Source organism: Macrobrachium nipponense, chromosome 42 (assembly GCF_015104395.2).
Source record: "Macrobrachium nipponense isolate FS-2020 chromosome 42, ASM1510439v2, whole genome shotgun sequence".
NCBI classification, from domain to species: Eukaryota; Metazoa; Arthropoda; class Malacostraca; order Decapoda; family Palaemonidae; genus Macrobrachium; species Macrobrachium nipponense.
The window spans coordinates 2,897,439-2,969,527 of NC_061103.1; the positions used below are offsets into that span (position 1 = coordinate 2,897,439).

Consider the following 72,089-nt stretch of genomic DNA (forward strand, 5'->3'; position numbering starts at 1 on the left):
CGTGCTCCGCGTTCCTACTGAATAATACAAGAAGATCAAATGTAAACAAGAGTCAGAGACCTTTCAAAATGATAATTTATTTACCATCGTCTTTTTTTTTACGTTTTTAATTATCTAAATTCAGCATTTTTATAATTTGTTCATATTTTTTCAGCTCAGGAATCGTTTTTCTTTGAGTTGCATACTTGTAATACTACGAGATAAATTTCAGTTGCATTATACGTAATTTTTTTCTTATTTCCTACCGCTGCACCAACTGAACCCCAGATTTCAATGCTTGTGGCTAATTGAAGAATTAGTATCTAGGGTTTGTTAATATTAAGTAAAAAAAAAATTATAATTTTCGTAACATAAGCTTAACTTTAAGGTTTTATTCTTACAGAAAGGGCAACGTTCGAGGTAAAATTACTACAGTATGGTAAAATCTTCAAGATGAAATAAAAGTTGTTTCATTGTTTTCATTTCCTTGTTGACATCTCTTCAAAATAAAGTTGTAATATTGTAGATCGCATTTTTTGGCATATGAAACTCCCTTGTCAGTTTAGTGATGTGGACATCACTTTTAGTTCCGAGACTTTTTCATTCTATAGTTTTTCTCTCTCGCGGTGATTTCCGGTCATCTTAACCTATTTAGATCCCCTGGTGACTTGACTGCACTAGAATCACAAAATACAAACAGAGCATGAAGAAATCTTAGTGGAGATGTGCACTAAGCAACAAACCATTATCCTTTTGTTTCAACTATGTTTGTTTGGTCAGACACCAAGCAAAACAGTAGCCCACCAAGAGATTCTTTACTCAAAGCACTCAAATATCAAATTATTTAAGTTGAGAGCCGTTTGAGTAACGAGGTAACATTGTTGTTTGATCCAAGGAAACACCAGAATATGCATAGTTCTCATGAAATCTTCGAAAATAATGGTTTCCTACCCCCTTTGTTAATATATAATGAAAAGTATTGTTGTCTACCATTCAAAAAGGGTAATGAAATGACAAATAAGAATGAAGTATTAAAAATTTACTAACCCATACCTTACTAATCAAATGTAACAAACAGTTAGCAAAGCTAAGCATAACAGTACAATAAACAGTTGCACTGAAGACTTGAAATGACATAAAAATAGCTATAAAAGTGAAGATCAAAAGTAACTCATATTATATTTTTATACTCATTATTTGTAACCTTAAACCATCACAAGGCTTTCAAAGACTATTTTGTACACAAGTAAATATCATCAAGATGAAAAATACCATCCAGTTGCACAAGTAGGAATGATAAGATTATTACTGAATGTATTTTTCAATGGTACAATGGTCTGATAAAAGTTAAAAGAAATCCAGGAGAAATGAAACAGTAAATTAAACATAGAGACAAGAACATGCATTTCATGTAATCAAAATGCACACTTGCAAAAGGCTGTTAGTTATAAAAGAGTTATTTTTATTTAACCAGACCTTAAGGTTATACTACATAAAAAAAAAAGGAACTAACAACACACTCACGCCAATTTGCAAGAAAAAACTTCAGAAAAAATTTCTAACTTCACCTTATATTTAATTTTGGTAACAAACTTAACAACTTAACAGGGATGTGGATCCCATAATATACTAAGCTCATCTTAGCTGCACCACACACACAGACACAATAGAAACCTACTTCCCTCTAACTAATAATGATGTAACCATACCCAACAGTACTATAGTAATTCAGCTTCACAATAACAATATAGCATTGTAATAAGGCATGTACAGTATCTATAAAGCTTGATTTGAGCAGCAATACAAAGGGAAGCAAGCTCCAAGGGGGTATGTAGTTATAACTAACCAATACTTCTGACTATCCTGTTTATGGGTATTATTTCCTGTAATTCTTTATTTTCTTATGGTACTTGAAATTATTCTACCCTTACCTGCTGAACAAATAAACTGTAGTACATTTCAGCTATGAGTAATTTAAATTGAAACCAAAATTTTGTCATTTAAAATCAAACCAAAATATAATTTCAATTTTACATACACAAGAGAACCTCCACCATGAATCAACCATTAGTCAATGCATTGGTCATGGACAATCCTAAAGGCATTCTATCATTATCTATCACTGAAACTTAAACGGGAAATCTTTAGTTACTTCTATTAGCAGTACAAAGAATCTCTATCAACTTATCTCTTCTTTCATCTAGTGAATCTTTCCTTTTGTCAATGATGCAAAGATCAAATGAAAAAGATTCAAAGAAATGCACAAGAATGCATAAAGGAAATAAGAGATATGACAGGGTGTGACAACCTTGAGGTGCCTGCACACATCTAGTTTTGTGTAGTTCTAAAAAAATCAAGTATATCATTGGTATAAAGTTAAAACCAATATATTTAAGGTCTGGTATAAGCATAGTTCTCAGAGAACCTTGGAACCTATTCTCCATGGCTAAAGATACAAGAATGTAAAGAATCCAGTGTACTCCGGAAATGGGCATTTCATACGAAGATTGCAAAATCTCATGAAGCCCTTCAAAAGGTTAAAGACCTTTGTACACAATTAGATAAATTCAGAGAAGATATAAAAGCAATAGTTTTTTGTTTCAATGCCAAAAAAGCAGCAGCACAGCAGCAGAGGATGGCCCTTGAAAACTTCAGAAGTCAGTTGGATGTTTTAGAAAGGCAGCTTGATTCTTTACCTGCTACCGATGAGGACGAGATCCGAAGAAAGTTGCAGGCACTAACTAAGGATGTTACTTCTGGGTCTACTAAGCTATGAGATATTTGCAATGAAAAAGATGAATCAATTGCAGAAAATCAAGACGCTAAAAGGCAGATGGAAAATTATCAGGCTCGGGTAGATGCTGCTCAGGATGTGACACAACAGCGATTTGAACTTCAGCGACAGAAGAATGTAGATGCCTTCAAAGCAGCAAAATGGCTTCAGGATAATGAAAATAAGTTTTCTTCTCCATTTTACATGCCTATTTGGATTTTGATAAACTTAAGAGATTCAACATTTTCTGATTTTGAAGGAAGTACCATCAGCCTCACTGATCTAATAGCCTTTTGTTTCCGAAGGTAAGGACGAAATGAATAAATTCAAGTCAATGAAGGAAAGATTGAAACTGAAAGTAAATATTATATATTCAGTCCCTACTGATTCGTCAACATACAGGCCACCTTTTCCACTGAATGTAATAAGGAAGTTGGGCTTTGATACTTACATGTCAGATGTAATAGATGCACCACTGCTGTGCTTTCTTATTTGCACAAACCTTACGATATTCATAGTATACATAGTGCAAGATAAGAAAATATAGAATATGATGCTTTGCCAGATAAAGTATCACTTTTTCAAGGGTAAATTACATCGTAGTCGTTCACGCCATGATAATGAGCCTATTACGGAAAGTTCAATAGTGCGAGAGGGATCATTACTGAAAATCATTTATGACCATGGGCTTATCCATAATTGTAAGCAAAAGATCATAAAATGCCAGGAAAGGCATGCAGCTAATGGAAAAAAGATTGATGAGCTGAAAAATGAGGAGAAATCTCTAAGTTCAAAATTAGAAACATGGAGAAATAACCAGCAGGCTCTCATGTGCCATGAACAGGAACAAATTCAATTGCAGAAAAGGATCACTATGAAATGTGATCAAGTCAAGAAGTGTGAAAAGCAAAAATCTAATGAAACTGAAGAGGAAACAAAGATGCAGGCTGAGTTATTAAAAATGTTCAAATCGAGACTAACTTGTTTGAAGGAGGTTGCCAATTTTGTTATTGATAACAATCTTGAAGACTACTATACAACAGCATGTAAAATGTATCGTTATTACACCTCGTAATCATGTCAATCATTTGGAATGTTTCTAAACTGATCAGATATTTCACTCTCAACATATGCATTTGCATAAACTAATCTCTGCGCTCGTCTGAAACTCACTTGCCAAAATCTTCTTGAATCACCTACCTTTAACTTTTCATGTTCACTTCTGACTATAATAATAATTCTCCCATTTAACTGTTTGACTCTTGACGTGGATTTCCACAAATCAGTCCTCAATAATGTACAATACTGTTACAATGTTCAACATACAAAACACTGTATAAAAATACTTTCTTGCAAAGCTATCACGTTCTTGTGAATTTGTTTACATAACATCTGCAACAATACTTCTTTACATTCAGGACCACAGCCAGTAGCCAAACAGCACCTAGCAGAGAAATATTGAAATCTTACGGTAAGCTTCAAAAACTTTTCCACCAATTGCAAAAGTTGAAACAAACTTTTCCACCAATTGCAAAAGTTGAAACATAAACATGTTTCTAGCAGTCTACTGCTACAAAGGTAAGACTACGAGTTCATTTTCACAGAAACCTGTGGCACTAGTACAGAGTATGGTAAAATTACCAACTATCACAGCTGTGCTATTCAAATCTTCATTATGAGAGAAATGCACCAGATTCCTACTGAACTGGTGCATAAGGAACTTTCCTTTTATTCTGGCACTCACACATTCTATAATGATATTTATGAAGGCCTGGTTATTCCTGCAAATTCTGGTGAAGAACTTTATGAAACTTCACCAAACCATCTATGAAAAACAAAAAACTATAATCCAAATTCTTATATTTATCCTTTCCAAATTCAATCTGCAAACAATATTATTATTACAATTATTATTAAGTAGTACATCACTTACAGATATCTTACAATTATTATTTTAACTGTTATTAAGTAGTTCATCTTAGACATCCTATAAAAAACCTTTACCTCATGATTTTACCCATAAAATACCACATAATGAGTCAAATAAAAAAAATGAAACTACATTATAGTATGTCTTCAATTACATTGAAGTTTTTAAATAAAGTTACACCCTCAAAATTTCCACAACAGACAAAGTTTCAACTAATCAAAATAGCATTTCTTCCACAGTCAACACTTTAACTTATAATCTGAATCTGCAGTACAGGAAGTTGATATTCAGGTAATAAAAATGAAAACAATACGTATGAAGACACAAATCACAAAGACCCCACTGATAATGAGCAACTACAATAGATTATTTGCAGTATGTTAAAACACCTCCATGTAAACACATTCTACAAAAAGAAATAACATACTGAAAGAGAACCGTAAAGAAACTGAAATTAAAAGAGATAATCAGAAAAACAAAGAAAATTATTACATATTTACCAAAAGAAAGAGTGGCTATAAGAGGAAAGTTAGGAATGTAAAAAGTCAAAAGACAAAAACATATAAGCTACTTTCAAATCTTCTAAAGGACATTAGGACATTTAAGGCATACAAATTTAAACTTTGAGCAGCATGCTGTAGGATTCACAAGAAAAATTAAAACAGGCAGCAATTGCAAACGCTGTCAGAGGTTACCAAGTAGACTTAAAGTAGGAAACTTTTTCAGTTTACATGATCAAATGTTTATTGATCAACTGTATAGCACAAGGTGAGCCAGCACTGTTCCTTTCTTGTAATGTCACATAAAAAATAATGTCTCCATTCAGGATATATATAAAAAAATTCATGCAACTTCTCTCTGGAAAAATATGAAAAAATATAACTACTTCATCTGTGCCATTTTGACTTTTACCTTGTAAATATACACACTTGTTTGTCTCGGTGCCACATACCAACGCATTGCATCAGTTATATCTCTGTTTTTGCTGCACTATAAGAACATTTGTGCTATGAACTGCAGAAAAGGAAGTGAGCAGAAAGAGTGATCACTATCACTAAGAAAATTAAAGCATAACTGTTCTGTTGAGGTGATGGTCATGCAATGAATATGAACCCCCCCACAGGAAGCCAGCCAATACGCGAACAATGGCTATCGGAAGTCTAAAAATGCTGGCTTTCTTCTATAGCCAAGAACATATAGCAACAAGAATAATACTTCAAATTCATTCTAGCATGCACTTATGGGGGATTTCCCACAACCAATCCCAAAAACTGAAGCATATGATTTGTATTTTATCAGAATATAATTTCTTTTGAATTGAATAAGGGCACACTTTTCCTATTGAAGCTAGAGGGTCAACAGCAAAGGAGAATTTCGTTGCCTTGAAACCTAGTGCGTCAAAGTGACGCATCAACCCAAACTTTACTGCTTCTCCAAACACAACTTACACAACTTCCGACTATTATTTCTCCAACACTTTCAAACCAGTGTCACAATAACCACATACCTGACGAGCCTAAACCTAATCAAAACCATTGTATTTGTAGCTTGTTTTTACATCTGGAACGATCAAATTTTGGTAAATTTTCTTTGGTCACAGTAAAATTAAAAAGAATTTTTTTGTAAGCCAATGATATCTATCACGATTTGAACTTATCTGTTCAAAGGTTATTACAAAGGCTTTGTACTATATTAATCTACTTCATGCACAGCAATCAATATTGGGGGAGTAGGCATGTTATCTTTTGAATTTTTGTTATAAAAAATTAAAACATCATAGAAAAGATCATTGTGGTTAAAACTGATGAATACTGCATCAAACCCAGCTGGCCTCTAACAAAATGTAAAATCTTTGATCTAAAAATAAAAGCACCTTTGGAATGCTTGGAAGGGACCTCCACCTAGATCAGTTACTTTTAAAATATAAAAATAAGTTTTAATATAAAAAGAAAATCAGTATCATAGGACCACTGAGTCACTGCTAGCCTCCCATAGGTCTCGACCTTAAATGAAAGAATGGATGGAAAGGCAAAGAGCAACATAGCTGGGGCAGCCAGGATGTTGCAAAGAACCTCAAATTACAGGATATAGACTGGAATGTATCAAGGAGCAAAGGCTCTTGGTGAACGAGTCTCTTGGCAGGTTCTGGACCTAAATACCGGCATTAGATATACTATATAGTTCCATGTTTACTTAAAATTTCTTTCCTTTCAGATTCAGTTATTTTCAAATCCATCAAATCGTGAAGGAAACAAAATATACCAAAGAAAAAGAATGAATGATTCAATAAACCAGTCTAAAAACAACCATTGTAAGTCTAGTCTACAATACTGCATTTATATTGTCACTGCCACATTAATTACCATTACAATAAAGTAACTAAACTGTATTTTTTCAAAGACTTTTATTTAAGAGCAGGATTTTACTCTCAAAATATAAAGAGTCACAAACTAAATTGTTAATTATATTCATACCACACCTAAGGGGGTTATTACATACACCTGTAATGTCATGGTGTGGTACATTGACCATACAACCCAGCGGCATTGCTTTGTACCTTCTCTTCATCCATTCCTTTTGGTCTCTTGTTTAACATCACAATTTCTTTAATATCTCCTTTTTCCCTTGTTCCATTTTCGTTTCTCTCTCTAAAGAACAAATCCATTGGCCAAGCCCTAAGAGAGTTTAGCATAGTGACTATGTGGCCTCGGTAAACTATTTTTCGGTGATCTAACAATAACCCTAATCCTGTCATACCTGTAAGTCTAAATCATCAGTAAAGAAACACCAGAAAACCAGGCAAAGAGACTTCCATATATAACCACATCTTACCCAGATATATCTGAAATCAAACTGCACATAAGAGTATACATCATGTTCACACCTTTGAATCCCCTATACTTTAAAAGAATGCCAAGTGACTTGGTCCACTAGAAAGAAAAGAAAAAACTTAACATCCCACACCCGTACAACTATACCATTTAGTGTTAAGTCAGTCAATTCTGTTCGGGCTTACTTTTTAAGTAAGTTAATACTATTCTGGCTTACCTAACATTCCTTTCCAATAAAACTGATTATAACACAAGAGTACTGTACCTAAAAGATCTCATTAACAAATTTCTTTGTTTCATAAAAAGCACCTTTCCTCATACAATATCAAGAAACCAAGATGCACAGAGTAATGCACCTTATCGTATACACTTATCTGAATAAAAAAAATTCAGTTAAGCTGTTTACAATTGGGATTTACTTTGGTCAACTCAAGGACTTGCTGGTATATAATTTCAAAGTGGTTTTCTGTACCATCCAAGAATATGACATCGCGAACATTTTTCCTCACTCTATCGAGATGCTCTTCATACATAGGCCAGACACAAGCATCGAAATAACCTGGAGGATCTGGGGGTTCATAGTCTCTCTTCTTCCTCCGTTCCCAGCACTGCTCTCTGCTCAGAGTGAAGAAGTACCGGAGGTCACACATGGCTGTCAATTCAGAATCATCATATATCAAAAACCCATCAAGGAGAAGTACGGGACGATACGTCTGGATGGAAGAATTGCTGTCACGTGTAGATGCATGCAATGAATCTTCCCCCTCCTCTTTAATAGGGGAAGAATTTATGATATTCCTAACATCTAATTTCATCTTTTCCATATCCAAGGCTGTAATGACATCCCAGTTATGGTGTTTCAAGCCTCCTGGACAAGGAATGTGACATGAAGAATCCTCAGGATAGAAATAATCATCCTGACATAACAACTGGGTAGAACTTGGGAGCCCTTCAAGAAGCTGCCTCGTCACGGTAGATTTCCCACCATTTGTGACACCTGATATGGCTACTACAAGCCACTCTGCCATGGTGAATGACGTTAAGACCTTAGTATTAACACACTTCAACGGTGTTAGCACACTTGATGAGTAATGTAGCACTAAGCAGTTGTGGATTTAACACTAACATTCACTTACACAAAACTGCTGTCACAAATATGTCAATATCATCACACAAGCAATTCGTGAAATGGAGGGAAGGTTATTAATACTGTTCAACTCACACTCAAAGATAATACTTACAATGCTTTGTTACATCAGCAGAATATTTTTATGCAAAGCCTACTACTAATAATAAAGAATACACGTCATTCTATTTAACAATGAAAATATTTACGCAAACGCTATGTCCAGCAAAATAAAACACCTTTGCGATGGCAAAACAGGAATCTTGATTTTCAATAATGTTTAACACACATGTCACAGCTGTTTGTGAAAGCATAAAAAAATTTTTCAAAAAGTGTGCTTGCTGACTCCAATGCACACATTTTCGTCAAAGCAATACTGGGAAAGAATTTCAGCTAGCACAGAATAACAAAAACTCATCAATAAATGCAGCAAAGCCAAGCAGTTCCTCATGAACAAAACTTTAATTCAGTCATCAACTGCTTATACTTGTAGTCGTATAATCAACGTAAAGGGAATGGCCTATGTAAAAACCTGTAAGTGTGATAAGGAACACAAAAACAATGGTAGGCACAATCAGAGCAACTAATGGGTCAGGAAACAGGAGCCTAATAGAACTATCATCATCTGCAAAAGGCAAACAAACAACCCAAGTTAGGTAGTACAAAAGAGCGACTCCAGTGACGCTCAGCACGCATTTGCCTATTACTCGGTCATGGCCATACATAGTTACTATCGGTACACTATGGGTAAGAATTTCATATAGGGAACCAGTGAGAAGCAGAGTTTATAGCTTTAACATATACTTTTTCCACTCATTTACACCAATGGAATTCCTTGTTCAAGGATGGCACATTTAACTCCTAAAAGGAAATGTCTGATTTTCTTGAAGGGGGCGACACTAAGCCTTCAGTGGTTCCATTCTGAAAATTAAGCATGAGAACTGGAATTAACACAGGCATAAATCATAAAGCACAAAATGGCAAAGGAGATCAGAAGAAATAAATATCGAGTCATAACAAATATATACATTGGAGAAGGCACAAACTCCAAAATGTGAAACCCTGAGCTGTATAAAAAATGCCACAAAGTAATAATCACCAAACTGAACACAAACACAAAAGGAATTAACTTCCCCGTTAATCGCTCATTCAAAGGCATCTTGGAAAACCTAATTTATATAGTAAATGTATATAAAAAGAGGCAAAATAATTTTTCAAATTAAAATAACAGACAAATGAAACAAAAGAACAATCTTTTAATAATAAAAAAAAAAATACCAGGCAATGCAAAGCAGTGAAGTGTCAATGCGTCAATGCATGCAACTGCAAAGCTTCCTAACACAGCAAATGCCAAGTAAGAATAAACATACAATAATAATAAAAGTACAAAAATGGCACTACTTCAGTGGTAAGGTCTTCTAGCACTCTACGGAAATTCTATGCAGGATGTTACTGATTGCAATTCTACAGGTTTTAAAATACAATTATTAGAATTCAAGCGGTTAAGTTACAATATAGTACAATACTTGAAAGCTACCCAACACAGAAAACGACCTTACTCGCAATCACCAGCGCAGTTCCAAGTAGTGTAAGCTACAGTAACCGCATTAGTTCGAACGTTTAATTATGTAGAGACCCTGATGGCCACACCTAGATTTAAAAGAACCAGTATCCAAACAGTAATGTTCAGGATCTTTCACTCTCTCCAACACTACATTTTCAACACAAGGGTACAACAGCATTATCCAAATCACAAATCATGCTGCAGACCAACGATAATTAGAGGGAGAGCGATACCATGCAATACATGGACAATACAGATGGGTTACTAACTTAGTATACAGGTAGGTTTTCAACAACTACACATTACCCAAGAGTGACGCTTAAGGGGCAGCAGAGAGTGAGAGCATTAATAGTACAAAAAGCTGCCCACAGCACATTTTAATGCCACAGTTAAGAGACTAAAGGGAGACACTAATCCTAAGGAAAGTACCATCAATTATTCAGACGAAGCCAGACGTCATTCATCTTCTTAAAATCTTCGTCTGTGAACACTGACGAACCGGCATCCTTATCCTTCTTCTTTTGCCTTTCTGACCATTCAGACTTGGTGATTCTCTCTTTCAGGTTCTTCTCATGGTGGTTGGTGATCTGTTTCAACATACCCAACGGGACCAAACAAATCCTCAAATTAATTCAACAAGATTAACATTTTTATCTACTTTTTCACAAATTAAGCAATATTTAATATTTTATGGACAGGGTCACTAGATGTGGTAGATGATCACTTGCATAAGCCTGTCTTTGTTAAGATAGGCACTTTGGTTTACACTATTCCCGGTTACTTGAATAGTATAGAGGTCCAACTGTACAGATGATGTATGAAAGTAGATAGTGTGGTAAGTACAGATTTTATATGTTTATAGGTGTATACGAATAAATCAAAACAAGCCCTAAGGTCAGTCCTGAATAAACTTACTATTTTGTTATTTGATTTTGTGCCTGCTCCTAACATCCTGTGTGAAAGTGTGAAATCACTCCCTCTTACCAATATCGTCATATCTTCCAGCATCTTCCAATCATTTTTCCCAAATTTAATGTAACTACTAAAACTGAATTATGTGCTTCGATATTTTTACCCTAGAGATATTCAGCACATCTTGTTTTGAAGCAACTGGGGACTAAGAGCCATTTCTTATGTTAAATTCATCAAAGTTTATTATACTTTTACATTTTTCATTCTTATAGCCTAAAATTAAAAACTCAACCTTCCCCTCTTGTCTGGTTTTGTGAATGACTGAAAGGTCATTACATTTATACTGACTTCCTATATGATTAAAAGCCAAATTTAACAAAAAATACCATCGAAATTTTCTTTTTCATCTAATAACTTACGGAAGTTCAATAAACTTTCTTACCTTTTCAGCATGTGCTTTAGTAACTTTCTCATCCAGTTTTTTCAGCAGCTTGATGTTCTTTTTTGTGCAGTCTACAGGGCGACTATTTTCGTATTGCTTCAAGGCATTTCGAACCTGAAGACAGAAAATACGTATAAGGCAAATTAATTCCTCTATGAAATGATATTGTTATTTTACAATAAAGTTTTGTGCATACTTACCTGGCAGACATATACTTAGCTTACGTCTCTGACGTCACGACAGAATTCAAAACTCGCGGCAAACGCGACAGGTAGGTCAGGTGATCTACCTTACCCGCCGCTGGGAAGCGGGTGTAAGAACCAACGTACCTTTCTTGCCAGATTTTTTCTCTCTTATACCTGTCTCCTGAGGGGAGGCTGGGAGGGCCATCAATTGTATATGTCTGCCAGGTAAGTATGTACAAAACTTTATTGTAAAATAACAATATCATTTTTGTACATGAACTTTCCTGTCAGACATATACTTAGCTGATTGACACCCTTGGTGGAGGGTATAAGACAGAAAATAACAAAGAAAAGGTAGACAACACCTGTTGTAGTATAAAAATAACCTTGGTTCTTACCTGTTTAGGCTGAAGACTTCATAGGTACTGTCTGTTAGTCTGCATAGCCATAAGAGCTACAGCGAGGGCGTGACCTACAGCTGAAAAGACTCTTTGGGTCTACTAACGGGACTTGATATCCGCTTACTTAGTAGAATCCAAGTCGGATCATGTCAATGGGGGTTCGCCCTCTTCTATGACAGAACCTGTCCACTACCAACGCAGGGAGCTTCAAACCAAATCCGATCACCTAACCAAACTAAAGTTATTAGTATTACGAAACGAAAAAAGATGCCTACCTGCATCATTTTTCATACAACCATATGAACTCAATTACCAAAAACAAGGGAAAAAACTACTAAGGATATGTTCCAGCTCCCTGCCCCAGCACCGAATCCGCCGATACGTACGGGCCTAATGCGAAGCACTCGTCATACGTAATACTGACGTCTTTAAGGAAGTGGTTGGCGAATACTGAATTACAGTCGGCGCAAAAAAAAAAACGAACGCCCATACATTTGTAAACAGATCATAGCAATGATATAAAAAAGGAAAATAAAAGGGAAATTTTAGTTCACTTATATTTTTTTCATACTTTGACATTTCTCCATTATTTTTGAGTACAGCTTTTAACCTTCTTGGCATTGAATGTGCTAAATCTTTGAAATATTGTGCATCCATGTCTTCAAACCAAAATTTACGGATGGCATCCTTCAATTTGGGGAGGGACGTTTTCTCATCTGCTAGTGCCTTCAGTTTCCGTTTCATGTATGCCCAGCAATTTTCAATTGGGTTTAAATCTGGTGAATTGCCTGGCCAGTCCAAATTCTGAATATTACATTCCTTAAGAAGGTTTGTGACCTTGTGAAATCGGTGGCAAGGTGCTCCATCTTGCATAAATACACGCATGCCCAAAAGTTCCTTGTAAGGGACTAATTCATTTTCTAAGACATTTTCATAAATCTCTCCATTCATTGTCGTGCTCTCTGGGAGAAAATATAATCCCCCACTACCCCCATATCCGCTGAAACATCCCCATACCATCACATAAGCTGGATGTTTCACAGTCTTGACTGTGTATTTTGATGCATAGCGGTTAGATCCTTGGGGCCTCCTTACTTTTTTGCCAGCGCTACGAATAATGTGGAAGTTAGATTCATCGCTAAAAACTACCCTTTCCCAATCCTTTTCAGTCCACTTCAAATATTTTCTGCAAAAAGCCATTCTTTTTTCTTTCATAGGCTTAGTGAGGAGTGGCTTCTTTGCTGCAACACGACATGGGAGACCAAGGTCTTTCTGCAATCGATGTTGCACAGTCCGTTCAGATACGTTCCTAAGCAGATCAGGGTTTTGAGACTTCAAAATTTTGGCTGGCATTGATGGATGTTCCATAACAATCCTTTTTAAAATGTTATCCGTTCTTTTTGTAGTTTTTCGTGGCCTCCCTGAGCCTTTCTTCCGCTTCAGTGATGAATCAAGGTCCTCCTGTCTTGGAGCGGTGCACCACAATGAGACGGTGCTTTTAGAGATTCCCAGCTCTCTTGCAATAGCTGACATTGACTTGCCAGTTTTCCATAGGGTCACAATTTCTGCTTTCTTAACCAAGGATAAGGAAGTTTTAGCCATAATTCATTAGCTAGCGCGCAAGAGCGCCAAATGTAGCGGTGACGAAAGCGTGAATGGGGCAGGAGCGCATACAATGACATCTGACCTTTGGGACAGCTTGAGTATCACTGAAGTGCATTAGTAACTCATGGTACCGAACAGCGAGACAATAGAGGCTGCCAGACGAACGATAAATTGGGGAAAATACATACTTCTCGGCGGAAAATCGCAAGAAAAGTCCGAACGCTTATTACAGTAATATATAGGGAGTCGTTCGCTTTTTTTTTTGCGCCGACTGTACATCTCCAGAATGTAGTTTTCATCAGATTCTGAAGAGACATATTCTTATTAAAGGCCAAGGAATGGCAATGGCTCTCACTTCATGAGCCTTGACTTTTAGGAGCTTGTAATGTTCTTCATTACAAGATCTATGTGCTTCTTTCACTAGACTTCTAATGAAGAAAGACAGCGCATTTTTCGACAATGGTCTGCTGGGGTCCTTTACAGAGCACCATAGTCTGTCCTCAATGCCCTTAAGGGTTTTCTTCTTCTGAAGGTAGTATTTTAAACTCCTAACAGGGCAAAGAGTTCTTTCGGGTTCTTCCCCTACTAGGGCAGATAATCCACGAACCTCAAAGCTCCTTGGCCAAGGATTTGAGGGGTTCTCATTCTTTTGCTAAAAACGAAGGAAGGAAGGAACAAATCACGGAATCTCCTTTGAAACTACCCCTTCCTTCTAGGGCATGAATCTCACTAACCCTTTTAGGCGGATGCTAAGAGCCATGAGAAACAGAGCTTTCCTCGTAAGATCTTTGAAGGAGGCTAACTGTGGTGGCTCAAACCTAGAGGACCTCAGGAAACGAAGAACCACGTCCAGATTCCAACTTGGAACTTCGTTCGAAGTTTTTCTGCAGTTTCGAAAGATCTTAATAGATCATGCAGATCTTTGTTATTCGAAAGATCTAAGTTCCTATGTCTGAACACTGCAGCCAGCATGCTCCGGTAGCCTTTGATGGTAGATACTGCCAAACCGCATTTTTCTCTGAGGAAAACTAGGAAATCTGCGATCTGAGTCACAGAGGTACTGGAAGAGGAAAACTTCTGGTTCCTGCACCACCGGCGAAAGACGTCCCCACTTCGACTGGTAGACTTTAAGGGTCGAAGGTCTTCTAGCTGAGGCGATAGCCTTAGCAGCTTTTGTCGAAAACCCCTTCGCTCTGACAAGACTTTTGACAGTCGAAAGCCAGTCAGATTGAGAGCGGGGAGGTTTCTGTGATACCTGTCGAAGTGGGGTTGTCTGAGCAAATCTTGTCTTTGTGGAAGTGCTCTTGGAAAGTCCACCAACCATTCCAGTACCTCTGTGAACCAATCTTGGGCGGGCCAGAACGGAGCTACTAGCGTCATTCTTGTCATCTCCGAGATAGCAAATTTCTTGAGGGTTTGTCTCAGTACTTTGAAGGGGGAGAAAGGCGTAGACATCTAGACCTGTCCAATCTAGGAGAAACGCATCCACTGATACTGCCCCTGGGTCTGAGATCGGGGAGCAGTAAAGTTCAATCCTTGCGTTCCTTGCTGTTGCAAAGAGGTCTTGGCATACTTCTGAGTGGAGGGTCCACTCGGAAGGCAGGAGTTGATTCTTCCTGCTCAGGAGATCGGCCCTGACGTTCCTTTCTCCCTGTACGAATCTGGTGAGAAGACTGATCTTCCTTGCTTGAGACCACAGCAGAAGATCCCTTGCTGTTTCGTACAGGGAGAAGGAGTGTGTCCCCCCCTGTTTTTTTATGTACGCCAGGCTGTGGTGTTGTCCGAATTGACCTGAACTACTGCATTTCGGACGTGGGGCTCGAAGGCTTTCAATGCCATCCAGACTGCCATCAACTCTTTCTTGTTGATGTGCCAGGACACCTGATCCCCCTTCCAGGTGCCTGACACTTCTCTTGTCCCGAGCGTCGCTCCCCAACCTGCTTCCGACGCGTCGGAAAACAACACATGGTTGGGGTTCGGCATGTAAAGAGACATTCCTTCCACAAAACGGAGTGGGTTGTTCCACCACCGAAGGTCCCTCTTGATTCCCCTTGAGATCTTGAAGGAGAACTCCAGATCTAGGGAGAGACGCCTCCAGTTCTGGTATAGGAAGAACTGTAGAGGCCTGAGATGCAACCTTCCTAGAGAAACGAATTGCTCCAACGAGGAGAGTGTCCCCAGCAGACTCATCCACTCCCTCGCTGTGCATGCATCTTTCTCTAGGAAGGTCGTTAGTTTCTCGTAGCAACGAGCTATCCTCTCCGGCGACGGAAAAGCCCGAAAAGCCAGAGAAACTATCCGAATCCCCAGATAGATCCGCTCTTGACTGGGGATTAATTGAGACTTCTGGAAGTTCACCAGAAGTCCCAGAGAACTTGCCAATGTAAGGGTCTTTTGAAGGTCCTCCAGACATCTTTCTTGAGACTCTGCTCTGATTAGCCAGTCGTCGAGATATAGCGACACCCTCACTCCCTCCAAATGTAGCCACTGCGCCACGTTTTTCATTAACCCTGTGAAAACTTGGGGTGCAGTCGACAGGCCGAAGCACAAGGCCTTGAATTGGAAGATGTTTCCTCCCATCATGAATCGCAGATACTTCCGTGAAGAAGGATGGATCGGCACATGAAAGTAAGCGTCCTGAAGGTCTAGTGACACCATCCAGTCCCCTGGATGAAGAGCCGCTAACACTGAGGAAGTCGTCTCCATGGCGAACCTCCTCTTTTCCACAAAGACGTTCAGGGCGCTTACATCCAAAACCGGTCTCCATCCTCCCGAGTTCTTCGGAACTAGGAATAGCCTGTTGTAAAATCCCGCAGAGCGGGGATCTTCCACTAGTTCTATAGCCTCCTTCTCTAGCATCAGATCTACTGCTAGAGAAAGGGCTTGATTCATGATGGGGTCCTTGTACCTGGCCACCAACTCCCTCGGAGTCGTCGTCAATGGTGGCCTTGACGAGAAGGGAATGAGATATCCTTTGCTGACAATCGATAGGGACCAATTGTCTGCCCCTTTGTGGGCCCAGACGTCGGCAAATTTCAGTAGTCTGGCACCCACTGATGTCTGGAGTCCTTGATCGCTATTTCTTGCCTCTGATTGACCTAGAGAAGGTTTTACCTCTCTTAAAAGGTCTAGATCCTCTGGTTGAAGAAACTCTGGCAGTGGGTCCCTCCTCGAAAAGGGCTCCTGCCTCAGAGGAGTCTCTTTCTTGGTCTTGGGTTGGAAGACAGAGCGAGGTTTTCCTGGCCGACTGGGCTAACATGTCCCGAGTAGCCTTGGCTGAAAGGGCACTCGAGACATCCTGAATGATTTTTCTTGGGAAAAGCAGAGGAGAGAGCTGAGCGTAAAGAAGTGAGGCCCTTTGTGCATGCGAAACTGCCTTCGTGAGAAACGAACAGTAAACCGACCGCTTCTTTATCACTCCGGCTCCAAACAGTCGAGCCGTCTCTCACTGCTTTGTCCATGCAAGTGAGGACGCAATTAAGATCTTCAGGAGACAGGGAATCCTGGGGTCTGGGTCTTCTTAGCCAGAAACTCCTAAAGACCAGTCAGGAAGTTGAAAACTTCCAGGACTCGGAACATTCCCTTCAGTAGGTGGTCAAGTTCGTTCATCCCCCACGTAGTCTTGGCAGACAGGAGGGCAGATCGACGAGCGGAATCCACCAGTGAAGAGAAGCCCGAGTCAGCAGAAGAAGGGAGAGCGAGGCCTAAAGGTTCCCCTGATTCGTACCAGAATCCTAATCTGCCAGTCAGTTAGAAGGAGGGAGAGAAAACAGTCTTCCCTTTCTCTTCCTTAGCAAGGAGCCATTCCCCAAAACCTCTAAGTGCCTTCTTCATTGAAATAGTCAGTTTCATCCTTACACAAGATGAAACCTTCAAAGTCTTCGAAGTGGAGAACAAAGAAAGAGGAGAAGGAGGAGCCACAGGAGAAAGGATATCTCCAAACTCTTGAAGGAGCAAATCTGTTAACCTCTTATACGAGGAAACAGAGGAGTCTTTTGGTCCTTCTTCTTCCGAGGGATCCTGTTCTTCGTCTCAGAAGAGCCCTCATGATCCTTAGAGGCGCGGCTACCTTTAGAAAAGTCTCTTGAAGAGTGAGGTTTGACTCTTGGAGACAAACTTCTGGAACTTGCCTACTCGCAAAATCTTCTTGTCTTGAGGAGGGCGTTTTCCAGATCGTGGAGCCTAACAGGAGTAAGGCGGCTGTCAGGAGCAGAGCGCCTGTTTGAAGAAAAATGTTATTGTTATAATACAATTAAGTTTGTTCATACTTACCTGGCAGATATATATATAGCTGTATTCTCCGAAGTCCGACAGAATTTCAAAATTCGCGGCACAGTGCGCAGTGGCGGCCAGGTGGTAGTACCCATTCCACCCGCCGCTGGGAGGCGGATATCAGGAACTATTCCCATTTTCTATTCATATTTTATCAGTGCCACTGTCTCCTGAGGGAGTGGGTGGGCACTTTAATTATATATATTCTTGCCAGGTAAGTATGAACAAACTTATTGTATTATAAACAATAACATTTTGTTCATGAAACTTACCTGACATATATATATAGCTGAATCCCACCTTCGGATGGTGGGAAAAAATGGAGACAGAATAGGATTTTTTATTTTTTTTTTTTTTTTTTTTTTTTTGGGGAAACTAAATTAGTAGATGATATACATCTTGGTTCCTCACCTGTTAGCATAGCCGACTTCGTGATTACTGTCACCAAAGTCTGCTTCTGCGTACTAGAGTTTGCCAGCGAGGTAGAGACCTGTATGCTGGTGCGCTCTAGATGATCTGTCAACGGGGGCGTGACCACAATGTGACTAGACCATATGACCATACTTCTGAGGGCAACGAAGCTAAAACCACCACCTGACCTAACCTATCAAAGTTAGTTCCATAACTTCTAGGCTAAAGAAAAGGAACGCGCCTCAAGCGACCAACCCTTCAAAGTTAAAAGCACACCTATCCCTTTTCTATAGGATAGGATTCGTGTTGCTTGCTGCCCCCAATAATATATCTACGGATATGTATGGTCCTAGCGACTTACAGATCTCAAATGTCGTCTTCACATCCCGTCGGAGTGTGAAGCGAACACAGAGTTGCTTCGCTAAAGCGTGGCACTCAGGATGTTACTGAGTGTCATGCTTTGTTGAAATGCTTCCGAGGCCGCCGCCCTCACCTCTTGAGCATTCATATTAAGAAAAATCTCAAATCTTTATGCAAACATAATGAACGAGACTTCTTAAAAGAACTCCTTGACTATAATGCCAGGTGTTCTTGGACATGAACCAGTCTGGTCTTTTACGGAACACCGCAGATTGTCCGTTGACCTCGACTTTCTATAGTTTTATCAAGATAAAACTTGAGAGACCCGACAGGGCACAGGACTCTCTAATGCCCTTGCCCAATAATTTGTGCCATACCCTTGGTCTCCAAGCCTTCGGGTCAAGGGTTAGACAGGTTTTCGTTCTTATCAAGAACGGAAGGCTTAGAGGACAGACCGCATATGTCCTTTAAAGCTAAAACCTCTGATGATGGCTAAAACCTCACTAACCCTCTTTGCCGTGGCTAGAGCGGTTAGAATGTTAGCCTTTCTGGTCACGTGTATTAAGTTCGCAGAAAGGATAGGTTCGAAATGCTTTTGGCATCAGAAACTCAGACTACGTCTAAGTTCCATGCCGAACCTGCGATCCAGAGAATTTCAAGATCTCCCCAGACCTCAAAGAGTCGTGAAGCTTTTGTTGTTTGACAGAACCGAATCTCTGAGCCTAGAGGCCGTCAACAACATATTTGCATATTCTACAATAGTTAGGACTTCTAGCTTATCTCATACTTCATACGGAAAGATAGAACCATAAAGAGATTCACAGAGGTCGAGGTGGAGGAACAGTCATTTCCCTTCACTATCTCCAGAAACGGCCCCCTCCGATTGAACACTGAAAATAGGCAGCACTGCTTTGCCTTGGCCAAGAGACTGCCATTAATCTTGAAGATCTTTATCGCTTCTCGATAGTCTGAACGCCTTCAGACTCAGAGAGGAGAGATATCAGATACTTCACTAAGTGACGATGTTAGATTACACCGATTCTCTCGGGAAGGGTCTTTGGACAATTCTCTGAATTACATGACCTCTGTGAATCCAACCTCTTAGAGGCCAACATGTGGCGACTAAAGCTAATCCTCTAGGATCATGAATAAGGGAACAACTTAAGAGGAAGCTCCTTCGTCTCAATATTACGAAAAACTTAACGAAAGGACGCCCTCAGTCTCTCCTCAACTTTCGACATACTTCTAAGTGAGGATTACTCAGACGTCAGTAGTTGTTGCCTTCGATCGAGAAGACCCGCACGGACGTGCACTAGTTTAACGAACCTCTTGAGGATCGTTACGTTTCCGCCAACCCAGTCCCATAACCAACTCTCTCTTCTTGAGCTAGAGAGAGCTGAGAAATTATCCGAGATGATTTGGGCCACTCGATCCAAACTCACCCTTCGAGGAACTGGAGAGCCGACCAATTTGGCTTCCAATTCTTTCAGACAATGTGCCAGAACATCTGTTCTCTGTTCGGATGTCTGGTACCCTCTCGCTATCACCCGAGGTGATCCTCAAGCCGTTGAGAGAAAATTAGAATTATTACTAGATCCTTTGATGCTATTCCAATTTCTTCGTGAGGAAAAATTGTAGAGGTCTGAATTGCTGTTTATTCAGGGAAAACAGGCTTCTCCAGCGAGGAAATGGTCCCCACCCAAGCAACTCATCCATTCCCTCACTCAGCCTGCTTCCTTCCCTAAATAAGGCTGCGCTTTGCATAAAGCAGGAGAGCATTATTATAGTGCTATGCCGCGGGGGTGGGGGGGTAGATTCGTACAGAATTCTGTTGCAACGGTAAACCCGCACCGAACAAGTATAAGAGATATCTTGTTGAAATTTTCTAAGTAAACGGAAGGCATGTTCATTCATGATTACTAGAAATTTCCTCAACCCGAGGCTAAAATCCATGATTGTAGGGCAGAGAGACGGCTTATTCAACCATTCCCGCAAGGGAGAGAGACGTAACCAACCATGCATGTCACCGAGCTAGCCGGTACTGCGTAGATCACAGTAACAGCAGCCTTGTTCATCGTCTCGCACTATCTGCCTGAGTTGCCAGCTACTCCTTTTACGAAGGGATAGGTATGAAATTATCGAGCAAAAGGAAACTCTCAAGCAGGCATATTTAAACGAAACAAAATTCGCTAAATACAGAAGCTGAGTTGGTGTTGTCGTAACAATACCTGAAGAGTTGTTCTTACTCCGAAAACTCTTGGAAGGTTGAAGGGAGTGTCAATTAAATACACTAGAACAACAGTTCTTTCGGCTTCTATCCGCAGAGGTAAATACGATATGCGGATATGACTTGACCCATGCGTTAGCAAAATGACGCAAAGATAAACTACGTAAGTATTGTAGTAATTTGAACATCGATTTTCTCTACTACATCTTTCCTCGACAGGAATAGAAAGAAAGGAAACGACTGTCCACGTTCTAATGAATGAGACTTTTTCAAAAGAACTCCTTGACTCTTTGCCAAGACTCTTTGCCAAGAAAAGGAGTAAAATTCGAATAGAGATCATCAAGAGAGAACCGAGGATCGAAAAGGACGTTCAATGTTCTTATGATATTGGACATAAGACTTCCTGGATCTAGTCTACAAGTCTTTTTCTTACTCCCCGGATGAGCCTCTGAAAATGAATGAGAGCTCTTCCGAAATTTGTTAATGAGTTTATCCGCTTAAACGATAAAAACGTTAAAATCTATGTCAATGAGAACTACCCCTATTTATGAGGGGTCCCCCACTTAAATGACAAAACGTTTTAGTATCTTGACAATGGGAAAACGTCCTTACTTGACAAAACTATTAGCACTTTGCTAATAGGGGAAAACCCTTTAACATGACCGAAAGTCACCCAGGAATCCGAGTATATAATCTTCCCGATTCTCAGAGAAATCGATGAAGAGGAAAGAGGGATCGAAGAAAAAATTCGGGTATGTCTCTCAGCTAACTCCGATCCGGAATCCTTTTTTAAAATTTCTGTAAAGGAATGTCCTGTGGAGAGTCCTGAAAAAACCTCCTCTTGACGAGCGTTTAGAAAGCATCAAGCGTCCTAAGAAACGTCCTGAACAGCAAATAAGACGCCTTCTAAAAGTCTTTTCCTCTCGCAAAAGCGTCCTGCCTAGCTTCCACCGAAGCGTCCTGGCGAATGTCCACAAAAGCGTCCTCATAAGCGTCCTGCCGAGCGTCCTCAAAAGCGTCCTGCTTAGCGTCCTGGAAAGCGTCCTGCTGAGCGTCCTCAAAAAACGTCCTGCTTAGCTACGAGCGTGTCTGAGCAGAGAACACCAAGTCTTCTGAACGACGTTTCAGAGAGGAACTCGTTGAGCGCCCTGATGCATGCAAGGCCCGCCAAGAGGCGTCCTGGCGAGCGAACCGCGTTTTGCGTATGACGTTGAATATTTTTTTTTCAAGGGACGTCCATCATGCGAGTCTCCATGGAGAGCCGCAAGCCGCTCCTGAAGTGTGTGAACACTAAGGAAGACTTATGGCTTTCGTCTTCAAGACGGGCCTTAAAAGACCTTCAAACCTTCTTACAAAGACAGTGGCCGCCTGTGCGTCAACTTGCGTCTTAGTAATGCAAAAGAAACATCTCCAGGAAACGCACTCAGCAAAGGAACCCCGAGCGTCCGAAAGACACCCTCGCAAGGTGCTTGCCGAGCGTCCTGGAGAATGTCTCTACTTATAGGACGTCGAACACCTCCAAAAGCTTCCTCACTTTCTAAATTGCCCTTCTTATGCCGAACCAGAGACATAAGTTGTTTGACTGTGCAAAGCAGCTTGCCGGACGTCCCAAACTTATCAGCTTGCTTTTTCGAAGTAAAGCGAACGTTACATAACGTATACGGAGCGCCATGAGGAGAGGAGGACAAATACTGAGTTGCTCCTCCAAAAGGTGGAATCTAGAATGTCCTTGATTACCAAAAATTCTTTTGGAATGCTAGCGAGGTTGAAACAGCTCTAACTTCATGAGCGTTCACTCGCAGGAGGCTCAAATCACTCTTGTGGCAAGATGAATGAGCCTCCTTAATAATGTAAAAACGAGCGTTCACTCCAGGCAGGCTTCAATCACTCTTGCTGGTAGTGAATGGAGCTCCTAATAAGTATAAACGAGCGTTCACTCGCAGGAGGCTCAAATCACCTCTTCTGGCAAGATGAATGAGCCTCCTTAATATGTCCCTTAGGAAAAGAGCCAGCGCATTCTTCGAAAAGGGTAAATGTGGTCTCTTTACTGTTTCATCTTCTCGTGACGAGAGAGAGGACGTGAAGCGTCCTCTTCTCTAAAGCTTCTTAAGGAGGCGCGAGTCCTTCCGAGAGCTCCAACCCCTGTGTGGGGAGGACGCCTTGGAGGACGAGAAGCAATCCTTCAAGATTCGTGCACGTGCCTTCCGATCTTCGGCAGCCTGGGAAGCGACAACAGGACCTGCCGAAAGGAAGCCAGATCAGCATGAAAAACCCGTAACCCTCCTTCGGCTTTTGACATGCCCTCTCCCTGGTTTCCTGGGAGTCCGACAGAGTCTAGGCCTAGAGGCGTTATGGGGCCGATCTGACGTTCCCTCCTGACGAGAGAGGACGTTGAAGAAGTCCTCTTCTCTAAAGCTTCTTAGAGGGCGCGAGTCCTTCCGAGAAGCTCCAACCCTTGCGCGGGGAGGACGCCTCGGAGGACGAGAAGCAATCCTTCAAGATTCGTGCACGTGCACGATCTTTAGCAGCCTGGGAAGCGTCAACAGGTTCTGCCGAGGGACGCCAGATCGGTGGGAGCCCCCGTGAAACCCTCTTGCGGCTTTCGACATGCCCTCTCCCGTGAGTCCTGGGAGTCCGACAGAGGTCCAGGTGCCTAGAGGCATTATGGGGGCCGATCTGACGCCCCCTCCACAACACAAGGGCCACGACACTTCACAACACTGATTGGAGAGCGAGCACTTTAGTCTAAGATTACTTGATGTAATCCTCTAGCAGACACTTCTTCTAGGCCCGTAAGCATATCACAGGGTTAGGCAAAATAAAATCTACAGGAGGTTAGAAGGTTCATTATTTCTAACTTCTGTTTACTGTGGAGGAAAACTCCTGATTCTACCCGCTCTAAAATGCGTACATGAATCCTACTTCTTCCGTAATCAGTCACACATTACACTAATTACATTGAACTTATGCAAAGAAAACATGTAAACGTCATAAAAAATTAAAAAACTAAAAGCGAGTCTACCGAAAGTTCCGGTAGCCTCACCTTACCCCATGCAGACAACAAAGTCTGAAACTAGGCTAACTAGCTTCAGACATCAAATGCAAAGAAAAAATTTACGATAGCGTATGGCCTCACGCCACAAATCCCAGTCAATAATCGAAAGAATAATTAGGATACTTAAGCGGCTAATGAAGTTTCAAAATCCTAGGCGGAGGTGGTCTGTAAACAGTTGTTTACCGACCGGCGACAGAAAAAATATGAATAGAAAATGGGATAGTTCCTGATATCCGCCTCCCAGCGGCGGGAATGGGTACTACCACCTGGCCGCCACTGCGTGTGCCGCGAATTTTTGAAATTCTGTGGACTTCGGAGAATACAGCTATATATATATACTGTCAGGTAAGTTTCATGAACAAAACTTCTATCAGGCTCTTGGCGCCTATCCAAAGGAGAGCGGCTACCAGGCGAACAGTGCCTGCCATGAGAGAAGCGGCTACCAGGCTCTTGGCGCCTGAAACGAGGAGAGGGGCTCTCTGGCGACGAGCGCCTACCAGGGGAGAAGCGTCTGCCATGATCTCGGCGCCTGACTCGAGGAGAGTGAAAGTCAGGTGAAGAGCGCCTGGCAGGAGAAACGCGCCTAACAGGCTCTTGACGCCTGTCCAGCGAAGAGCGCCTGTCCGATTTAGGGCGCTTGTCAACAGGAGAGTGGAGGCGAGACGAGGAGCGGCTACGAGGCGAGTAGTGCCTACTAGGTTCTTGGTGCCTATCAAGGGGAGCGATCCTGTCTCGAGAAGAGCTTCTGTAGGGCGAAGATCTCCTATGAAAAGCCTGCTCCTTGTCCGAAGGAGAAACAGACATCCTGTCTGTCAGGCGAATGGCGCTTGGACGCAGATGGGATCTTGTCCGAAGCAGAAAGTCTCCTGCGAGACTCCGAACGCACAGGCGAGCGGGCCGCTTCCGTCGAATAGCGAGAGTCAGGAGAGAGCTGGACTTCTTTACAGGAAGCGAGACGTCCTTCCTACGACGAGACGACACGCAAAGAGAGCCAGCCAGAGCCGAAATCTGCGCCTGAAGGTTAGCCAACACCCTTGCAGGAGAATTCACAAACTCTTGAACAGGTGACGAGGCTCGATCTCTGCCCGGGGAACGATACTCCAGAGATCTCTTATGTTTCTTCGTTTCCACCTCAGGCTCTTCCGAAAAAACTTCAGGGCTGGATGGAAGGGCGCAGGGAGCGTTCCAGGCTCTCTTCGAAGGGCGCGAGGCTTCCGAAGAGCTCCATCCTCGTTTAGGAGAAGGCGAAGGCGAAGACGAGAAGCATTGGCGCAAGATTTCTCTCTTGGAGCGATCCAAGGTAGCCTGGGAACGATCAACAGGAGCTACCGAGGGGACGCCTGACCGGTGGGGATGCTCCCTAACCTTCCTGCGGCTTTCGACTTTCCTCCTCCACTGGGACTGGGAGTCTGGAAGAGGTCTAGGCCTGGAAGCATTAGGGGAAGACCGATCAGACGCAAAACCCCCTCCACTGCCAATGGGATCACTGCACAATCACTACTGGAATCACTCTTACCTTCTAAATGGTTTAATTTTCATCTCCATACTGCGAATGGTGGCTTTCATGGAGGCACTTCCGAAGGTGCATCTTCGGCTTCGGTGCAGGGAGCAGGAGCTTGAAACTGACAAAGGAGCTACTTCTAAAATAGGATTATCTATATCCTAACCCTCGCTAATACGAGATCTACTACTGCTCCTAGAAGAAGCTTTCCTAACTTTATCCTTTTCAAGCTTCCTCAAGTAGGAAGACAAAGACTTCCATTCATCCTCATTCAGCTTTTCACATTCATTACAAGGATTATTAAAGGTGCATTCATTCCCTCTACACTTCAAACATACTGTGTGAGGGTCTACCGCAGCTTTCGGTAGCCTCACCTTACACTCAGTCATACAACAAACTCTAAACATAGCAGTTTTCTTAGTATCAACATCAGACATCATGAATCCAAAGAAAAATCCAAAGAAAAATCCAAAGAAAAGTCAAATAACGGTCCACAAATCGCGAATGCCAAGCCAAAAGATCGGGTACTTCACCAAAAGTCCGTAGAAACAATCCAGGGCGAAAACAAGAAAAGAATCTAACTGTCAAGAGGTACCCTGTCAAGAGGTACCGACAACAGGTGTGGTCGACACCGACGACAGAAAAAATCTGGCAAGAAAGGTACGTTGGTTCTTACACCCGCTTCCCAGCGGCGGGTAAGGTAGATCACCTGACCTACCTGTCGCGTTTGCCGCGAGTTTTGAATTCTGTCGTGACGTCAGAGACGTAAGCTAAGTATATGTCTGACAGGAAAGTTCATGTACAAAAATATGATTTTATAACACCATATTATAAATATAAAGCCATGCTCAGATACATTTCTGTAGTAGAATCACTTCAGGGTCAATACAAAAAATACAAATTAGCAAATAAATATATTCTACTTATGCATTTTTCATAAAAGTCCAGTAGTGGGGTTAACCACTTAAAATGGATACCTAATGCCTGAACTACTTTATGCAAAGGAAACATGGACACAGACAAGTGAATGGAAATTTTGGAAAGGTGACTATAAAATGTCAAAATTCCTTGATGAAATGCACTGAGAAGATAGTTATACAAATGAGAAAGCTGGTTTGAACATGTGATGTCTGAAGAACAGTTGGTTAGAAAAGCAACTATGGAAGTAGCAGGATAAAGACCAATGTGAAAACCAAAGTTATCATGAAGGAAGAGGACAGATGAAAACAGACCTGAAGAGAGTTCAGGTAGAGAGAAAGCTGGACAGAGAGGAATAAGTGAATTCATTTTATGACCAGCCCCACGAAAGGAAAAGCTATGGTTAGAAACCATGATGATAATGATTGTTGCTACAAATGTGATCTTTAAATATACATTATAGTTATTATCAAAAGAACAGCCACTTACATTACCCAGTCAAACAATACTTTTGAGTCCCTCTAGTCTGAAGATAAGTGATACAAGCAATCAGTGGGCTTGTTATGGAGGGAGAGGAAGCAGTCTCATACGCCTCAGTCAGTTCTTAAGTTCACATAAATCTCAGTAAGTTCTTAGGCCTACTTTTTTGGGATAGGTATACATACATAACTCTCACTAAAAGCTTACCTTCTTCTCCACAAGCTGACTATGGAAAGCTTTCTTTTCTAACTGAATTCTTTTCTTGTGTTTTGCTGCTCTATGGATGCCGTGACGATGAGTACTGACTGTCGGGTCTGTTTTGCTCTGGTCAATCTTGTTCTTCAGGCTTCCACTTCCAGCTGAAGAGAATAGTGAAAATGAATTTCAATTTGAAATGTTACTACAAATAAAAAAAAATCAAGGCTTCTCTTAAATAAACTTGAGAGTAACAGGTACATTTTCAAGGCCTACAATTGAGTATCAACTACTGTACATACATTAGTTACTGATAACCAAAAGGAATATTCAGAGGTAAGTGAAATAAGAAAGACACTACTATCGCAGGACCCAAAGAAACAAGATAACATAGGAAATGTTGTCTCAGACACTGACTTCAGTTGAATCCAACCAAGCAGGAGATGCTATGAAGCCTGCAACCTCCTATTCAGTCAGGCCAAGACGCTAACAGAGTGATAGGGCCCTGCTATGGAGGGTTAGCAGGTTAGAACAAAAGATTCAGAAGACCACGACATCCCCCCTTGAGGAAGTCAAGCTGGGAGGCAGCTTATTCTGACTACAGGCAGTCCCCGGGTTACGACGGGGGTTCCGTTCTTGAGGCGCGTTGTAACCCGAAAATCGTTGTAAGCCGGAACATAGTCAAAATTCCCAAGAAAACCTTACTTTTAATGCTTTGGGTGCATTGAAAACTATGTAAACTGCATTCTTATTGGATTTTCATAAAAAAATCTTCAAATATTGATTATTTTGCATTTTTAGTGTCATATTTCTTCTGCCAGATAAGCGCTGTAGCCGTTGTAACCCTGGAAAATGTGTCGTAACCCTGGAATATGTGTCGTAACCCTGGAAATAGTTTTTGATTAATATCATTGAAAAGCGCCTTAACCTCGGAACGTCGTAAACCACGCCCGTCGCAACCCAAGGACTGCCTGTAATACCAACAGATGGGCAGAGGGACAGGCATCTTGGAACTAAACTAAGACTGGATACTTAGCTCCAGCATCTACTCATACTATGGCCTAGAATCTGCTCCAAAGAACAAAGATGGAAAGGTAAGCCTAGCTATTCCACATTCATGACCCCATATTTAAAAACTTGTTAAGTTCAGTGACCATTCCTGCCTGCACTAACGGAGATACTCCGAAATAAAAAGGTAATGGTGTGTATTTCTGTTGGAAAAGTGACTGGTTTGCAACAATAATAAAGGTAAAAAATAAATTATACTAAAAGAAAAATACTAGGTTACTAATAATTCGTAAAATAAAACTAGTCTTGATTCTCCAGTTAGTTGAATATAGGCTCTCTAAAGGACACCAGTTTTTCAATTTTCAGAAAGCTTTTGAAACTTACAAAAGGCATTTCTTGCCTGAGTTAGGCAAGACATGAGGGTATTCACTCATAGAGTATGGAACATTTAACGTTAGGTTATCCTAGGCTAATTCCCAGTCACACCAACTAGGGTTAGGTTAAGCAAAGCTTAAAAATTGAACCCAGATTAAGCTCCAGTCTGCTAAATAGCCAGATAGGTGAACTTGGCACCAGCCTAGGCATATATACTATGAGAAATACTATATACTATATGCAGTATATAGCTAGCCATATACAACAATAGGTCCTATGACAGCAGTATTTGGTACGAGCCCTGGTCAAACTGAATACTACCGCATGCCGCTGGTTCAGTAACTACAAGCTTGCATGCAAAAGAGGGGCCGTGTTTAGTACCCGTCCCTTGGGGATGAACATAAAAGCATGAACAAAAGAGGGTAAGTATTATAAACAGCTTTAATTATTCCTGTTGGTGACCAGCAGGAACCAGGCCGCATTAGTCATCTTCAGATTTATCCATTCAAAGCCTGACCTGGCGTCCATCCCCGCACTGACGCCCCCAAAGTAACACTAACCATTGGAGACAATGGACTTAGGTTAGAGGCAAAACTTTAGTCGGTGAGCCCAACTCCCCTCCAAATCGTCAACCTGGACCAGTTCATAATACAAAGCTAAATAGAGCCAACTGTTCCTACAATGCCAGGTTTGGACCTAACCTGATCTTATCTACCTAACCTAATTTAAGGCAACGTGATTTGACTGGTCAGGGGGGGGGGGGGTGCAATAAAAGGCAGTAACCAGTCCCGGTCAGTAACTGGATTGAACCAGGCCATATAACTAGGTAGCTACCTATGTAAAGGTTTATCCGTAGTGCCGTCGTTCTGCAAACTATACCCCAAAAAGGGATATGTATGGTACCCTGACCTAACCTTCCCTACCTAGGCTAATTAGGAAACCATGCCCCAACTAACGGAGGGGGATCTTATTTAGGGTAAAATACCGAATGGCCGGCCTCTACCATAGCGCGACCACCTTCCCCAAAAAATACTTTAACATGTCCTGTAGTAATCCAGGATAGTCAAGAGCCAGCATCCATCAAAAGACACCTCGAGGCCTCTACTTTCCTCTCGAAATAATTGGTAGTAAGTTTTTTCTCTCAAGTCACAAATTAAGGCCAGGTCACCATTTCCAATTTTCAGGAAGATGGTCGTGCTACGGTAGAGGCCAACCAGGAGCGAGTGAATATCCATGGACCGCCAATTTTCTTGTTAATGTGTGGCGTCAGTAATAACGTGGTGGAACGGCACTTCGCGCCTTATCTGCATATACCCATCCTATCTAAATATTCTTGGTAAGCTCATTTGTTCTGGCAAGAGGTATTGTTTCGCTGCACGCTGGCCTCAGGATTAAGATCAATTGGGCACTTAGATTGTAGCTGTAACTGCGAACCGCATATAGTAGGCTACCTACCTACCTATACAAAGTAACCGCCAGCCATTCGGTATTTTACCCTGGGTATAGTAGGTAAGTAACCATACCTATCCCCCCAAATTTGACGTTGTGCATTAATTCCTAGGTACCTAGGTAGTATAGGCTAGTACCTAGTAGGCTAGTAGGTATCAGGACGTGCGAGAAACTGGGCCTAGGATAATGCAGTACCTAATGCCTTACCTGACATTAAATAATTAAATTCGTGTAAATTACATAGAAATATAAAAAAGGCACCATATATTTAACTCTCGTAATGAACAGTTCTTGTAAATGTTTACTTGACCAGGAACCATGCATGGGGTCCCTAATGCCTTATCCTAAAAGCCTCTACGATTCCTGCTACAGTATCCTACAGTACCTGAAAATTGTAAAAGCTTAAAATTCTGGGCATAAACTAACTCAATACAAATCGAATTTCACTAAATAAGCTTCGTTAAAGATGCAAATAAAGAAAGTCCTTTAAGGGTAGAGTGGCGGACACCTTACGTACAAAATGAATCCAGAAGCTATACCCACCTTAATTAATGGCCATGGCCTCCTTTATTTCGCACACTTACCCGTCAATTCATCGTCGTCGAAGAGTTCTATCCCTCTTTTCACCAGCGACCAGGACATCTCATTCGATCGTTCTACCCCCGGCAAACAACAGGTCTTTTTTTTCTAAGAAACACGCTGGACAAACGACAAACAATTCACAACTCTTCCACCACCATGTTGCAGTAACTCCGAGCTGCGGAATCGTGTAATCGTGACTCGTGCGCGGGTTTTTTTTCTTTCTTTCTTTTTCATAGATATAATTAATTTCTGTTATTAATAATTACGTAGAGAGAGAGAGAGAGAGAGAGAGAGAGAGAGAGAGAGAGAGAGAGAGAGAGAGAGAGAGAGAGAGAGAGAGATCAACTTATACCGTAACGTAATTCATCATCGTATAAGAGTTATTGCGAAATTATGAATGAGGAAAACCAGTTTTGTCTCCAATTCACGCCCGAGTTTTTTTTATATACGTTTAAATATTAGGCTACAAATACCCACTGATAACAAAGTCGTACCTTTGATCAGAGACAAAAGCCAAAATGATAGATCCAGAACAAAATCTATAAATATATCTCGCAGATCTCGGAATCCCTATATGTCATCAGTAACAACAAACCTCAAAGAAGAATTAGAGGGTCCAGGTCTGTCGTCTTCAGTTTTATTGATCTACATCTGCATCTTCTAATTGTAAACTTGTTTTGCCAGCCTAGCATCCTTTATTCCATTCGTTTGGATAAAAATCACAAATTATTATGATTTATTTATTCCCACACAAAAAGACTTCTAAAACAAAGAGCTGGCTTTGACAATTCTTTGGCTTCCATAAACACTCCATGTTTCATCTCGGTATTTTGCACACATTCTTGTTATCTTTCTTGCTTCTCTTATTCTGTGGCTCACTTCTCTCTCATCTTCCCAGCATTCGAAATTATCCGTTTTAAATACTCATTAGAATCTGTGGCTTCCCATACCACCTTTCTGGTTCTGATCTAGGTACTCTTAATTACTCTTATTTAAGTTTAGTCTATTTCTTTAATAGGATCCACCTTCAACATTTCATATCAAATATCAGCTCGAATCCACCCCTTCAGATTTTCCATCGGTGGCAGAAGAATTTCATTTAAATGATGTTTTGATGTCACACGGGTGTGTTTGATTAAATAATTGTTGTCAAGTGGGCCGAGGGCTGATGATCAGCAAGATTTTAGGTCAGTCATCAGGTGTAGATAACCAAAAACAAGTTTGCAGAAGAGATGTGGGAAATCTCGTTTTCTATTGAGTGGTGACCTTAATTGATACAATAAGGAAAGCGAGTAAGTCTGAATTAATATGAAGTACACCAGGATTTTTTTTATTTTTTTAAAGGAATTTGCGTCTAAATAGATCATTCAGGTATCCTAAATATACGACAAAAAACAGAACGAAGGAATAACTTTTCGTAAATACTGGGCGCGTTCATGAAAAACTGGTGGTCAATATAGTGTTCCTTTACAGACATATTTAAGGGAAATGGTAAGCCCTACTGCAAGGCTACGTGATTTGTTATCCAACATGGGTTTATTTTACATGCACAAAGCGCCGGAGACATGAGTATGGCGATATGGTGAAGACATCATAGAATGGATTGCGCTGTGTGCATACCGAGGTTTGGTGCAGTGCTGTCGAATTTCGTTTATGTAAGTTTATGAAGAGACAAATGCAGTGGAAGGTTTCTCCAGTTCATTTTCTTTTAAGGAACTATACTCCATGTTGGAGGAAACAAGTTTTTAAAAAGTTTATATAGAAAGGAAACTACATTTAATACATAGACCTAGTACTATAAGTCCCGAGCAATGACTAGGGCACACTTCTGAAGAAGGGGTGTATGGTACTATTATGTCTGACTGAGGTACCCAATCTCTTACTTTACTTACTTTATTTTCTTTGGTTTTATGTAGTATAGCCCTCCTCAGGGATGATTCCCACTCTGGTGGACCCTTGTACGTTTTTTTTTTTTATAAAATAAATTGTTTTTTTTATATTTAAATAAGTACCTTACAGAAATGATTTCGTCTTTATAGCATGTGGTTCACTGAAGCCTTCATTACTGCACTTCTCGAATACTGTTTTAGCCTACTTCCTTGCTTGTCTACATATATCACTTCTTACTCTTAGTCTGAACAACCTGTTTTTAGAACACCCTGGTCAGTATTTACTACCTTTGCCAACTGTTTTGTGAGTGTTTGTCATATGCCATTACATCTCTCACCTTTTCAACACTCATTCCTCCACGTACACTATAAAAAAAATCTTCCTTATCACATTTTAGGCAGAGACCAATTAAGACTCACCTAGAGATATGACATGCAGGAGATAGCAGAATTAAAAAAAAAAATTATAACGCACAAGAAGCATGATAAGTGCAGGCAAGATTGAGGCAGATTTATTGAGCTACTGGGTTTTATTCTTGCCACTGTTTCCCTACCATAGCAAGTATAAAATACTATATATATATATATATTATATAGATATATTACATATCTATATATATATATTATATATATATATATATATATATATATATATAATATAATATCTATATGTATATTCTTATACATATATGGACTCTACTTAGAGCGATCAAGGCCAGAAGAGCTTTAATTAACAATGTGTGCATACCTATGAATATTGTTACCAAAAACTTTATATGTAGCTACGCGTGTCACATGTATACTATGTCTTGTGTGTGTGTGTGTGTAAAGAGAGAGAGAGAGAGAGAGAGAGAGAGAGAGAGAGAGAGAGAGAGAGCGAGATAGAAAGAGAGAGAGAGACGAGAGAGAGAGAGAGAGGAGAGAGAGAGAGAGTTTTTATGTCTGCTGGGAACGTCTTGCTAAGCAAATTCACCGACGCAAGAAAAATAGTTTATTTTTTTATCTCTGTTACAGTCAACATACTTACTGTCGACATCTTTCTCTTGTTATATTCTGTATAGTGAACAAAATCATCTCCATTTATTAAGAATCGTAAGAAAATAATTTATTCTAACTCATAAATAAACATGTTTTTATTCACCTATTCATTTATGTATTTTATTCGTTTATTTATTTAGTATACCACTTACTAAGCAAAGATTATTGTCTCTGAAATACGCCCAGCAAATAAAAAAAACAGAAGGGGTGAAAGTCAGACGCTTATACAACGGATTCTCCAAAAATGCAAGAATATCATTATTAAAAATAATCGTATTATAATAATGTAAACACATATTGCGCAAATCTTCTGTCATCTTTGGGTCTGGCTCTGTAGACGTCCTGCCATCTGGTGGCAGTCACGGGCATTACTAGCATCACCTCGCTCCTGAACGCTCACGAGCTGCCGTAGTAAAGTTGGAGGTGTTCGTTGCAGGCGGTCGGGGTCGAGTTTTATTTTTATTTTTATTATTTTTTTCGAACACTTTGTGACTTTAAAGACTGAGTTATTAAGGGGGTTTATGGCGTTCAGTTTCGTCCTCATTGCTGGTGATATATGCTGGTGATATAAAGATACGGGGTGTTTTTATATACATTTAACGCAGCATCATATACACAGCATCAGTGAAATTAAAAGAAAATTTGTTAAATTAATCGGTGACTATGTTTATCACCCTTCACAGACAATAATTTTTTATGAATATACATAAAAATAACGCAGATTCTTACAGTGTGTCAGTTCTTACATTCTTACATTGATCTGGAAAGGTTATGTCTCGAAACGGGCTTTGAAATATACATAACAGATAAAGCTATTGGACACCGATGCGTCATCACGATTAGAAATAGTTTTTGAAGGTTGAATTCTGTTACAATCCCAGGAGTTTCTTGCGTGTTCTTTTTAAATTACACGAAGTGGGTTTCCAAAACGAAATTCTTATTAATACATTGCATATCTTTTGTGTCTAAAGTTTTTATCTATATATTTTAACAGACTTTGGCGATTCTATTCTGTGGACTAAATCCCATTTGACAGTTCTTGACGAGTGGTGTCGCCTACCTGAAAAACGAGTAATTTCTCCACATCCTTTAGAAATTTGCCGTGATTCTTTTTACTCCGTTAACTTTAATTCTTAGTAAATCTATAATAAAAACGAAGTTCTCATTTCGTGAAAACTGTGAAAACTCTGAAATAAAACAGCGATTCGTAGAAACTATATAGCTGGTTAACGAATCATTTTTCCACCTTCTTTATAATATTAGCGGGATTGTTTTCCATCTGCAGAGTTTAATTGACGATAGAGAAATCATAAAAACCAAACTGACCATTTTGTAAAACTGTGAAAACACGAAAATTCCAAAAACCGAGAAAAACCACACACACAAAAAAAGCAAAAAAGGTGGAAGAAACAAACCGCAGAAACCGACCCCCGAAAGTGACAGAATGAACCGGCGATAAAGGCAGTGGAACGGCTGCTGCTGTGTATCAATTCCTCCCCCATTCTGCCCCTCGTATGTTCATTGCTCCCCTTTGAACCCCTTAATTCACCATCATGGACCCTAGTTAACCTCGCTGGTGACTCCATAATGGTCCGGTGGGGCTGTTAGTGCGAGAGAGCGGGAGAGAACCCGGGGGTGAGAGGACGTCGGGAGGGCGACGGGAACCACGACATCCAACATGGCTTCCTCCACGAGAGGAATCCAGATCGGGTCGGCGTGGTTTCAGAGGAAGATAAAGCTAAGACCGCAGCACAGGGGCATCCACCTGGTCACGGACGAGATCCTCAAGGAGATCCCGGAGCTGCGACAGTTCTCCGTGGGCCTGCTTCACGTTCAAAGTGAGTGGGATCCTCGCCCTGGGGCCCCAATGTTTACATCTCGCTCTGGGCCACTTTCTGGCCTCCTCCCCCCGTCGGACTCCGGGCATTTGAGCTGGGGGCGGCGCCCTTTCCGTCTCCGGTCGTCCCTCCTTCGGCGGTTTCGTGTGTCACGCCGTTTCAGTGGGTTTCTGGAGCGTGGTCGTGGGAAGATCGCGGGGGACACAGGCTGCTTTGACTGTAGTCCTGAAAGCACCTAAGTGTACTCGAAAGCACTGAAGTATACTCTAATAGACACGTCAGGCCTAAAAGCAACTAAATGTACTCTTAATATACATGTCAGGCCTGAAAGCACCTAAATATACTCTAAATAAACACATCAGGCCTAAAGGCACCTAGGTAAATATAGTAGGCTAGGTACTACTCTTAGGCTAATAGCCTACCTAGTATACATGTCAGGCCTAAACCCACCTAAATATACTCTTAATAAACATGTCAGGCCTAAAAGCACCTAGGTTCCCAAATAAACACATCAGAAATAAAACCCTAGGTACCGTAGTAAACACGTCGGAAATAAAAATGTCGTGATTTAGGTAGGCTATGTATAGGCCTAGTTTTAGCCTTATAAATAGGTTATCCATTAAAATCTATATTTTAGGCCAAATCCATTAGGTTATTTTACACTGTAAAACAATTTGTCAAAAACACGATGGAAATGAAACCAAAAAGGTTGTGATAAAATCTATATTTTAGGCCAAGTCCATTAGGTTATTTTACACTGTAAAACAATTTGTCATAAACACGACAGAAATGAAACCGAAAAGGTGATTTACCTATGTATATATTTAGCCTTATTCCTAAATAGGTTGCCCAATAGGAAGTATATTTTATGCAAAATCCATTAGGTTGTTTTACACTAAAACATGTTAATGTCATGAAGAGAATGGCAAACCTTGGGCTAAATTGATGATAGGTCTATTGACAATCGCATTTAAATACATATTTTAGTCTTCGTTACTTATATTAAATTTAATCGCAGTGTAATAATGATAATTTAGGTTATTTGCAATGTGAATTGATGGGCTAACATGGTAACTCCTACTTACATTGCGTTTGATATCGTAATTAGAATTGAATTGTAACCAAAGCCTCTGGGGTCATATAAAAGATACCCTCACAGACTTAGCGCACATCAGAAACTTTAACCGGATGATGCTGTCTGTTTGAAACTTGCCAAAAATGTTTTAGTTCATTTTTGAAGCTGTTTTGTAATGTTTAGGTCCATTTCAGATTTCTTGTGAACCTTGCTTACGTTAAACTTAGACTATCTCGTCTTTTTGCAGTCTTGAATGATGTTAGACGTGTAGGCCTAATGACCTTCTTGCAATTGTCCATTTTGAAATGTTAACTATTTTTCCATGATTATTGAAATTGTTTCTGTGTGATTTCTAGTATTGCGTGACATTTGGTAGGCTAGGCATTGATGAACTAGGCCAGGCTAAGTTATGGTAAGATAAGCCAGATCTTTAAGCTGGCATATTTCTAATTAATATTTGGCTAGTGTAGATTAACCCCAAGAACAGTGAATTACTTGATGCTTAGAATTGCATTCATTCACTGTCAAGAACGCAAATTTCTGATGATTCAGTAATGAATTTAGTGTTCAGGGAAAGTTTAGTTTTATGTCTCATGTCTATTATCTTTACGAATTATTTCTGAGCGAAAATGTGCAAATTTATAAGTTAAGAATCAAATAGATGCACTCTTGCATATCCACGTGATGTACAGTGCTCAACACATTAGGTAGAGGGGTGTGTCCAGGCAGAATAACACCTAGTGGCCTAGATTAGGTAAGGTTAGAATATATTATTAATATCTTATTCTGTTATATGTTTTCATGTTAAATACAAAATTTATTACGTATTTTGCTGGAAATCTATAGTCCTGGTTTTTTTATTATGAATGGCGGGACTGTAAGTGGAGTACCAAATATCGATCAGTGATTTTGGAATAATATAGAGACGCATTATTTTAAATACTAGTGAACTATGGGAAAAAACATTTCCCCCGGCAAAAACAGTGTTGTGTGAACTTGAATAACATACAGGGTAACTAATCCTGTGGGATAATGACTGGGTATCCTATATCTTCCTTGTGAGAAGGGAGATAAAAAGCTAAGAAAAACATGAGTGACAGGATTTCCCCGATAACCTTAGTGTGATGCAGTGTGAGAGGTTGTGATATTATGTCCCATTTCAAGAAACGGTTTGTGTATTCCGTATAAACGAGTTGGTGTGCACGACTTTCATGTTACATTTTGTATTATTTGTGGAAAGTTCAGGTTGATTTAAAGGCAGAAGTGCAATATATGATAAGACCATGTTCTTTCATTCCTAAATTATACTTATTCATGGTACCCATTTATAGTCCACCCCCGCTATTTGTAGACTCACGATTTATGGACTCGCCTATTCACTGATTTTTCAATAGAAAATTCACCTGTTCGCAGTATTTTTCACTGAGAAGTATTCACAAATTTCTGTACTTTCATATTTTTGTGACCAAATGCCCTTTTTGTGTTTAAACCAAAATATGCAGGTAGTATAAGCATTTTTAGAGGATTTTTTTGTGTTTGGACTATCTAAATAGGCAGTTCTAAGTGTTTTTATATGGGTTTTAAGTATTCGCGGATTTTACTACTTCTGTGAGTAGGGGGTATCCACTGGATTGCTACATTTGCTAAAACTTCCCCTGAAATATACAAGTAAAACTTGTAATTTTATGCTCTTAGTTATTCAAATGTTCTTCTGCTTCTGCTTAACAGACCCATCAAGTGACAAATCATGTAAATCAAATTGCCTTTTTATTTTCATTCATGTTTACATTCATACCCTATTAATTTATTTAGGTATTTTATTAATAACTTTTGTGTTGATTGCACACAAAAATCAGTTTGCCATGATGTCTCCATGTATTCATTTTTACAAATACAATTAATTTATCTGATTTCTTTATATTCTTTCAAAATTCTCCTGTCTGGTATGATTTAGAATACCATTTTTCTTCAGTCTTCTCCTTCATTTCATCTTCGCATAATAATGCAAAGTGCTCTGGAGAGCTATTCACAAGTATTGATTTCTCTTGATCTGATCAGAGAGGTTTTTAGGTCGAGTAGTCTGGAGATAGAGAGAGAGAGAGGGTAGGCAGTCATTGCTTCAGTTGTTTGGTTGAGGTTTTAGTATTTTTCAGTTTGTGTTTGTGTTCAGCCAGGTGTCATAACATTAACAGATTACGTACTAGTATATTTTTAGTAGCCTGTGCATTATTTAGTTTCTATTGACTGTCTACTAGTACAGTACAATATTTACTTCTTTATGATGGTTGAGATATATCTCATTACAGTACCAGTTGAGAAATTTCATTTTCATTAAGTTAATTGCTGTTGATGACTGGTATAGGTGATCAATAACAATAGGTCTTTGTTGGTAAGGTAGTCTCATTAAGATTGTCATTTGAATCAAATGAGAACAAAAAGTCATTTGAGGGTCACAAATGGAATTCCTAATCCAATAAGGACATTCCATATGAAATGCATTTACATTAATTACTAATAATGCTAGTGTATTCAAAGGCAAGTAAATTACACAGCACATGAATCAAAAAAGGAATAGAAAAATGTACATATAGAGTAATGCTAGTAAGTTATACATTTGTATCAAGGCTATATACTATATATATATAAATAAGACCTTTAGTTTGTTTTGTAGTATACACAATATTTTAGTCACTAGCACGGTATGGGTGCCAGCCACTTGTGTGGCTCCTAATTTTAGTAATCCTGGCCAAGAAGCCTTCCCGCTCACAGTTTTACTACAACTGTGTAACGTAATGTTTGTGGGCGCCATTCTTTTCTTAGAATCAGTTGGCTGGCATTTTCAGCTGCTCAGACCTCTTAGTTGAAGTTCTCAGGTCCCAGAGGACTGCCCGAAAGGTTTTGATCTCAATTAAAAGATTTAGATATATCTAGCTGGATTGCATAATTTGATTCTTTTCCAAATCCTGATAATCTGCTGTATGAAAGCATTCTGTACTGGTACTTTGAAGTTAGAAATGATTAAATTCTGATATCCTAATTCAGATCTTATTTACTGAAAATAATTCCCATTAAAGTCATTAAAGTATTTCCCAACTTCTGCAAGTTCTACTCAACCATTTCTATCTCCATGTGAAAATATTACTGACAGATTTTGGGGCTAACACTTCTTGCAATGCTTCCGGCTACTAGAGAACCTTTGCAGCAGCCCCTCACCCCCTCCTCTACTGCATGCTTCTCCATCGTAGCTTAGTACTGTAGCTTGTTAAATGGATTTAGGAAACCCTGAGTACTATAGCATGTTTAGTTAGCTCCATATATATCTGTCTTGATGGCTTCAACTTTTGTTGACGTTAGCCCTTCCAGCTTCAGTTGTAAGACTTCTTATTGGCTGGTGACCTCTATGGAATCCAGGATGAGTAAACAGAAGCCTCTTGAAAACTTCCTGGTTTAGATATTAATACTTACTATGAACTGTATGGTTTTGGGTTTGTATTTATATCAATCCAGGCTCATGCATGCCGTTACAGTAATTTTGAAGTGTAGTTTTAGGGGTTTCATTGCAGTGTGTAATAAGTCTTATTTATGAATTGGTGCTTATCACTCTTCTCTACCAAAGTTCATGCCTAAAAGTAGACTTGACCCTAAATTTGGTCACAATTTTTAACACCCATCAACATCAAAAAATGTATTTAGTGTCAGGTTAGACGTGAAATGAGTGATATTTCATGGTTGTCATTAGGCTCCATACAGTAGATGCTGAGTTTCATCACAATCCCATGTAAGTTGCTATTGGCCTATATTAAAGTAACAGGTTTGTGCTGAAAGAAATGATTTATTCAGTTTTTGTTCTATACAAAGGCCTTTTACTTGAGGCATATTACCTACCTCACGATCTCAGTGCCGTAGGGAATATTTGCACATGAAATGCCTACCTGAGCCACCTGATCACCATTTTTTCTTCTACAGTTGCAATTATGTCTGGTATTTATGCATAATGTATGAATATGCTATGTTAGATTTTTAGATGTGTAATGCCATGATAATTTGGTTTTATGGTAATTACCTGGTTAGGAGTGAATAATGGTTGGGCAAAAACTGTTATAAAAGATTGCATAAGCTGAGCAGGAACCTTGTATGTACTTATAATACGCACTTTATTTTATTGATTTCATAATATACATACTACTTTATTTTACTGATTTCAGTGAGCATCATTATGTAAAACTATGATTAAGAATCAGCTTATGAGACTTACTAGATATAAATATATTCTGTTTAAGAATCAGCTTCTGAGACCAGTTGGAAATTGAATATATTTTAACCAAGCACATGAAACTCTGCACATCTATTTAAGTGTTTTGGCTTAAATGGATTTAAATGTGATAATGCTAGCACCACATGCCTACTTATCATTTTTGTACATGAACTTTCCTGTCAGATATGTACTTAGCTATACGTCTCTGACGTCACGACAGAATTCAAAACTCGCGGCACACGCGACAGGTAGGTCAGGTGATCTACCTTACCCGCCGCTGGGTGGCTGTTGTATGAACCAATCTCCCTTTCCAGCCAGATTTTCTCTGTCGCCGGTTTCGACTACGCCTGTGGTCGTTACCTCCTGATAGTTTAATTCGTTGGATATCTTTGGACTGACTTTCGGTGAAGTACCTGATCTTGTTGGCTTGGCATACGCGCTTGTGGATTGTTTTTGGATATTGGTTTGGATTTTTCTTTGATTTCAAGATGTCTGATGTAGAGGTTAAGAAATCTGCTATGTTTAGGGTGTGTTCTATGGATGAATGCAAGGTGAGGCTACCGAAAGCAACGGTAGATCCTCACACAGTATGCTTGAAGTGTAGGGGTAATGAATGTTCCTTTATTAACCCTTGTAATGAATGTGAGAAGTTGGATGAGGGTGAATGGAAGTCTCTTTCTTCCTACTTAAGGAAGTTAGAGAAAGACAGGGTGAGGAAAGCTTCGTCTAGAAGTTCTAGTAAGTCTCGTATCAGCTAGGTAGAAGTAGATAATCCTGTCGTAGCACTAGATCCTTCTCCCGTTTCAGTTCCTGCTCCCTGCATCGAACCCAAAGATACGCCTTCGGAAGTGGCAACCATGAGAGCCATGATCCTTAGCATGGAGAAGAAAATTCGTTCGTTGCAAGGTAAGAGTGATAGTGCAAGTGATTTGTGCAGTGCCCCCAGTGCAGTGGAGGGTGCGTCTGGTCGGCTCCTTAATGCTTCCAGGCCTAGACCTCTTCCAGACTCCCAGTCCCAGTGGAGGAGGAAAGTCAACAGCCGCAGGAAGGTTAGGGAGAACCCCCACCGGTCAGGCGTCCCCTCGGTAGATCCTGATGTTTGTTCCCAGGCTGCCTTAATTCGCGCCGAGAAGGAGGTTTTACGACAATGCTTCTCTTCTTCTTCATCGCCTTCTCCTAGAAGAGGATGGAGCGCCTCGGATTCCTCTCGACCGTTGAAGAGAGCCTGGAAGGCTCCTTGCGCCCTTCCTTCCAGCCCAGAGTGTTTTCCGGAGGAGCCTGAAGTGGACATCAAGAAACCCAGGAGGGATCAGGAGCACTCGCCTCAGAGTAGGCTTCGAACCTCGTCCCCTGTGGAGGAGTTTGCTAGATCTCCGGCTCGGATTCTTGCGGGGCTGCAAGCTCAGATTTCGGCTCTTGTGGGCTCATTGGCTGGAGGCGCTAGTCGTAAGAAGGACGTCTCTCTCCCCGTCAAGAAGTCTAGCTAGGCTACCTTCTCCTGCTTTACCTTCTCAGTCGGAGTCTGCTCTCTCTCCTGTACCAGAGGATAGAATGAGGCGCTCTTCCCTTGGCAGACGCCAGTCGTTTTCCAGGCGCCAATCGCCCAGGAAGCTATCTCCTGGCGACTTCATTTCTCCCGTGGAACGGGATCAAGCTCCTTGTAGGCTCTCTTCTAAGGATAAGCGCACAGCTTCTACTTCTCGCTCCTTTCTGAAGAACCTCCAATCTCCGGATAAGAGAGCCTCCCCCTGCATGGACACTTCTAGAGACAGGATCTCTCCTTATGTCAGACGACTAGAGCCTGGTAGGCGCTACTCCCCAAGTAGCCGCTCTCCTGCTGCCAAGCGCTGTGTTGAAGATAGGCGCTACTCTCCTGATAGGCACTATTCGCCTGTTAGCCGCTCTGTTCAGGTCAGGTGTAAAGAGCCTGAAAGAAGCTTCTCTGCTGGTAGACAAGCTTTTACAGAGACCCACGCTTCTCGATCTAGGTATTTGGATCATGGTAGACGCCTGTCTCCTAGTAGGCGCTCTTCTCCAGGGATTCGCTCTCCTGTTGGTAGGCGCCAAGAGCCTAGCAGGCGCTCCTCTCATTTTAGGCGCAGTTCGCCAGGCAGCCGCTCTCCTCTTGACAGGAGCATGGAGTCTGATAGGCGCCTTGAGCATAGTAGGCTCTCCTCTCCTAGCAGGCGCTCCCCTTTGGACTCCCGTGTATCTCGGGACAGACTACAAGATCACAGAGGACTCCCTCATCGGAGTAGGAAGGACGCCTTCGATAGGAGCTCTCCTGAAGCTTTGGCTTCTCCTGATAGGCGCCAGACGGCTGCCAGACTCTCCTCACAGGATAGGCGCACTTCTTTAGAGAAGTCCGCCTGCTCTCGTAAAGAAGCCGAAGGTTCTTCGGTAGATGAAATAGAACCTTCAGAAGAGGACTTGGTAAAGGATTCTTCGGTCTCGTCTTACAAGATCCTGACAGACCTCCTTCTTCAGGAGTTTGGAGACGCGCTTACTCTGGTCGCTCCTCCTCCTCCTCTCTCTTTATTCTCGACATCTAAGAAGACGAAGGTTTCCTCCTGTGTGAGAATGAAACCAACCATCTCAATGAAGAAGGCTTTGAGAGGTTTTGGTGATTGGCTTCTTTCTAAGGAGGAGAAAAGGAAGACTGTTTTTTCATTCCCTCCTTCTAAGCTTACGGGGAAACTTGGTTTCTGGTATGAGTCTGGAGAACCCCTAGACCTGGGTCTTCCCTCATCTGCAGACGCGGACTTCTCTTCACTGGTGGATTCCTCCCGACGCTCGGCCCTCTTGTCTGCTAAGACTACTTGGGCGATGAACGAGCTCAACCACCTGTTGAAGGGAATGTTCAGAGTCTTGGAAGTCTTCAACTTCCTTGACTGGTCGTTGGGGGTCTTAGCTAAAAGGACTCAGAACCCGGATTCCCTTTCGCCCGAGGATCTCAACAGTGTACTTACGTGCATGGACAAGGCAGTGAGAGATGGATCTAGCGAAGTAGCCTCCCTGTTTGGAGCAGGGGTTATTAAGAAAAGATCGGTCTTCTGCTCTTTTCTGACCAAGTCAGTCTCTCATGCTCAGAGAGCCTCGCTACTATATTCGCAACTTTTGCCTCTTCTCTTTCCAAAGAAGATAATACAGGACATCTCTGGAGCAATCTCCGCGAAGGCTACACAAGATATGCTCGCTCAGTCTGCCCGGAAACCTAGAACGTCCTTCCAGACTAAGACTAAGAAGGAGACTCCAGCTAGACAGGAGCCCTTTCGAGGGGGCCCTCCTTCTAGAGCCTCTACCTCAAGAGGTAATAGATCCTTCAATAGAGGAAGATCATTCTCTCGCTCTACCAGAGGGAAAAAGTAGGAAAGAAGTCCTCCAGACATCAGTAGGTGCCAGGCTACTAAGATTCGCAGAAGTCTGGGCACAGAGAGGAGCGGACAACTGGTCCCTCTCGATTATCCGGAAAGGATATCTGATTCCCTTCTCAGCAAGACCACCTTTGACGACGACTCCGAGGGAGTTGGTGGCCAAGTACAGGGATCCCATCATGAGCCAAGCTCTTACTCTGGCAGTAGAACAAATGCTAGAGAAAGAGGCGATAGAGCTAGTGAGCGACCCATGCTCAGTGGGCTTTTACAACCGCCTTTTCCTAGTTCCAAAAGCCTCAGGAGGATGGAGACCGGTTCTGGATGTAAGCGCCCTGAATTTCTTTGTAGAAAAGAGGAAGTTTGCCATGGAGATGACATCCTCAGTGTTGGCGGCTCTTCGTCCAGGGGATTGGATGGTGTCCCTAGATCTTCAGGACGCTTACTTCCATGTGCCGATCCATCCTTCTTCAAGGAAATACCTCAGATTCAGGATGGGAGGAAGGATATTCCAATTCAGGGCCTTGTGTTTCGGCCTTTCAACAGCCCCTCAGGTTTTCACAGGACTAATGAAAAATGTAGCAAGATGGCTACACTTGGAGGGAGTGAGGGTGTCCCTTTACTTGGACGACTGGCTTATCAGAGCCAAGTCACAGAAAAGATGTTTGGAGGACCTACAAAAGACCCTTTTCATGGCGAGTTCTCTGGAGATTTTGGTGAACTTTCAAAGTCTCAGTTAATCCCCAGTCAAGATCGTATCTATCTGGGGATTCGGATGGTTTCTCTGGATTTTCGGGCTTTTCCATCTCCAGAAAGGATAGCCCGATGTTCAGAGAAAGTCACAGCCTTTCTAGAGAAAGACGTATGCACAGCGAGGGAGTGGATGAGTTTGCTGGGGACACTCTCCTCGTTGGAGCAATTCCTTTCTCTAGGAAGGTTGCACCTCAGACCTCTCCAGTTCTTTCTACATCGGAACTGGCGTTGTCTTTCTCAAAACCTAGAGTTCTCCTTCAATATTTCAAGAGAAATCAAGAAGGACCTCTCTTGGTGGGCGAACCCTCTCAGGTTTGCAGAAGGGATGTCCCTTCACATTCCGAACCCCAACCAAGTGTTGTTTTCCGACGCGTTGGAAACAGGTTGGGGAGTGACGCTCGGCTCAAGAGAAGTGTCAGGCACCTGGAAGGAGGAACAGGTGACCTGGCACATCAACAAGAAAGAGCTGATGGCTGTTTGGCTAGCTTTGAAAGCGTTTGAGCCCTACGTCCTAGCTTTGACAGTTCAGATAAACTCGGACAACACCATGGCCCTGGCATACATCAGGAAGCAGGGGGGAACTCACTCCTTCTCCCTGTACGAGACAGCAAAAGACCTTCTGCTGTGGGCAGAGGAAAGGAAGATTTGTCTCCTTACCAGGTTCGTACAGGGAGAAAAGAACGTCAGAGCAGACCTCCTGAGCAGGAAAGATAAAGTCCTGCCGGCGGAGTGGACTCTTCACGAGGATGTTTGCCAGGACCTGTGGAGACTATGGGGCAGGCCTCACATATACCTCTTCGCCACAGCCAAGAATGCGAGGATAGACAACTACTGCTCTCCTATATCAGACCCAAGGATTTGTCAATAGATGCCTTTCTCCTAGATTGGAAGGGCCTAGACACGTATGCTTTTCCTCCCTTCAAGATACTGGGAGAAACTCAAGAAGTTTGCAGAATCGTAGGCAGCAAGGATGACGTTGATAGCCCCTTTCTGGCCCGCACAAGTCTGGTTCACAGAGGTACTGGAATGGTTAGTAGACATTCTGAGATCCCTGCCACAGAGGATCGATCTGCTCAGACAACCCCACTTCGACAGGTATCACAGAAACCTCCCCGCTCTCGGTCTGACTGGCTTCAGACTGTCAAAAGTTTGGTCAGAGCGAGAGGGTTTTCTGCAAGAGCTGCAACGGCTATCGCAGCAGCAAGAAGGCCCTCTACCCTTTGAGTCTACCAATCGAAGTGGGACGTCTTTCGGCGGTGGTGTAGGAACCATCACCTTTCCTCTTCCAGTACCTCTGTAACCCAAATAGCAGACTTCTTACTTTTCCTTAGGGAAAAAGGTGGACTGGCGGTATCAACCATTAAAGGATATCGTAGCATGCTGGCTGCAGTGTTTAGGCACAGAGACCTAAACATTTCAGAAAACAAAGACCTTCATGATGTAATAAGATCCTTTGAAACATCCAAAAAGGTTTCGTCAGAGATTCCGAGTTGGAATCTGGATGTAGTGCTGCGTTTCCTTAGGTCCCCTAAGTTCGAACCGCCCCAGTCTGCCTCTTTTAGAGACCTCACGAGAAAGACACTTTTTCTCATGGCATTGGCTTCCGCTAAAAGGATTAGTGAGCTCCATGCAATAGAAGGGAGAGTGGGGTTCAAAGGAGATGCAGCGATCTGTGCCTTCCTGCCTTCGTTCTTGGCCAAGAACGAGAACCCCTCAAATCCTTGGCCTAGGAGTTTTGAAATCCAAGGTTTATCTGCCTTAGTAGGCGAGGAATCAGAGAGGTCACTTTGCCCAGTACGAAGTCTAAAGTTTTATCTTCAGAGGAAGAAGAAACTTAAGGGCAATGATGTCAACCTTTGGTGCTCTGTAAGGGATCCAAGGAGGGCTTTATCTAAGAATGCGCTTTCTTTCTTCATCAGAAGCCTGGTGAAAGAAGCACATGTGACATGTGATGAAAGTCAATTCAAGCTTCTGAAGGTCAAAGCTCATGAGGTAAGAGCTATTGCCACTTCATTAACTTTCAATAAAAACATGTCCCTTAGTAATATTATGAAAGCAACTTTCTGGCGTTGCAATTCAGTCTTCGCGAACCACTATCTGAGAGACGTCAAAATCACGTATGAAAAGTGCTTTGCATTAGGCCCATACGTATCGGCGGATTCGGTGCTGGGGCAGGGAGCTGAGACATATCCTTTGTAGTGTATTTTTTACCCCTTGTTTAGTTTGTAAGTTTTTTGGTTGTTTGAAAGAGCATGCGGGTAGGCATCTCTTTCATGTCGTATGTCTAACAATGATTAGATTGGTTAGGTGATCAGTTTATGTTTGACCTCCTTGCAATGATAGTGGTTAGGTTCTGTCATATAAGAGGGCGAATCCCCTTTGACAAGATCCTGCTCGGATTCTATCAAGTAAGTGGATACCAAATCCCTTTGATAGACCCAAAGAGTCTGTCAGCTGTAGGTCACGCCCTCGCTGAAGCTCTTCAGGCAACGCAGACTAATAGACAATAACTATGAAGTCTTCTGCCTAAACAGGTAAGAACCAAGGTTGTATTTTACATCCTACAACAGGTGTTGTTTCCCCCTTTTTCCATGTTAATATTGCTGTCTCTTTCCCTCCACCAAGGGTGTCAATCAGCTAAGTATATATCTGACAGGAAAGTTCATGTACAAAAATGTTATTGTTAGTATACAATAAGGTTTTGTACATACTTACCTGGCAGATATATACGATTGATGGCCCGCCCAGCCTCCCCTCAGGAGACAGGTGGAAGAGAAAATCTGGCTGGAAAGGGAGATTGGTTCATACAACCGCCACCCAGCGGCGGGTAAGGTAGATCACCTGACCTACCTGTCGCGTGTGCCGCGAGTTTTGAATTTTCTGTCGTGACGTCAGAGACGTATAGCTAAGTATATATCTGCCAGGTAAGTATGTACAAAACCTTATTGTATACTAACAATAACATGTTTCTTCACTTTCCCACTGATATTTGTGCCTTATTTTTTAAAACTTATTTTTTTATTTCTATAATAGGATGCCATGTCTCTAATCCTGATTTGTCATTCCAGTTCTTCACACATCCGCCAGTTTAGCGCTGAATGAAAACTGGGACCCATATGTTAGGGATGATATGGAGATGATGCTCAATAAAATAGTGCCTGAGGTATGTGGTTGAATGCTTTCCTCTGTTGTAGGTTACTTCAAGCAATATTGACACAGCTTTTCCACCTCAGTCAGCCTTTCCAAAGTTTACTGTTAATTTCATTTCTTGAAGGTTCTTGGTGAAAGGATTAGAATAAAGATTTTTGTGTTTCTCTTTCGCTTCATAGCAACTGTCCATAACAGTAGCATTTCAGTGAAAATAGTAAAATGTTTTGATGTCTTGAAATTTACTCATTGCAGAGATTATTCAAGGTTTCACACAGGTGTTGACTGAGGTTGTGAAAGTGCCCAGAATATAGTAGTCCTGATTGCAGAGCAACTTCCAGATATTGTGGAAGTTGCATTATCCTAGGGTAGAATATGCTAGTCACAAGCTTGTTATTGTACTTAAACAAGAATCTTACTACTATTTTTCAATAGACTCGATTATCCTTTTAGAGTCGTTAGCTCAGAAAAGTCTGCATAGGAGATACTCTCAAGCATTTCATCATTATTTTTAGAGTTTGGATGGCCAGTAGAACACAGGAGTGACTGTCTTGGGACCTCATTGTCTTTTTCAGTGTCTTGCCTGTAATGGACTTTGAACCTTGATATTGATATAATCACTCTTAAAAACTTGACCCTGAACTTGCCTAGGAACGTCACTTCCTGTGATCTACGCTCAGCTCGAATCACAGTAGGAAATTTACATATCCTGGAGAACTGCTGTTCATGGTTAAAGTCCTATCTGATAAAAACATAACAGATCCAGATTTAGTTTTCTGTTGTGCTTTTGAATGTTCTGCTACTTGTCTAGAGTAGTATATTGCATGGACAACTGTACAGACATCGGTTCGGTTTGGTTTCTTGATCTGTACCCGTACTACTTTTGACATTTGATTTCTTTTCATAGTTTCTCTTATGTTATGCAGAGTGCAAATACAGAATGAACCTTGACGACCTCATATCTTTTTTTAGTTTCTTTAAGTTCAGAGTAAATCCCCTTTTACATTAGAAAGCAGTCTCTCCTGCCCCTACCCATCCCCCCCCACCCCCCATCCATCTACAGTCCTCCACAACAAAAACAACAACAACCACAGCCACCCAACTTAGTCTTTTGTTTTGATTTCTTTTTTTTAACATAGATTTCCATTTTTTCTTCCAGGGGATGCCTTATCGACATTCCTGTGAAGGCCCCGATGATATGGTAAATTGTTTTTTCAATTTTGCGCATCATCATCAGAATATTAGTGACGAGTGTTTTTTAACAATTTTTTTTAAAATCCTCTTAGGTATTTGCAAGGCTAAAAAAGGGGGCTACATTTTAACATCAAAGCCTTCATAAACGCTTACAATTTTTTCTTGGACATTCATCCATGAAGTATAAAAAAAAAAATTTTTGATGCAATTTTTCAAAGTGTACTGTTGTTTCTAATGTGTACAGTAGTGTGTTACCCCTCTAAGGATATTTGCCGAGAAATTCACATTCGTCTTCAAGCACACCACTCGGGACAACTGTAAGGTACAGTAATACAAGTAGAACATGTTGCATTAGCTGTGCAAAGCTGGTGCTAGTTAATGAAGACAGAAAATGACCTCATTTCCTTTTGATTTCATTAATGTTGTTTTTTTGGTGGAGCCCAACTGGACTTCATGTACTTACTTTTTGTAGTATGTACAGTATTTGCCCAAATGCTGGCTTGGAAGTTTTTAGAAGTTTGCTGTAGTGCAGTAACATTTATGTTGAATTTAATAGCATTTATAAAAGTGTTAGTTACTGGATTGTTAGTTTTTGAATTGAGGGAGGAAAGTGGATTTATGCAGTCCTTTTTCTTCAACATCACTTTTGTCCATGGCAGAAAGGTTTAATTCATATTCCCGTATTCACTTTTATGCAGTTTGAGAAACCTTTTTAAGGAGCAGTTAATGAGAAAAACTGAGAATACTGTATCTTCAAAATCTGTGCTGATAAGTTACATTGTCAGGACCATACAGTGCAATTTCTCTTGCTCTGAAGAAATTTGTCAATGAATTCATGTGCAAACTGTCTTGCTTAGCTTAAGATGGTGGTGGATTTGAGTGAGATCTTGAGGAGACTAAATCAGTATTATTTACATTGCTTGCTTTCTTGACTGGCTTATCAGCCGTACCTCGTTGTATCTGGAAGTAGGGTCCTTAAACTGTTGTGGTGATTTTTGTTTTTTTTTCTAAGATCTTGGACACTGTATTCAAACTTTCTCCTGCCAAAGATCTGATCACTTCTGCTGTCAGTGTCAAGGTTTTAATGTGAGTAGACTAAGGGGGTTTGTTGAGTCATGTCTGCTCTAGTTCTAGATTTTTCAGTTTTTTAAATTTTTTGCCAGAAATTCTGTGAATCTGCCGTAATCCTCATTTGTATCATTTTGCACGAAAATTTGAAAAAAGTTCATGTCCTGTTACTCTTTTGAGAAATGCTATTATTTCAACATATTTTCTTTGAAATGTTACTGTTTTCTTGGCTGTTCAGTACCTTCATGTGGCTAATTGCTTTTGAAGTTGAACAGTTGCTAGAATTAATGAAATCTAAGCATTACATACTGTACTCTGTTTCAAGCTAAAACATAAGCCTGTCCCATTGATGGGTAGCTGTAGAATGTTTTCAGCCATAACAGTACATGCTGATTGTCTTTAGTGTTCATTTTCTTATGGCCTACCTTAGTAATGAAATAACTGAGGTCTTTTTTTGACTGCCTGTGTTTCAGTAAAGATTAAGTCTGCATTGAAGTGGATCTCGTAGTGGTTCACGAGAAAATTGAAGTATGTCACCAAATTTAGAGAATTTAAAATTTTGATATATCCTATTTTTTGACTGACTTCATTGCTTTACTATCTTTTTATTTTGGGTGTATTTTTATACTATTATATATGTGGTTATGGCTGTTTACATTAATCACATATGTATTTTACTTCTTAACTTGGGTAAGAAATACATATACTGTACGTACTTTACTCTGTAGTAGTTAAGAAGTGTTTTACTCTATACTGTATATTTACAATTCTAATCTCTCTCTTTTTCTCTCTTTCAGTAGTCCTAGAGTAGTGTACGGTATTCCTAGTATACTTAGGTTCTGTCTTTAGGGTGACGTACAGAATTAATTTGTTTCACAACAAACCCTCTTCTTATATTTGCCTGCAATCATGGGCCATGAATTTCCCCAACATGCCATTCTTTGTTAAAGAAAATGGTAGGAGATTGGATCAAGGATATAGATAGATAGAAGTTTATACACCTTAACATATTACATAAGCTCTTGAATATGGTCCAACAAAAGTGGATCAAAATGCACATATAAATCTTCAGAATAAAAAAATACATCTAAACTAGAACACTTGAAACCAAGTGATATATATTCAGCATATTAATTTTTACAATTAAAACTAACTGCAGCTAAATAAACAACAACCTTAACTACTACAACCATTTCTAATTCGTAGTTCCTGTACAATTAACTCTACATACAGTACTTTATCTACAGAATGGGCACTCAAAACAAAATTAGAACATAATTATGGGTGGCAAATGGGAGCACTCGGAACACATTTAATTTGCGATTCCATTAATGATTATGAATAGGGTGGTGTTCTCTATTGTCTATTGATCCACACATTTGGTAGAGGGAGCATGTGCCAGTCTTGACCTCTCTGATGCTTTCTTTAAAGGCGGATGGCATTTCCAGGGAAACTTGTGGACCATGCATTTGGGCAGTTATGAAAGGTGGGTTTGTATGAAAAATTTATATTGCTTACAAAAAAATTACTTGTTCAGGTAGTAGAAATACACTATTAATATTATAGATTATTGTGATTGTGTTTCATCGAAATGGTCAAAAAACATCACACAGAATTAATTGCTTTGGTTTTGCAGTTATCTGAAAGTTTGTACTGTGTTTTCAAAGTAGCGTAGAAAATACTTTTATCAGTAATTTGAATTTACTTAACAGTTATGTAGCCTTATATCCAGTATTATATGAGAAACTTTTGCATAGAGCAGTAAAATAATAGGAAAAAAATACGTATAGTCAAGTCAAAAGAAATGTGTACCATTATGTATTTAGTTTATATAATTTTCATTATGCAAGATCCATACAAATGATCAACTTGTGTATTCTATGACACTTTTTATTCCTATGATGTAATTTAGAGGCTCTTGCTAAAGTAACAGTTGGTGGAATATCTTTTAATAAAGTAATATAGCTTTTAGTCTGATGTCAGTTTATGTTACTTTGTCCCTGAGAATGGTCATTGTTCTGAATTGTTTTCTAAATGTCCTGTCTTATTGTAAGGCCAGTGAGGGTTTATGCTAATTACTTGTCCCAGTTGGGTGTAAGTTTGCTGGCTCCTCATTTTATGTTCCCTAGATGTGGTTGGTTTTCCTTATGTATAAAAGATACGGAGGTATTATAGGATTCATTGCATACATATAAGCAACACCTTTTCTCAGACTGATCTCTTTACAGATTAAAAAGCAGTGTATGGCTGGCTACATATAAATAATTACAAGCATCATTTGATGGAGATAGGATTTATGGTTCTTTTGTGTAGAACTTGAGGGGTTTCTTTTATCATGTAGTATTGTACAGCATTTTACCAGATGCTATAGGGTGTGTATTTGATAATTCCCTAAGTGAAAAACGTATTGTTAGAACTCTTTTGACTGAAATTGCTATTTAAAGAGGCAGATCAGGTTGTTGTTAGTCTTATCAAATAATTTATGGTCAAATAGACCAGCAGACTTTTAGGAGGAATGGAATCTTGAACGTTAGTCATCTCTTGATTAGAAAGGGTAGTGCACGTTTCAGGAGAGTTGCCTTGTAGTTACCTATTTGTCATGAGATGTTGGATTTTAATGATTACACCTATCGAATATATACTACTAGGTAATTGGGAGTCCATTTCTTATGTGTGACTAGTGATTTAATGCTGTCATTCATATATAGGGTTGTATTAACAAGGCAAATGCATTAGCTTTGGTACTTTCTCATATACATATATGTGCATTTTATTGCTCTTATGATTATATTTTTCTCAAGTTTTTTTTATTGAAAATTTAGTGATTTAATTTGTGCAGTACGTTAAAAAGCCTGTATTCGTAGACCTCTGTAGAGCTTCTAATTAATCATCCCACTTAATTTGACTGGTGCACATCACATTTTACGTGGCCTTATACAGTAGAGGCAGTCCCCGGGTTACAACAGGGGTTCCGTTCTTGAGGTGCGTTGTAACCCGAAAATCGTCGTAAGCCGGAACATCATCAAAAACCCTAAGAAAACCTTACTTTTAATGCTTTGGGTGCATTCAAGACTATGTAAACTGCATTCTTATTGCATTTTATATAAAAAAAAAAACTCAAATATTAATTATTTTGCATTTTTGGTGTCATATTTCTTCTGCCAGATGAGCGTTGTAGGCGTCGTAACCGTGGAACATTCGCCATAACCCTGGAAATAATTTCTGATGAATATAATTGAAAAGCGCCTTAACCTCGGAACGTCGTGAGCCGAACCCGTCATAACCCAGGGACTGCCTGTACAGTGTTATTGCTGCCACAAAGCTTTCCTAGGGTTTAGTTTGTAAGAATTTGCAACCGAGAGAGACATTTATACTAATGTGGATTTTACAGGTATATAAGTGGTATCTTAAACATTTCTTTCAGGTTGCTTTTGAGACATCACATTATCGATGTTTCTTTGACCTCCTCCCACTGTTCTGCTGTTTGGTGTTTAGTGAAGGTTATTATAGTGTAGTTGTGATTTATATCAGTGTCTGGAACTGTTAAGATTATCCACGTAATCATATTAAAAAATTGCATATTTTTCTCTAATAATACCAAATTGTGTCAGGACTTTTTGTTTTTTGTTTTTTTTTAAAGTATTTTGTTGAACGTTCATTCATAGCAGTTCATTGATGGAGAGTTTGCATTGTAGCAGTGATTGTTTTTCCTTCTAAATAAAAGAAGGAATTGGTGAAATGTAGCCCCCTATTAGTGATTGCTTTTAAAAAGGAAAATACTTTTGTATAGTGCAGTTTTGTAGTTCTGTAGATAGCTACCATTCTAGGAAATGATTGTAGAGGTGAAAAACTTTAAAAAAATATATTGTAAGTATAATTTTTCTGAGTTTTCCCCCAGTTTTGTGTACTGCATAAGTATTTTGGTAAATTCAAAATTATATTGTGTGAATGTGTGCAAAATGTTATTAGATATTGCAGATATTACTTGTATATAAGTTTATGCAAATAGGATTACATGTAATAGTGATTTGATAACGAGTATTGTCATATTGGATGTAAGGAAAGTTCACTGATTATTATTGTTCTTCGGTGCTTTTGCCAAAGCAGTCAATTATCTGCCTCCATGGTGACTTTTCATTGTTTGTATAGCTGTGCAAGAAGCCATACCTATTGCTAAGATTTACTTCAAGAATGTGATGCAAGTGAAGACCTTAGGTTCGGAACATTGAAGCGATGAGTTAACAGGGATAATTAGTTTATGTATGGCTATCCTTGCGTGCATTATAAAGAAGTACATTTTAGATATTAAGAATTTGCCATAGCTTTGTCAGCTGGTCTAAATCTGAAACAATAGCTTGTGACATATTTTCAGACTGAAATTACATGGCATTGTTGTTTTTGTCATTTTATATTGCCAAAATTGTCAATGATAGTTATTAAAGATATAATTTTTATTGGAAGTGTGAGGTATGTGTATGTGAATACTTTGTTGTGACAGTCATTTCAAGGGGTAAAGCATTTTGTTCTTCATTTGTAAGAAGGATGATATTTCTTTGGATGTTACCTTAAATTGGTAAATGACTGTAATCTCAATATGATTGTACAGAATATGATAATTCAAGTTACTATACCCCTTCAGTTCTTTATAATGTCACTGTATATATTTTGTAGTCAATAAGTCAGTTGTAGAATTACATTACTTGAAACTAGATCCCTAAGAACCCCGTTTTGTAGATAGGACAAGATTTTTAGCATTTGCCTTTAACAGGCATTTGATCCTTTGTTTTCATTAGTAATTCTAGTTATTAATTGTAGCTCATAACAAGAAGAAGGAAGCCTATAATCATGACTATTTTTAAGGTGGTGGAAGTCTACATGTTTACTGTGATGTTGATATTGTTCCTTGCTTTTTCCACGCTCTCTTCACCTATCCAGCCGGCCCACGTCAAGGCGTGCTTCATCGGTTCCTCTCTGACCCTACCAATTTCAGAGGGAAAGTTAAACCTCGGAACTTGGCAGGTGAGATATTCTTGTTACTTGTGCGATATGTGCCTTTTTAAGAGAAAATGGGAAATGTATGATGCCATTTCAGTGTCACTGATTAGAGTAGTTTGTATAGAATCATTGGAAATGGCTGTTGGTTGCACATTACACAGAGTTAGAGCAAAATTGAGCTTGGCTACAAACATTAAGGGAAGAGAAGCCAAGGACTGTATAGGGAATACCATTTTTTAAAAATGAGCCATTCATTTTTTAATAATCTTTTACTTATGTTTGGTGGGCCCCCCCTTACAGTGGTACCTCGAGATACGAAATTAATCCGTTCCGAGGCGGCCTTCGTATCATGAGTTTTTTGTATCTTGAACCGCATTTTACACGAACCGCATTTTACATGTAAAATGCCTAATCCGTTCCAAGCCCTACAAAAACACCCCAGTAAATTATATTTCCAGCCCTACAACACATGTTCTAGGGTTACGACGCCGATCTGACGGAAGAAATATGACTCCAAAAAGGCAAAATACTGTACATACTTGAGTAATATTCAACTGCATGTAATGTTCAATCCCATTTTTAGTACATATATTAGGACTTTAGCATATGTCCCTTAGCAATAAGCCTAGCCTATGTTAGCGGTTGCTACTGTAGCCTAGTCTATGATTCTGACATCTAAACCTAAGAAGCTAAAAGCTAAGAACATGCCAATAAAATGTATAAATAATCAGTATGTACTCATTTCAAATCATTATTAATTAATCATTAACTAAAATACACAAACAAACAAAAAAAAAACCTTCCAATCGTTTGTTTACATTCAGCTCTTACAAGGACCGAACGAACGCCAAGCAATCACTTTACCTAGGACACAGTAAACCATAAATTTTCATTAGTATCTCTCTTCATCTAATGAAACTACCAAACAGTATAATAACCATTCATTTCTATTCTTTATTCTATCTTTACCTAATGGAGATACCGAGTTACTGACAGTTAGAATGAAACATATACTAACGTAATATTAAAACAGAAGAATTGTAAAAGATACGTATTTGTTGGCTTCGATGATAGCAGTCTGATTTATTTTATATTTTATGATAGCTAATTCACAATTTTTTTTATTAAATGTATTGCATGTAGTCATTTCAAATAATTATTAAGTAACCATTAACTATAATAAAAAAAAAATAAAAAATAAAAAAAGCTTCCAAACTTCTGTTTACATCCAGCACTTACGAGTATCGAACGATCGACAAGCAATCACTTTTCCTAGTACACAGTAAGCCATAAATTTTCATTATCTCTCTTCAACTACTGAAACTACCAAATAGTATAATAACCATTCATTTCTATTCTTTATTCTATCTTTACCTAATGTTTTTTTTTTAATAAATGTATTGCATAATAAGTTTTTCAATTTACAGCATCCTTTTACCAATAGAATACATAAAGCACAAGGGGTAGATGCTGACCAATAGGAGAGCAGGATCTTATGGGGTGACTAGCATCAGGAACCAATGGGAGAGCAGGAGGATGGTGGCGAGTTTACTCAGTTGGCGGCGCGCGAGTTTTAAAAATGTTCTCGGTGGTCCGGGCGAATCTCAGGACTTTACAGCAACAACCTTTCGTAACTTGAGCAATTTTCGTATGTAGAGCCGTAAAATTTTTTGTATTTGCTTTCATATCTCGAGTTTTTCGTAAGTTGAGCCTTTCGTATGTCGAGGTACCACTGTATTCGTGTTCTCCCGATTCGCATGCTTGCGGATTTGCAGATTTCTCTCTAGAACATATCTACCCATTATTTGGGGGAAATTCGCTTATGGTATTTTTCTATGAGAAATATCCACAAATTCCTCATTTTTTTTTTTATTTTATCAATTTCATCAGAAAATGCACTTTTTAAAAAAAAAAACCAAGTGTACAAATTTTTAAGTGGATTTTTTTTTAATTTTACCTACCAAAATAGGTAGTTTTCAGCGTTTTTTATAGGAGTTCCAACTATTCGCGGATTCTAAACATTCGTGGGGGTTCTGGTACGCTTCCCCCGCGAATATTGGGTGGGGGATCACTGTAGTGAAATTTTAGGCATAATGCGTTGTGGTGATTCAATAACCTGTAGTCTTGATTTCACCTTTCACAGGGTATCTGGTTATGTGAGCACCGGAATGACGCTGGCCCTCGCAAAATAGTCGCCACTATCAACGGCTGCCTAAGGGACGGACGGACTCCCGTCTCTCCCATGTCACCAATGGCGTCAACCAGCAGCTAGAGGAACATTATGGCATCCAAGGGGTGCCATTAACGTTCACTTGGCCATGCAGGGAGTGCCAAAAGGAACCCTGTGTCAGTGGCCTATCCCCATCAAGGATTGGCTGCCAGCCTTCTCTCTCCTGCTGCGGCTCCTCCTCCGCCCCTTTGTTGTGAATGTGCCATTATTATGGTTATTTTGCCATGTTTATGTCAAGGGTAATCTTTTTTAGTTAGTTTTGTTATGATTTTGAAGTGTTTAAGTACTATACTGTATAATGTTCTTTCTGTAAATCCTGACTTAGTGATAGTTTTAACATTTCCAGTTCTTATAGTTTTTGAATGTTTAATAATTGTGCATATGTTTCGTTTTTGGTTCATGCTTCTTAACTATTTGGTTTTGCATCTTGATACACAGTTACAACTGGTATTGTACTCACAGGCAAAGCAGAGGTCTGCCATTGCCTGCCTTTGGGCGTGAGGTTGGGGTCAAGGGGTCAGTTGCCGGGCCAGTCAAGTACACACTGGTACAAACCAAGTGAAGGTTTTAATATTGGTGAACAATTATGTATTCTTCAGTGAAGGATATTTTGACACTTGAACCACAGCTTTTTTGTTGTGATTTTTCATACTTTTTTGAAACAATAGACGTGTACGTACTTGCAAGTTCATGTCTAGCACCAAGTAAATCTTTCTTGGGAGTCCAGGAGTTGGGTTCAGTGAATTGATGTGTGATGCTCTCAAAGAGGACCCAGAGACTAATAACAAATACTTGAAGTAAAATAAGAAACTCCCAGTGGGTGCGTTACCCCATGGGTGGAAACACCCAGCATATCAGCAGGACCAGCAGTTCCCGGTGCAGGCCGTGTCATTGCTATGATGACCTCAGGCACCGTCACCAGTTAAAGTGTGATCTGATTGACATACAGTATATGGGACTTTTTTCAAGATGTCTTTCCATAGTTTATTATTTCCAACTGTATGCAAATGGAGTAAACGGTGTTGGATGAAGCTGGCGTTGTCATTGGTGGCAGGTGATTGGACGACATCCGCCCAGTTTGGTAGCACTTGTTGTTCTCCCCCTCCTTGTGGGTGTTGCAGAGGAATGTTTGGGTATCTGGCATACTGGAGATGGGTAACCCTTACAGCTGACTTGATCGCCTATTTTGAGCTTGTAGTCTATTATTTCGTATCATGTAGATAATGGCATTTTAGCAGAGTTTGTCAACTCTCAAAATTTTCACGCATATTAGAAGTGTGCATCGCGGTACACAATAGCTCTTCATGAAGTTCAAGGCTCGATCAAGTCATCTGCATGGCATGAGTCCTTTATGGTCAACTCCATAATGCCATAGGTAGGAACACTAGGGCCTTTTATTATTACAATACGGCACTCAGATGGTCACGGATGGCTTTATAGATTTATAGGTTTAATTCACCCGTTTTCAAAGACTTTTGAACTTCAACGAAAGAACCTCACATGTAAGAAACTAGTTCATTGTTTGCCATTCATTAGATTCACTGCCATAAAAAAAAAGGGAATCAGTTGTAGCAAAGTGCTTTTGACGTTCCGTGTGAGAAGAAAAAGAAAGAAAAATGAGATATTGCTGGAGATGAGTCTTTGCAGACTGTTGAATGGAAAAGAGAGATTCTTTACTTAAGAAATGAGAGTTCAAATTTCAAAGAAATATTACTTCTGAGTATACAGAATTATGGAGGGATCAATGCAGAGTTATCCGAGTAGCAACAGACAGAAATGCACAGCAACCAACGAGCCTTACATGTATAAAGTTTTGAAAAAGATTCGTTGTTATGAAGTTTTTATGCAAGTTTATTTAAATGAGCTAATTGTATTATATTTCTATTTATGCTTGTATCATATGTTTATGACAGTTATTAATGTTTTTTGTGAATATTGTACCTAACGTGATAAACTAAATGATTTTTCCCTTTGTATGCTAAAGAGCTGCAGATTACAAAGTGAAGGCCATTTGCTTAGAAAAATCAAAGGAGCTTGTACAAATTCATGTCTGATAAAGGGCTGCTCACCTCTTTTAAAGTAACCCCGAATAGTTACCTGCATTTTACAAAATAAGAACCCATATGTAACACATTTAAATTGTTTCTCACCTAAAATGATTGGTTTCACATCCAAGATTTCTGTGTTTATAATTGCTGATATGACTTTTCTTTTTACTACTTTCAGTACATACTCTAGATAATTGAATTACTTAAGGATTGTAATATTCTCGCTCCCCCTCTCAAGTTTTGTGCATCACCCACATCAGTCAAATAGTAATCGTTAGTTCAGCACGTCATCCCAGCCATGCCCCTCTTTTTCCCTATTACCTGGTCTGCAATGCACTTCAGTTATCCAAAAACCACCTTAGAGAGAGCACACTGCCTTTGTAATCGCAGCCTCTTTAGCAACTCATTTTCATTCCAGTGTAAAAAAAGGAAAAAAGAAAAAAAACTCCCGAGGAGAAGTTTGGTAGTGATAAGTTTGTTTTTATTTTGTGTTGTACTTTAAAAAAAAAAAAAATTCATTATTAGTCTCTTTCTCAAAATGTCATTCATGCTTTTAATATTTAGTGCAGCTTGCATGATTATAAGGCAGTGTCACGGGGTTTGAATTTTTATATTAAAAGTGAATCTGTGTACTGGTTATCTTTCAATTGATCTTTTTTATCGTTTTTTATTGAGGTAATTTGGCACTTTGGCAAGTAGCAATAGTTTTGAATTCATTATAGAGAGTATGAAAGGTCACCATGTCTTTATGAATTTTCTGTTACATTTAGTTATACATATTTTTTGTTTCAAACTTTCTAGTTAACATTCCCATTAACATTTTTATGGTGGGGTACTTCATTCTTATATGCAAGGTATAGTAAAAGTAAAATGATGCCGTTAAGATGATATCCGAGTCTACTTGGCATTTGAGTTTAACATGTTTAAAGGCTTCCATTACTAAGGTGACTAACAGATGATGCAGGCTTCCCTATACTACTACAAAAGTTAACCTTCTTTTGGGAAAACAAACTTACACAAGAAGGCATATCGTAGCATCAAACACCCATTCATTATAAACTATATTTAAGTAATATTTATGCTTTTGTGAATGATTCTAATCTTAGTAACTTTTATGGAAAACTCAGGGCAGGATGGATTCTATTTTTCTTGAAGGATCTTTACAGATTTTATTTTACAGTGGGCAGCTCGGTTCTCAGTCATATGAGTGTAATACTATATTAAAACACAGGCATACACAGTGTGCTAAGCATCTAGGATAAGATATGACATGCGGTACTATTGTAAAGATGAGGTGACCTTTCAGCCCTTTCTGTTTTAGTGATGAGCAGTTGGAGCCTTCTTAATCACAGCAAAGCCCTTATATATCTTTTAAAAGATTAAATATGCAATGTTTGTATGAAATTTTTTAGCACACACATTTGCACCAATACAAGAGCGAGAGGCTCACCATCACACTGGGGCAGCTGGTAAGCATCACTTGCAGGTCTGTCTTTTGAGTCTTCTAAATCTGGACTATTAAATTGTAAATGGATTAATTTATCTGATCTATTATGTATTGAATCGAACAAAATTTTATGAGGTGTGACTTGTGTCTAAAATGGTATTTTCCTTTGATTCCATTTTGACTTCCTATTGTGATGGTGTGACTTCCGTTCCAGGAGTTTCCACGGTGGAAGAAAAACTCGAGTAATGAGTTAAGGCACCTTTTCACCCCACTGGCTTTTTCACACACACCAAAATAATAAGATAGAAATAAAAAAACGTTGAAAGTAGCTGGCAACATCAGATCATCAGAGCTGGTTAACTGCTGGGGCAGGGTTACAAAAGAAACTTTGGCATCAATAACTAAACTGTAGTGAAGGTTACTTCAACTGCCTTTTTTTATTATGGGTAGTTGAAACCGACCTCAGACTATTTGCAGTTGCCAGTTTTGAGATTATGCTGCAAATTGCTGCTCTCGTTGATGCATTTTAGTATATATATATATTTTTTTTTTGAGTGAAAGGCAACAATAATACTCTGAGGCGCCAGTTTTGGGTGCAAGCAATGGAAGGCATATCAGTTGTATTGAAAAACTGTTTCTCTCCTTCTTTTTAATTATGTCTCCTGAAATGATCTCTTGGTGATGTAGTAATGTACGTTATTACATTACAGGTGAACAACAATCTTAAGCTGTTGATATACTTGTTGTAGGCCTCAGAGGCCAAGTAAATTTGTGTACTTTTGCCCTAAAAGGTCAAGATGTTGAGAGAAGAATTCAAATGTTGAATGCAAAGTAAAATGACAAAGCACCAGCTGTGTTTCTTTGGTGTTTAAGGATTCATCACGGATTGTTTGACACAGATTAGGGCCGATAGATTTGAATTGTTAGTTGCGAAAAGGTCTGTGATAAAAACCTTCCATTTAATTTCAGCTGAAACTATCCTCAGGCATAAGTGTGAGGTGGTTTGCAAATTTACCTTATGATGTAGAATTTAGTTAGTGTGTATACAGAATGCCATGAATTACTACTGATGAAGTAATGTGTTTTGTAATAATCTGTCAAGAATTTTGAGTTCTGTTATGGACATGCATTTATAGTATACATTCCTGTATTGACATCTTTTAGTGATGCATTTTATAATCATCAGCACACAGTACTTTCAGAGCTCTGAAGTTGTAAAACCAACCCCCTGATTAAGTTTTGTTAATTTTAAGTTACATTGCAAAGTGTCCTCTTTTTCTTCTACGTACCAGGTTTTGTAAATTGGGTGTTCAGGGCTGTCAGATATATTTGGTGGGATTTTCTTCAAGTTTTCTATTTTTATGGTAAAATCACTGGACAGAGTGGTAACTAGATTTTGAGTTTTATAGGTTAAGGTTTATATACTGGATCCTATAAATAAACCCAAACCCAACAGTGCAGAAATTGAGTTACCATTTTTTCCAGTGACTATTTTTCAATACATATTTAATTATTGTATAATTAATGCTTATGGTTTATCACACAGTTCTCTTGTTCTTTTTCTATAACTGTAACATTTCAAATTTATTGTCTTTCTCTTGTATTTTTTCTTCTTCATTACTGACCACAGAATGGAAATAGATTTTCCTGTGTGCAAACCTACCGTACTTCTTGTGTGTAATTTCAGTTGTGCATTCTGTGTGAACACCTTCATTTGTTCTTCTTAAGGTAGAAAATTTATGAACACCTCATATCTCTGTTGCTGCTTGTATTAAGGGCTAAAGTTTTTTTATGCAGTTTTCAATTTAAAAAGAATGATTGTAACACCTATTTTAAGGCTCTACCTGTTAACTTTTATCATATTAGCATAGCAGTACTACTCGTCAAATTTTTCAAAGTGCTCCGTTTGTATTCTTTAGTGCACTTGTCATGTTACGTGTTGGGAATTCAGCAGCATTCTTTACAGTTACTAAATTTATTACTTGAGTTTGCTCATGTATTTTTAATACACAGTTTGTTTAGGGTACTGTTACTGGGGGGATGTGATGATGAAGCAGATTTTGGATTGATGAGCAAATTGGAGTTGGTGGACTCCCATCATGTAACATGTTACCTGCAATTAAAGTCACATGGCAAGTTGAGCTCAGTTAAGTCTTGGTGGTTAATGCAAAGGCCTCGCTTGAGTCTTGTCGCAATATTTCTTTTGTTCAGTGGACCTTGGGCTACACTCTCCTGACGTAACGTTACGGCTATTGGTCAGTAAGAAATCTATTTTCTGAGCACAATGTAATAAGAAATATATTGAAGGTTAGACGTCTTAATTTCCTTGTGTTTTGAGCTCTTGTGCCATCGTGGTATCAATATGCTATGGGTGACATCAGCCTCAGTGTTTCAACTGGTCCAGATGATATTTAGAGTCTCCTTTGAAGCAGATGGCTTCAGTATTCTAAGCGTTTGGAAATTTAGAGATAGCTAAGGTTAGTTTCGTATTTTGACACCGTCATCACTGCTCTGTGTAGAAAAAAGATTCATGCATATTATGATATTTAGGTGGCTTAAAGTTTTTTTATCCACTAACTGTTTTAAGAGTTAAACGTGATAACAAATAGCTAATCAAAAACTCTTAAGTCTTGTAAATGTAAAATCTTTTGAATTGAAATTCCCTTTTATATTTCTGATAAAAGTAAATTGAGTAATCTGTAAGGTTAAGGTGTTTTTAAGTTATTGGTTATTTGTTAGCTATGTCTATTCATGACTAGAGAAAAAAACTTTTGTTACATTATTTCTTTTGTAATATCCTTCAAGAGCCCTAATAGTGTAGAAATCAGAATTTTTTTATGTTGCGTCATTTTAACATTACTACTTCATGGAGGTTGATGTAATTGTCCGTATTAGAAGGTACCTCTATCTTCCTTCAATTTCAGGTGAAGATTTGGTTGAATTTGAACATTGTGTCTCATCATTATTCTTGATTTTAAAGGGAATATCCATACTGAGGAATACTCTGAATATCTTTGGAACAGCTACCAGCATTTAAACCAGAGGCTGATGACCCCAGGTATTTATGGCTACATTCATTGTACATTGACATTGTATTAGGAAGTGCTTGCGGTGATTTTTCAATTTCCATAAGCCAAGGGAGCTAGGGTCACGGCCATGGCTGCCAGGTCAGACCATAATTTACATGGTTGTAATACTGCTAAGTTATGGCTGTGGCCATTAGTACCTGGTATTTTTTTTCATGTTCTATGCTAGGTTTTGGCACTCTTGATACCATAGAAAAAGCATCGCAGGTGTACTGGTGGCTGAAAGTTGAGCAGCAGCTTTTAGTATTTGTAAGTTGGTTATCAGGTGAGACCTTCCTTCTATTTACACACACTAACACACACTAACACACACACACACACACACACACATGCTTATCCAAATGCATTTTGGAGCACTAGAACCACATGCACACTTGAGTGAATATTTAGGTGCCCCTTGTACCAGAAAACTGCAGAATTGGGCATATTTAAGCTAGTTCTTTTGCATTCATCCATTGACAGAAATGAAGCTAAGGGCAATAATTTTGTTGTTTTGTGTCCTCTGAAAAAATATACATATGGCCTTGTAACTGTTCAAGTCCAGAAAGGTCTGTTGAAATTAAGTTCAAGCTGTTTTAGCATATCAGTATGAAAAAGAAAAAGCTTGCTATTCTTTTTGATAAATGCTATGCATCAGCATTTGATTATATGTACAGTTATTGAAATCACATGATATACATGATGTAAGGTATGTGAATTGTTCTCTAAGGGTTAAAGGTGCAATATACAGTACATATATTTTATATTGGAGTTGTTATACAATTTACTAGTAGCCATGATACTGTCAGGCATGTACTATATTTGTATTGAGATTTATTCATATTCAATGACATTGGTGCATTTATTGAAACATTATTTCTCAAAAAGATGTTTTCAAAAGTATGTTACAAAACCTATACAGGATCTTTTTTTACATTTTTTTTTCTGTTGTGTTAGTGTTTGAAGAGAAGTTGTAATGTTGAAAAAGGTTTTCAGACACTTTCATACAAGCATGGTGTTATAGGTCTTAAGGATGCACTGTCAAGAAAACTGTCCACATACTTACCTGAGCTTGGTATGTAAAATGTGCAGTGTCACGCATTATGTGATTCGAAATTGATATGATTTGGAGGTAAATTTTTAATTTGGCCCAGAATGTACCACAAGAGAGAGAATCAAATTTGAGACTTATTCCTGATGGGTGAATATTAGCTTCTTCCAAATATTAGTCATTGCTTCCATATTTATTTGCCAAAAGATAAGGAAGTCAAGAGAGGATCTCTTCCAGTAATGAAAAGATTTTGGGGTTGTCGCTTCCCATGAACGTGTATTAAGGGGCTTGTTTCCTTTAAAGTCCCGCTTGTGTGCTCTCCATGATAATGGTGCCATTGTCTGTACTGCTTCCAGCCACCGCCTGTTGTACATGCTTGGATGAAGAAGTGGGACAGGCCTACATACAGCTCAATATATTTTTCAGCCGGAAAAGATGTTTTGGTTTTTATTATTCTTTCCTTTGTTTTCACTTTTGATGTATATATTATATATATATTTGAAGGAGTGCTTCATACTTGATTGTTCTTATAAAAAGAAACTTTTAGGGAAGAATTTTGGAGTGTAGTAGGATTAAAGTCTCAAAAACAGAATTCCTAAAAGGCCATAGACAGTGATGGAATTCTCTTTCTTCCTTTTAACCTCAACGTCACTTTTCCCTCTGTGTCTTCCTTGGCATCCTTTAGATTTTTCTTTCTTCCTAGTAGTTATCAACTTTTTTCCTCCTCCTCCTCCTCAGCTGTAATTACCCCTGCGCTTGACCAGGACAGAGTGGTTCATTTGGTAGTGCTTAAGTGGATTTGTTGGTGAGAGTAGTCTTCCTAAAGAGATCTTGTCATGTTCAATAAAAGAACCACAACTCAAAATTGCATAACTAAACTTCATTTGTTATATACTGTACTTCAGAGGTTTACACACAGTTTACATATATATGAATACCATAGGCTTAAAGTTTAATCATATTAACATTTGTGCTAAGGCAAGTTGACATTAGTGAAAGCGAAGCTAGTGGGAATTGCACATGAGGGATATTGATATTAAAAGCCAAGCAAGAATCTAAATAGTTAAAAATTCAGTCATTTGGAATCGCTTGTCACTAATTTTGAGGAGGATCTTGTCGATGGGTAAACTTTGTCAAGAGCATGAAGGTCCTTGGCCCAAAACCTTGATCATATGTTACAGACTTTTAGTGCCTCCTGACCTCTGTATCATTTCCTTTGTTCTTTAGGGGGATGAAGAGTGGAGGCCACTTATGACCCTTTGACTTTTCCTTACTGTATTTGGTTTTATTGCTTTCTCATTTGTTAGAAATGTTTGCTACGTTTGTTCACCCATTCTTTAGACCCCTCTTTTGCTGCCTGTGTCGACACTTGAACCATATATATATATAGAATATATGTGGCCCTGCCCACAAAGATTACCAAAGGTACTTAAATCATTGTACACTATTGTTCTGTAAATAGTTTGCTAATGCAAGCAATGTGAATAGTGTAAACTATACAGGAAACCTTGAGATGCCTCAGTTACTTTTTCCTATTGTCATTGTCATGGTCAGTTATTCATTGTAGAGACTGCAGGTGATGAAAGTCATTCTTTGTTCTTAGGTGTAGGTTGAAAGTGTTGTTTTCCCAGTCTTTTATCACATTATATTTATATATTCATACTCTGTGAAGTATGCATAAACAACTACATCCCTGTTGAATGTTATGATTTTTTATAATTATGTTGTAAGGAAATATTTTTTTTAACTATCAAGATGCATGTTATTACTTATAGTTTGTAGCTATATTTTGTTTTTGTTTCTTTTGTCTTGGATGTTAGGAATGTTTTTTTTTTTTTTTTTTTTTTTTTTGGGTGGGTGGGGACACTGAAGTTGGTGTGATCGTTCCTTTAATTTTAAAATAGTATATGGTTGATTTTACTGTATTTTTTGTATTGAAATGGTGATGTTGAAAGTTTAAGAAAGTTAATTAAATTCTTAGGAAATTGACTTGAATTTTGAAATCCTTCATTCTAGTACTTACAGTTGACTGCTAGCTTTCTGTGGTTTAAATTAGTATACCTTTCAGGGAAGGTGATTTTTTTTAATTTTCTGCCAGTTACTGGTAAAATGGCAAATTCATTTTGAGGAGCAAATTATTTTCTTTGCATCAGCCTCTTATGAAGTTTTAAAACACGTCCAGGCAAGGAATATTTCAGAATAATTAACTAATGAGTTTACAATATTTATTTTTCTTGTTTGAAAATGGCAGCAGATTTTTTATGTTGAGTTATGGAAATGTAATCATTTACATACTGATTAATTCATTGGAGAAATTAAACATTGTACATATTTACATCACGATTCCTCTCTTCTCTCTCTCTCTCTCTTTCCCCTCTCCTTCTCTCTCCTCTCTCTCTCCTCAATCTCTTCCCCCCCCCCTCTTCTCTCTCTCTCTCTCTCTCTCTCTCTCTCTCTCTCTCTCTCTCTGCGGCATACACATTTAGTGATTGGGTAATTATTTACTTCTGGGGATTTTCTTCTTAAACATTTAATAATAGGTTGTGTAAATTTTTACATGGTGCTGTATTTGTAGAGCTTAAGATTCAGCTGGGCAGCTTAATATTTAGCACTCTGAAAGATACTAAGAAACTTTAACCTGGCCGGCATAAGCATTTCATTTTGTTGAAAGTATTTCAAGAGTCGTTAATACAGGTTTTTGTTTCTGCGCTTAAAAGTTATGAGATGTTATCTCATCAGGAAGTTGAGACACTAGATATATATTTAATATAGAATATTTAGTATTGAGTACTATACTGTATAGATATATTTTGGCAACTTATGAGGTAAACCCAATATGTTTTTTGACAATGTTTCGTAATTATTAGCTACTCATTTTTGGTAAATACATAACAAGGCATAGAGTAGGGAGTAAAGGTATTAATTTGTCTCAGAGTTTGTTAAACATTTGGTGAAGACTTGAAGCATTCCAGTTCAGTTACTGTTCATTTTCCAAGCAGGTACTATCTATGCGATTTTTAACTAATGGACTTTGTTCATTTTACATTTTATTTTTCATGTTTGATAAAGTAACCATTTTGTTTGCCCTTTATTTGTTTGCCATATTGTTAATTGAACAGTGGGATACAGTATCTATCTTACAATAAACATAATTAGTAGTCTGATTTTAGGTTTTTTAATTATTTCTTTTCCTTATATGTTGGGATGTCTTTGTTTGTGTGTGCCCACACAAGTTGTGTAAGGATTTCATCACTATTTTTGAGCCAGGTTTTGGTGTTTCTTTTCCTTATGTTTAGATTGTGCCTGATGTTGTTAGTTTTGCTATTACGTATTGCCATGACTTGTTGTTTCATCGTCTCAGCCACACCTCTCCCCCCCATCACATACTTCCTGTTTGTCATGTTACAAGATCCCAATATATTGTATTCTCTATTTTTTGTACCACTTAATACACTTATTTATTGTACAATATCAAAGACTAGTGCTGTTGATTTTATATGTTGGTAATTAGACATGAACTACTGCATTTACTTCCCAGTATGCTGGTAAATCAAAATGATTATTTAGGAAAGAAGTAACACAGTTCCTTTTAGGGATGACATTTCTATTTTTTAAAGACTTTGTGTTCACATTACCTGCACAGAAATCACTCGAGTATACAGCAATACTTTTGCCAATTATAGTCGTCAATAAGTAACTTTGGTTTACAGCAAGCTGGGGAATAGAAGTATTAGTGAACGTGTTTTTCAAGATGCTTTATCCATGAAATGATATGGGATACACAGTGGCTAAAATCTAGTGTGTTTCAGCAGCTTGTAGAAAAAGAGATGAAATACTCTAATAAGAATCTCTGTTGGGCAAGGTTAGCCTCGGGGGAAAGTTTAATAACATTGATGTCTAATGCATCTTGTCACCCTCGCTAAAACTACACACTCGGCTGATACATGTTTCCAGTAGTGGTCTTTGTATCTACGTAGTTTTGTATTGGGATACAGTACAGGTTCTGTACTGATCTTTCATATTTCATTTGTCTTTATATGATGACTTAACATCCTCTTGCCATACTTATATGACAGTGCATGATGTTTTATGATCAGTTTACTGACATGTTATAAGTTCAAATTAGTCCTTATTTCAAAAGGTCCTAGTACGTACTTTAAAAGTGAATGGCCTCGAGTTTCAATTACACACACTTATGACAATTAAGCATATAGTAAATACCTTAGTCAACAGCATAGTATTTACTCAATGCAAGGCCATTATATTCCATAACTTCACTTGCGGTATTTCTTGTGAAATTTGTAAGAAAAAGGACATCTTGATTAATTACAATATTTAGAATATTACAACCATTTGGACAGTAAAGCAATACCTTATTTTGTAACTATATTTCAACGGATAATGGTTATTTTGAAACTACTACTATCTCATGTTTGTTGTTTTACTGCATTATTATTATTTTTATTGAAGTTATCAATACATGATCGTGTGTTCAGTAGTGGTAAATTTATAACTCATTGGGATTGAATCGAGGACCCAAACGATTTGCAGGGCACTTCTAATTGACCCACAGTTGGTATTGCCTTTACCTTTCTTTTGAAAGTCCTAAGTTTGATCCTGATATGTGTCGAAAATATTATTATTATTACGTATTATTATTGCAGGAGACAGACAAGACCCTTTTTATGTAGATTTCAGAAGTTTATAAGAGGTGTATAGCTTCTGAGGCTTATTGTCCCTTTTTCAGAAGAAATGTAAGACCTACATTTCTGAGGATGTGGGCAGTAGTCCTTGAAAGCTTGAGAAATCTGTTATTATAATAATAAAAATGTACACAAGAAGGGTCATTTGCTCTCATGCATTTTTTAGAATAGGAGTGATCTTTATAAAACATGATTCTTATTTTTATTGAATGATTTAACATCATTTTGAGTTTTAAAATGTAAACACCTATATATTGCAGTCTCAAAGGTTGTGATTTGACTTCTATTTTTGTTTTTTTCCTTGCTGGGTTTTAATTAACATATATACATAGTAACTTCATCACAGTCATTCATGTAACTCTCAGAGGTTTTGCATCCTTAGGACATTTGCCTGGCACTGAATAATCATGGTGGTATTAGTGGCTTAAAAATGATATCATATACTTGGCTCTCACAGCAGTTTAAGACTTGCAAATTTAGTTGAAGGTAGGGGTGGGAGAAAGAGCACTAGATATTGAGGAAAGTTATTAAACTTGCCCAAGACTTAGGCTTGATGAACACAGTGGGTTGTTCATAACCACATTTAACGGGTTGTAATAATGATACAAATTTTAATGGAAAGCGTATTCACTTCGCTCAATTTGTTGAGCTCATTGTTGTGGCAAGTAGAGAGCGCTGTGACTAGGCTTGTATTCTTCTTATAACAGCATTTTAATTTATATTTTTTTTATATAAATATACAATATAGGACTACCTGATGTGGTTTTAAGAACTGCTCTGTCCATAATTAAAATGTCAGCCGAGAAACTGCAGGGGGGGTTTAGTGAACACGAGTTGCATTAAGGGAAGCTCGGCAGCAGCTGTGTCCTGAGCCCAAGGAAGTAGTAGAATGTTCCTGTGTTTTGTTTCAAGTGTTGCAGAGTCTCTTCTTGGTCATGGGCAAGAGTTCAAAGAAAGGACACTCGGAAACAAGCCAAAATCGACTCAGAGGCTCACGACCAGTTGTTTCAGAGCGTACTCAGATGTAGCATAGGTCTCTTTTAACACCTTTTAAACATTCTCAGCTATAGAACTTCCGTGCTATACACAGAAATGGTGAGCTGGTATCTCCCTAGATTTTTGAAAATTAGTACTATGTCAGTTTTCAATAGTTTTAGATTAGTTAAGGACAGGGATTATTTAAAGGAAAAATTTTTCAGCTGAAGTCATTCTCTTCTTTTGTACCAAAAGCCTGTTGCTTTCAGATCTCTGCATGATGAACAAACTGCCAATGTAGATCATTCATGGTTTATTATGATTTTCAGTCTTCACCTAACTTGGTTAATGACTAAGTAAAATACTGCATAGTTTAGACTCTTGGTATGAGGAATTTTCTAGATTGTGAAATTCAGTGCTATGAACAGTTTCCATGCCAGGTTTGCAAGAAAAAGACTTTAAAAGGAACTTTTGTCTAGAAACAAAGAATTTCAAAGCATTAAGGCCGTTTTCTAAGTGAAGGTGATCCGTTTTCATTATAGTAGTATTTTGAGCCCATATTGTTAGTACAACACTTCATTATTAAAGAGATTGTTGCATGTAGAAGTTTGTTCATATTATAAAACTACGGGAATATTTCCCAGTTGCTGGCAAACCCATGTTAAGTTTTGTTCCTGACTAAGAATGGAGAACAGCAGTCAAGATTGTGTGAGTTTTGTGTCACTTTGTGTAAAGGGAGAGTTAATTCCTTCATTCAGCCTGAAGTACAAGTCAAAAGCATTTCCTTGAACCAGACGTTATCATTTTTTGTGCTTATCACAGTTTTGCCAGTTGTTGGGAAAGATGAAACGAATGAAGCTTACACTTGAAGAGAAGAGAAAGGCTCTGTTGCAGTCAAAGGGTGCTGACAAACTTAGACTGCCGTAAAATGTTGTTCGGATAATCAAATTTAGAACCGAGAACTTACACTTTTATCTGACAAGTGGAGGAATTCCTTGACCAGTCACATTATTAGAGTGAAAATGAAAAGTATGGTTAAAATAGCAGTATACTGGCTGTGAAGGAGATAGATTGTAAATGTTCTCTTGACTCATAGTTTACCTATACTGTTTTTTTTTTTTTTTCCATTGTCCACCCGCCTGTGGTGTTTGCGCATGGTAACACTGCATCCCGGGCTTTAGATAGCTACATTCAGCATACATTCAACAATAATAATATCCTATTTCGAATATTAACGGTGTAATTCGCATACAGTAAATTATTAAAACACTTCAGTTGCAAATGTACAGCTAGATATCCTTTTATTTACCTAAAACTTACCCATAGCGTAACTCTAAAGCGCGGGACGCAGTGTTACCATATGAAA

At 39.1% G+C, this 72,089-nt stretch overlaps 2 protein-coding genes across 4 annotated transcripts; one reads left to right on the forward strand and one right to left on the reverse strand.

Annotated features, from left to right (window-relative positions):
- Positions 1 to 997: 997 nt before the first annotated feature.
- LOC135212935 (nicotinamide riboside kinase 1-like) lies at positions 998 to 30,775 on the reverse strand. 2 transcript variants are annotated; one of them, XM_064246680.1, is made up of 5 exons: positions 30,584 to 30,775; positions 27,180 to 27,331; positions 11,558 to 11,671; positions 10,633 to 10,790; positions 998 to 9,560 (listed from the first exon to the last, which is right to left on the reverse strand). In XM_064246680.1, exon 5 carries the CDS (start codon positions 8,539 to 8,541, stop codon positions 7,903 to 7,905), a length of 639 nt encoding a protein of 212 aa, XP_064102750.1. In that variant the 5' UTR covers positions 8,542 to 9,560; positions 10,633 to 10,790; positions 11,558 to 11,671; positions 27,180 to 27,331; positions 30,584 to 30,775; the 3' UTR covers positions 998 to 7,902. The 2 variants fall into 2 exon arrangements, with proteins under 2 accessions (XP_064102750.1, XP_064102751.1); XM_064246681.1 differs by having other exon boundaries at positions 9,424 to 9,560; positions 30,584 to 30,765.
- A 4,137-nt stretch (positions 30,776 to 34,912) lies between these two features.
- On the forward strand, positions 34,913 to 67,032 carry LOC135212936 (UPF0047 protein YjbQ-like). Of its 2 annotated transcripts, none has more exons than XM_064246682.1 (5): positions 34,913 to 35,346; positions 47,869 to 47,963; positions 49,107 to 49,148; positions 55,070 to 55,228; positions 57,348 to 67,032. In XM_064246682.1, exons 1-5 carry the CDS (start codon positions 35,187 to 35,189, stop codon positions 57,474 to 57,476), a joined length of 585 nt encoding a protein of 194 aa, XP_064102752.1. In that variant the 5' UTR covers positions 34,913 to 35,186; the 3' UTR covers positions 57,477 to 67,032. The 2 variants fall into 2 exon arrangements, with proteins under 2 accessions (XP_064102752.1, XP_064102753.1); XM_064246683.1 differs by having other exon boundaries at positions 34,938 to 35,346; positions 55,145 to 55,228.
- The last annotated feature ends 5,057 nt before the right edge of the window (positions 67,033 to 72,089 follow it).

Coding starts and splice junctions, on each gene's coding strand:
- LOC135212935 (XM_064246680.1), bottom strand. CDS start 8,541: ATGGCAGAGTGGCTTGTAGTAGCCATATCAGGTGTCACAAATGGTGGG.
- LOC135212936 (XM_064246682.1), top strand. CDS start 35,187: ATGGCTTCCTCCACGAGAGGAATCCAGATCGGGTCGGCGTGGTTTCAG. Junction 47,964..49,106: donor TCAATAAAATAGTGCCTGAG/GTATGTGGTTGA, acceptor TTTTTCTTCCAG/GGGATGCCTTATCGACATTC. Junction 49,149..55,069: donor GTGAAGGCCCCGATGATATG/GTAAATTGTTTT, acceptor ACTATTTTTAAG/GTGGTGGAAGTCTACATGTT.